This window comes from Dromiciops gliroides, chromosome 4, assembly GCF_019393635.1.
Source record: "Dromiciops gliroides isolate mDroGli1 chromosome 4, mDroGli1.pri, whole genome shotgun sequence".
NCBI lineage: Eukaryota > Metazoa > Chordata > Mammalia > Microbiotheria > Microbiotheriidae > Dromiciops > Dromiciops gliroides.
This window is the reverse complement of record NC_057864.1, coordinates 166,081,558-166,132,158: the sequence shown is the minus strand read 5'-3', so window position 1 is coordinate 166,132,158 and position 50,601 is coordinate 166,081,558. Positions and strand designations below refer to the sequence as shown.

General features: G+C 37.5%; 1 protein-coding gene across 2 annotated transcripts; it reads left to right on the top strand.

Moving 5' to 3' along the window:
• Nucleotides 1-200: 200 nt before the first annotated feature.
• Nucleotides 201-48,559, top strand: INTS2 (integrator complex subunit 2). 2 transcript variants are annotated; one of them, XM_044002307.1, is made up of 25 exons: nucleotides 201-342; nucleotides 1,800-2,106; nucleotides 2,452-2,590; nucleotides 4,647-4,749; nucleotides 5,018-5,131; nucleotides 13,939-14,069; nucleotides 14,313-14,486; nucleotides 16,969-17,195; nucleotides 18,989-19,114; nucleotides 20,856-20,927; nucleotides 21,015-21,129; nucleotides 21,431-21,499; nucleotides 22,284-22,418; nucleotides 24,085-24,261; nucleotides 25,195-25,315; nucleotides 32,100-32,204; nucleotides 33,974-34,138; nucleotides 36,477-36,678; nucleotides 37,471-37,596; nucleotides 39,153-39,354; nucleotides 41,238-41,459; nucleotides 41,925-42,032; nucleotides 44,416-44,521; nucleotides 46,329-46,505; nucleotides 46,695-48,559. In XM_044002307.1, exons 2-25 carry the CDS (start codon nucleotides 1,814-1,816, stop codon nucleotides 46,862-46,864), a joined length of 3,579 nt encoding a protein of 1,192 aa, XP_043858242.1. In that variant the 5' UTR covers nucleotides 201-342; nucleotides 1,800-1,813; the 3' UTR covers nucleotides 46,865-48,559. The 2 variants fall into 2 exon arrangements, with proteins under 2 accessions (XP_043858242.1, XP_043858243.1); XM_044002308.1 differs by having other exon boundaries at nucleotides 224-331.
• Nucleotides 48,560-50,601: the final 2,042 nt, after the last annotated feature.

Genomic DNA, 50,601 nt, shown 5'->3' with positions numbered 1-50,601 from the left:
CCCCTCCCCCACACCTTTTTTCCCCACCCTATCCTTCTACGGTGGCCGAGAACAGCCATTTCCCAGGGATGAATGAAGGTGCTGTGGGACGCGCGCAGCCTAGGTCGCTTCCATATTCCCCTCCCTCTTTTCCTCCCCGCCTCTCTAGGTCTCCTCCCCATTCCTTCCCCACCCCCCACAGGGGCCCGGTTTCTGTCTGGCGCCTGCGCCTCTCTGAGCGTGGGAGCCGACTGGCGGCTGCGCGCGCGCGGCTCGGGCTCGAGGCTCAGGGGATCCAGACGCTGCCTAAACTGGGTCCTGGCCTCGGGCCGCGCTCCCGATTCTGGCCGAGGTCTGCCTTAGGTAGCTGGGGTTCGGCGTGGCGCGGGAGGCCGGCGAGGAGCGTAGGGCCTCGGGCGCCCTTGCCGTTATATTGGCCACCTCTGTCAGGCTCGGGCACCTCGGCGCGGTCCCTGCCCCGGCCCCTGGGGGCCCGGAGCAAGGATTGGGGAGGGAGAAGGGGTGGGGGAGGGGGAGGGGAAGAAGGATGGGTGGAGAGAGCGAAGGCCCAGCCCCGCGGCCCGAGCGGGGAGGGGGCGGGGTGTGTGTGTGTGTGTGTGTGTGTGTGTGTGTGTGTGTGCGCGCGCGCGCGCGCGCGCTCGTGTGGTGTGGGGGTTGGGGGGGGGGTTCGTGCAGCGCGGCAGCTTCTGGACGGCTCCTAGCCTTCACTTCACAGCCTGGAGCTAGAGGCGGAGGAGGCTCAGGAAGGAGCTCGGAGTCTCCCTCCTGCAGGCTCCTAGAGGAGCCCAACCCCCTTATTTTATAGATGTGGAAAGTGAGGCCCAAAGAGGGGAAACGGGCCCAGGGTCGCGTCAGCCAGCAGAATACACAAGCTTCGATTCCATTCCAGGGCTTCTGGCTCCAAATCCGATGCTTTTTTCCCCCTTATCGCCGTGGAAACGAGGCCAAATATAGAACATTAACGTGTCGCCATTTATTTTTTATTTAGATGCTTTTTCTGCAACGAGTGGAAGTTTGACTTGTATTAGTTCCCACTGCACTGTGGCAGTACTGTACTAGAGTGCACGATATCTAAGTCCTTTCCTGGATTCTCAGACTTAATAGATCTGGGACCCTGGCAAGTTACTGAATTCAAATGCCACTCAGCTTGAGTTAGTACTTTGTGGATGGAATGCTAAACTGCCCCAGGCATTTAATAGCTCTGAGATGCTAGTCACATAATCCAACTGAGCCTTTGCTTTCTTTATAAAATGAGGGGGTTGGACCTGGTGGCCTCAGGTTCCTCCTACTTCTGAATTTAAGATCCTATGAGTTCCTCAAACAGAACTAGGGTGTAGTGAGAGGAATTGGGTTCAAGATCTACTTCTGAGGTTTACTCCTTGTATGATCTTGGACAAGTCACTTAACCTCTCAGGTCTTCAGTTTCCTCAACTGTAAAATGAGGGGGTTGAACCAGATGGCCTCTAAGGTCCCTTCTAGTTCTGGATCTATGACCCTGTGACCCTGTATATAGAATATAGAAGGCATTTTTCCTGTCTTAAAAGCTTATATGGTATTCATTTTAATAATTTGGTACATTTACTTTCCATATGTTATGTGTACTATGTTTCTTAATGGTTTTTAGGTAGATAAGTTAATGTACCAAATCACCCAGTGAATCAGAAACAGAGCTAATGTCCCTGGTACCCTTAGATTGTAGGTCAAATGTTCTCTGACCTTTATGGAATTGCAAGTTATTTAGAACCATATAAATTGAGGTATCTCCTAACTTACACTTTTTTTTTCTTTTTATATATTAGGGTTAACAGTGACGATGGCAGAGTGTACAAATCTTCAGTTTGTCAGCCCTTTTGCCTTTGAGGCAATGCAAAAGGTTGATGTTGTTCGTTTGGCCTCCCTCAGTGATCCAGAATTAAGACTTCTCCTGCCTTGTTTGGTGCGGATGGCACTGTGTGCTCCAGCTGACCAGAGCCAAAGCTGGGCTCAGGATAAAAAACTTATTCTACGCCTTCTTTCAGGGGTGGAAGCGGTCAATTCCATTGTTGCATTGCTGTCTGTGGACTTCCATGCTTTGGAACAAGATGCCAATAAAGAGCAACAGCTTAGGTAATAAACCCCTTATCACAACTTGATTTGGGGTTTGGGACTTATTAACTAGGCATCTTCACAGGATGTTATTTTTAGAAAAGAGGAACAAAAAAATTGCTCTAATCCTGGGGTTTTAACAAGCAGTTTTTTTTACCAGATTTGTATTTGTATTTATATTCATATTTGTATTTGTATTTATTTTGAATTAGTGAAATGAGATCATAGTTCAGAATTATCAGTACATATTCAGATTTTCGTAAGTTCTCTAGTTGCTTTTTAAAATAAAATCATTATTTTTTCTAATTTCCATAATATTGCTCACTTAAGTGTGTGTTTTGGGATTTTTTTGGCATTCTTTACTAGGCATAAATTTGGTGGAAGCAGTGGAGAGAGCATCCTGGTATCACAACTTCAGCATGGACTGACGTTAGAATTTGAACATAGTGATTCACCTCGTCGTTTGCGTCTTGTGCTTAGTGAACTTTTAGCAATAATGAACAAGGTAAATTTCTTCTGCTGATAGCTAGAAACCCACTTGATTTGATATTTTGTTGCTGAAAGGGAACCCAGAGGTCATTGAGTCCAGTCCCCTCATTTTACAGATAGGACACTGGGACTCAGAGAGTTCAAATGACTTGCCCAAGGTCAGTTATTGATGTGAACTCAAATTCTCTTAACTTCAGAGACTGTGTTTTTTGTACTGTACCATGCTGTGGTGTGTGAGGTCAGTAATAACAGTGGTAGGCAGACTACCATTCTTTACTGTGTATTGTTCTATCTTAAATCTACCAGGGCTTTTATCATCAGAGGCTAGCACTTTTTCAGAATATTGCCTTGAAACTTGTTCTTTCTTGCCTCCTAGCTTGCCTCATTTGTATCTATCTGACTTTTTCCAATGCAGAGGCGAATCAGATGATATTTTTAGTTATCTGAAAAATCAACTGCTACATGGTAGTCTGTAAAATATATGGGAAGGTGCCTTATCTTAGGTACTAGCTACTTTGCTAAATCATCACATTATGATCGTTTACATCAGTTTTGGTCCTAATTGCCAGTGGTAAAAACTGGTGAAGACTTTTATTAATCTGGGACCAAAAGGACCAAATTATACTAGTTTCTTATTTTTCCCAAAGAAAATATTTAAAATTATTATGTGAGGTCTGATTTAAGTGGTAGTTTTGTATTATGATTTAAAACATGTTGATCTTTTTTCTTTTGGGGGGAGGGGCATGCAACAAGGGTAAGGTGACTTGCCCAGGGTCACACAGTAAGTGTCAAGTGTTTGAGGCCATATTTGAACTCAGGTACTCCTGAATCCATGGCCGGTGCTTTATCCACTGTGCTACCTAGCTGCCCCAAAACATGTTAATCTTTATAACATTTCTTAGTAGGAGCAGATTGGTATTCTGTTCTACTTAATTTTTAGTATTTCAGCATTATAAAACTTTTTCTCCTTATATATTTTTCCTTTTGAATTTAGTATATGTTATTTGGGGGGAGCAGGGCAGTGAGGGTTAAGTGACTTTCCCAGGGTCACACAGCTAGTAAGTGTCAAGTGACTGAGGCCAGATTTGAACTCAGGTACTCCTGAATCCAGGGCCAGTGCTTTATCCACTGTGCCACCTAGCTGCTCCCTAGTATGTATTTTTGATAAACTGATCTGTCATGCTCCATTAATTGTAGAATTAAGATTGAAGATTTATTTGCTTAGTTCTGTTAATACGAGATATGATGACAAAACTGAGTAAGAAGAGTATTGAATTCATTTTAAAATAATAATTTGTTATTGTTAATGTTCTAGTTTAAGTAAATGCGTATCCCTCGTGTCATTTGAATTTGGAATTGTTCTCGTGTGTCATTTTAAAGTTTTTAAGTTATTCGTCTAAGATTGAAACATGCTACTTCAGGTAGCATTCTTGGTTCATGGATCAGCTTGCAGAGGATTCCTATTGTTTTCCATCTTTTTGCTTTACCCAAGGGGTAATTGCTTGAAATGCAGTTGTTGAGGTTGATACTGATATGCTTAGACAGTCATTCTTATCTTCTTCAGGAGATTTTTTTCTTTCTTTTTTTTTTGGTGGGGCAATGAGGGTTAAGTGACTTTCCTGGGGTCACACAGCTTGTAAGTGTCAAGTGTTTGAGGCCACATTTGAACTCAGGTCCTCCCGAATCCAGGGCCAATGCTTTATCCACTGTGCCACCTAGCTGCCCCCAATGTTTTCTTTTGTTCTTTCTTTTTTTTTGGAGTTAGTCAGTGTTAAGTGACATACCCCAAATCACACAGCTAGTAAGTGTTTGAGGTTGGATTTGAACTCAGATCCTCCTGACTCCAAGGCTAGTGCTCTTCAGGTGATTTTCTAATTGAGTTTTCATGTGATTGAAATTTATTATATTTTGATCAATATTGGTCAACAAATATTTATTTGGAGGACACATAGCATTTTGAGTTTTTACGATACCTATTGATGGGCAGAGACAATCCTCAGTCTTAAGGACTAATTCCTTAGCTATAGTTTATGGAATTATTAACTTACTTGAAATTTTGGATTTTTTTATAGGTTTCTGAGTCCAATGGAGAGTTCTTCTTTAAATCATCTGAGCTTTTTGAGAGTCCGGTCTATTTGGAGGAAGCTGCAGATGTGCTTTGTATTTTACAAGCAGGTACTGTGCTAAGATACATTTCAGAAATAGTTTATTCTTCAGTGATACAATGTAACATTTTCAACCTTGAACATTGTGTTACTTTCAGATTGCCAACCATAATATTTATTTTAAATACCCAAAACAGGAAGGAAAGTTTATGAGATGATAAAGTTCCTAAGTCTTTCTGAATTTAGATCACTTCAACTGAAGATGTTCACTGCCTAATTTATTGAAATATTACATAGTGCTCATTTTATTAACTGAAACAAACCTTGTTTATCCACAGAGCTTCCTTCCCTACTTCCCATAGTTGATGTAGCTGAAGCCTTGCTACATGTTCGAAATGGATCCTGGTTCCTGTGTCTCTTAGTGGCCAATGTCCCTGACAGTTTTAATGAAGGTAGGTAAATCTTTTAAAATGGAATATTAAAATTTTTTGATTGTATAACTCAAGGGCTTGATTTTTTTTTTTTAGTTATGGAGAAATGGTAATGGAGGTTTCACTTGAATATTCTTAGAAATTATGGCCATTTTAGGAACTGGGCTATAAGTCCAGTAATGCATTCTCTGGTTCAAAAGGTATGGTCATTTAGGAAGTTTAAACAGTTGTAATTTTGAAATTTTGGAAAGGTATTTTTATGTCAACTGAAAAGTAGCCCGAGGCATCATGTAATGAGAAATACTGGGAAAATATATTTTTTCTGTAAATTCTTTTTTCAGTTTCATCATTGCTATTACCTTACATATAAACCAGGTTTAGAATAGAAAATGAGAGAGACCAACTTTCTTGTTTTTCATCTTTATTTCAAATTAGTAATGACTAGAAACCATTACATTAATTTATTAGGGTCTGAATAAATCAAAATCAAGTCAAAAACTTTATTGTGTTAGTTACTTCATGCAAGGTGATAGGTACTCTGAATTGGGTTTCAGGGCTTTATTTCAGAATCAGTATTACAATGAATAGTTACTTTGGCAGTTTTAGCTAAAAGGTTGGGGACTGGGTGAACCTTTTTAAGATTGAACATTCTCCCAGTCCTGTGGAGTAAAAAGCATTTGTGTTGAATGTTATCAGGGATAGATATCCTTATGCTGGCTGCTATAAATTTGTCAAAGAAATCTGATGCAAAGATTTTTTCCTTATTCCATTGCTCCCTTATCCTAGCTTCATTAATTTTGTCTGTGCAGAAGTTTTTTAGTTTTATGTAATTGAACTTATTTATTTTATTTTTTGTAATTTCCTCTAATTCTTGTTTTGTTAAGATTACATTTCCTACCCAAAGCTGTGAACGGTATTAATAATTATTTAATAAACAGCTCTGTGTAGTGTACTGCAGATAGAAAGATGAAACAAGACAGGCTCTATCCTTTGAGAGCTTGTAATTAGTAGTGAGAATAAAAAATATTAGCTGATAACTTGAATATGTTGGAATTGAAGTGAATAGGAATTTGAGTGCTATGTAGGAGTGAGTGAGTGATTATGGTTCAAGATTCCTCCACACATGCAGTGATGCTAGAGAAAATCACCAAACCGTGCTCCTGGGTCCACTACAGTTTATGTTACATATAATGTCAACTGATCCTCACTGCACCAATTTTTTTTTTACAACTAACTAATTGGCTCACTATCCCATTTATTGAAGCAAACTTTTCCAAACTTTTTCATTTGTCTTCAAACCTCACATACCTCCTGACCACATGCTTTCAGCTGAGAATCTTGCCTCATATTTTAATGGGAAAATTGAGGCCATTCTCTGAGAGCTCTCTCTTCTCCTCTCTTCCTCATCTCACATTGCCCAGGTGCCTTTTGCTACTGTTTCCTTTTTCACCCTGTCTCACATGAAGAGGTGGCACTTGCCAAAGCTAATCCCTCTACATGTACAATTGATGTCATTCCATCATGTCTTCTCCAGCAGATTGCTCTCTTTATCATACTTATTTACTCACTTGTTTTGAATCTCTCCCTGTCTACTGGCTGCTTTCCTACTGCTGCAGATATGATTGTCTCTCTCATCTTCAAAAACCCCTCACTTGATCTGTCCATCCTGAATAACTATTGTCCTGTATTCTCTTTCCTTTTGTGACCAACCTCCTTGAGAAGGCCATCTATTTATTTTATTTTTTAATTTTTTTGGTGAGGCAATTAGGGTTAAGTGACTTGCCCAGGGTCACACAGCTAGTAAGGGCAAAGTGTCTGAGGCTGGATTTGAACTCATGTCCTCCTGAATTCAGGGCTGGTGTTTTATCCACTGCGCCACCTAGCTGCCCCCATTCTTTTCCTTTTAAATTTTGAGTTCCAAATTTTCTCCCTCTCTTTTACCTCATCCCTCATCCACTAAGTAAGTAAGCAATATGATATCAGTTATATATGTGAATTCATGCAAAACATTTCCATATTTTTTAAACCATATATATATATATTTTTTTGTGAGGCAATTGGGGTTAAGTGACTTGCCCAGGGTCACACAGCTAGTAAGTGTTAAGTGTCTGAGGCCGGATTTGAACTCAGGTCCTCCTGACTTCAGGGCTGGTGCTCTATCCACTGTGCCACCTTGCTGCCCCAACCATATTTTTTTTTAAAGCAAGAAAAATTAAGTTAAAAAAAATATATATATGTATATATACACATACACACTTCTGTTTATACTCAGTTCATCAGTTTTCTCTGGAGGTGGATAGCATTTTTTCATCATGAATCCTTTGTTATTGTCTTGGATGGTACTGATCAGAGTAACCAAGTCTTTCACAATTGATCATCATTATAACATTGCTGTTATTGTGCACAATGATCTCTTGGTTCTTCTCACTTTACCTCGATTCATATAAGTCTTACCATGTTTTTCAGAAACTACCCTCTTCATCATTTCTCATGACACAGTAGTAATCCATTGTAATTATATGCTACAACTTGTCTAGCCATTCCCCAGTTGATGAGCGTTCCCTGATTTCCAATTCTTTGCTACCATAGAAAGATCTGCTATAAATATTTTTTGTACATATAGGTCCTTTTCCTTTTTCTTTGATCTCTGGTATACAGATGTAGTAGTGGTATTATTGGGTCAGAAGGTATGTACAATTTTATACTCCTTTGGGCCTAGTTTCAAATTGCTTTCCAGAATGGTTGACCAAGTTCACTATTCCCCCAATGGTTCATTGGTGTACCTGTTTTTTTCTCATTCCCTTCAGCATTCATCATTTCTGATAGGTTTGAGGTGGTACCTTAGAATCATTTTATTTTGCCCTTTTCTTAAACAGTAGTGACTTAGAGCATTTTTTTGTATAACTGTAAGTAGCTTTGATTTTTTTCTCAGAATTTCCAGTTTATATCCTTTGGCCACTTGTCAATTGGGGAGTGGCTCTTACTTTATAAATTTGACTTAGTTCTATACTCAGTATATATTTGAGAAATGAGGCCTTTATCAGAGAAACTTGCTGCAGAAATTTTTGATACTACTTCTTGTCTATGGTACCTTTTAGCAAAATGTAGTTTCCCTGATTATCCCTTTTTTTTTCTTTCCCTTTTTTTGGGGCAGGCAATGGGGGTTAAGTGACTTGCCCAGGGTCACACAGCTAGTAAGTGTCAAGTGTCTGAGGCCGGATTTGAACTCAGGTACTCCTGAATCCAGGGCCGGTGCTCTAACCACTGCACCATCTAGCTGCCCTCTGCTTATTCCTTTTAATTAGGTCTGTTTTTGCTTTTGCTTTGTCTAAGATCATGATTGCTATCCTTGCCTTATTTGGTTCAGCTGAAGCATATTAGATTCTCCTGCAGCCCTTTATTTTAACTCTCTGGTTGTCTTTCTATTTTGTGTGTCTTTTGTAAACAGCATTTTGTTGGATTATGTTTTCTTATCTGTTCTGCTGTTCGCTTCCATTTTATGGGTGAGCTCATCCCATTCATATTCACAGTTATGATCACTAATAATGTATTTCCTTTCATCCTGTTTTCTTCTGTTTGTTTTTCTCTCTTTTAATCCTGTCCCTCAAAAGTCTTACTTTGCTTTTAACCACTGCCTTCCCTTTTATCATAATTCCCCACCCCTTTTCTCTTATCCCTTCTCCTCATTTCCCTATTGGGTAAGTTACATTTCTATACATAGTGGAGTGTATATGCATGTATGTATATGTGTGTGTATATATGTATATATGTATATATGTATATATATATACACACACACATGCACACATATATTTATGTGTGTGTGTGTGTGTGTGTGTATGTGAGACAGACACTTCCCTCCTTGAATCAGTTCTGATGAGAGCAAAGTTCAAACGTTGTCCATCATCCCCATTCCTAGTCCTTTTTCCTTTTCACTGTATAAGCTCTTCCTTGCATGCCTTTTTATTTATTTATTTATTTATTTATTTTTGGTGAGGCAACTGGGGTTAAGTGACTTGCCCAGGGTCACACAGCTAGTAAGTTGTCAAGTATCTGAGGCTGGGATTGAATTCAGGTCCTCCTGACTCCAGCACTGGTGCTCTATCTACTACGCCACCTGGCTGCCTCGTATGTCTTTTTGTTTTTTTTTAGTGAGGCAATTGGGGTTAAGTGCTCAGGGTCACACAACTAGTAAGTGTTAAGTGTCTGAGGCCGGATTTGAACTCAGGTACTCCTGACTCCAGGGCCAGTGCTCTATCCACTGTGCCACCTATCTGCCCCGCATGTCTTTTATGTGAGAAAATGTTCCCCATTCAACCTTTCCCTTCTTCCTCCTCCCAGTGTGTCCCTCTTTATTTTTTTTGAAGATCACTTCAACATAATTGACTCATATCTATGCCCTCTCTCTATGTAAACTCCTTTTCACTGCCCTAATAATGATAAAGTTTTTAGGAGTTACATGCATCATCTTCCCTTATAGGAATGTAAATGGTCCCTTTTATTGAGTCCCTTATGATTACTCTTTCATGTTTCCCTTTTTATGCTTCTCTTGAGTCTTTTGTTTGTACATTATCTGTTCAGCTCTGGTCTTTTCATCAGGAAAACTTGAAAACCTTCTATTTCGTTGTGTCCATTTTTTTCACCCAAATGATTACACTCAGTTTTGTCGGGTTGGGGGGGGGGAGAAGGAGAGGTGTTATTCTTGGTTGTAATCCTAGCTCCTTTGCCTTCTGGAATATCATTCCAAACCCTCTGCTTCTTTAATGTAGAAGCTATTAATTTTTGTGTGATCCTGACTGTGGCTCCATGAAATTTAAATTGGTTTTTTTGGGTGCTTTGAAGTATTTTCTTTTTGACCTGGGAGTTCTGGAATTTGGTTGTAATATTCCTAGGAGCCTTCATTTTGGGATCTCTTTCAGGAAAATTCCTATCAGGTAGATTCTTTGAATTTGTTTTACCCTCTGGATCTAAGATATCAGGGCAGTTTTCCTTAATAATTTCTTGAAATGGGATATCTAGGCCGTTTCTTTGATCTTGTCTTTCAGGTAGTCCAATAATTCTTTTTATTTTATTTTTTTGCGGGGCATTGAGGGTTAAGTGACTTGTCCAGGGTCACACAGCTAGTAAGTGTCAAGTGTCTGAGGCCGTATTTGAACTCAGGTCCTCCTGAATCTAGGGCCGGTGCTTTATCCACTGTGCCACCTAGCTACCCCCTCAATTCTAATTTTTAAGGGATTATTTTCTTTAGTCAGATTTTGTACCTGTTTTAGTTGGCAATTCTGTTTTTTAAGGAGTTATGTTCTTCAGTGAATTATTGTGCTTTAATCATTAGGACGATTCTTTTTTTTTAGGGTGTTGTTTTCTTCAGTGTGTGTGTGTGTGTGTGTGTGTGTGTGTGTGTGTGTGTGTGTGCGAATGTGCGTGTGCGTACCTCTTTTACCAAATTGTTAATTCTCTTTTCATAATTTTCTTATATCACTCTCATTTCTTTTTCCATTTTTTTCTCTACCACTCATCTCTTTCTTTGACTCTTTCAGGAATTCTTGTTGGGCTTTGGGTCCTGACTCCAGGGCCGGTGCTCTATCCACTGCGCCACCTAGCTGCCCCCCATAATAGCCTTTTATGGTCAAATTCTTTTTTTTTTGTTGTTGTTTGCTCATTTTCCAGTCTGTTTCTATATTTTGAACTTTGTTATAGTTGGGCTCTACTCTCCTGGGGGTGGGGAGGCACTGTGCAAAGCTTCAGGCTTTTTGTGCTGCTATCTTTAGAGCTAGTTCTGGGGGTCTGCAGGTTTTTGGTGCTTCAGAGTGTTGTGATTCTGGGAGAGGTATAGTCACTGCCCTTCTCGTCTGCATTCTGGTCTTTCCTAAGGAAAGGCCCTTGGATCTGTGCACCCAAAAGCTCTAGTGCTCTCTTTGCCTTGCAATTGCACCTAGGGGCCTCTGCTCCCTTGTGACAGACCTTCAGCATTCCTCTTCACCCTGGAACTGCATCGCAGAATGTATATGGGGAATAGACTTGCCAGTCAATGCCAATTGTATCCAGTGCCAGCAAAGGGTCCTCTGTAATCTTTCTGACCAGTTTTCTGATCCTTTGACTTTCTTTGGGTTAAGAGCTCCTGAAGTTGCTATTGTTGCCACCTCATATGGGCTCTGGACAGGTTTCTGCCCCAGTGTCACAGATTCCACCTCCTGACTCCCTAAATTTTCTTAGGCTAGAAAAATGTCTCAATCTGCCACCTTAAAATTTGATTTGAGATATTATTTTAAATTTTTTTTTTTTAGCGAGGCAATTGGGGTTAAGTGACTTGTCCAGGGTCACACAGCTAGTAATTGTTAAGTGTCTGAGGCCACATTTGAACTCAGGTACTCCTGACTCCAGGGCCGGTGCTCTATCCACTGTGCCATCTAGCTGCCCCCTGAGGTGTTATTTTAAAGTTGTTTGGAGGGGAATGTTGAGAGAATACAGCTAAGTTACCTATAATCTACCATCACTGGGAATGATTTCTTAATTGTCAGATTTAATGGCCTTTTCTGATCACCCTCTTCTCCTTGAAATCCCATTTCCTTCAAGTTTTAAGGATGCTATTCTTTTCTGATTCTCTCCCTTATCTAGCTGCTCCTTCTCAGTCTTCTTTAATGGATCTTTATCCAGATCATGATAAGCTTATGTATCTTTTAGTGCTCTGTCTTGGGCCCTCTTCTCCCTCTATACTATTATACTTATTGATCTTATTTGATCCCATGGATTCAGTTATTATTTCTGTACTGTTGGATTCTCAAATCTAGCCCTAACCTCTCCGCTGACCTTCAGTCTTGCATTTCCAATTGCCTGTTAGACATCTCAAATTGGTTATCCTTTAGATATATGACACTCAGTATATCCAAAACTGAATTCATTATATTTCCAGACCCTGTCCTCTTTTTAACTTGCCTATTGATGTTGAAGGCACTGTCATCTTTCTTTTTAGCTGAGTTTTCAACTTAGGTCTCATCCATGATTCCTCACTCTTAGTTCCTGTATCTAATTTGTTTCCAAGGCCTGTCAATTTTTACTTTGTAACATCACTAGCATGTACCCCCTTTCTCCTCTGACACTTCCACTGCCCTGGTACAGAGCTTGATCACCTTACACATTAACTATAGCAGTGCTTGCCAATGGTTTTCCTGCCACAGATCTCTTCCATTGTATTCCATGCACTTGTGATAGTGATCTTTTTTTGGGGGGGGGGCAGGGCAATTGGGGTTAAGTGACTTGCCCAGGGTCACACAGCTAGTAAGTGTTAAATATCTGAGGCTGGATTTGAACTCAGGTACTCCTGACTCCAGGGCTGGTGCTCTATCCACTGTGCCACGTAGCTGCCCCCCAGTAGTGATCTTTTTTTTTTTCTTTTTTTTTGGTGAGGCAATTGGGGTTAAGTGACTTGCCCAGGGTCACACAGCTAGTAAGTGTTAAATATCTGAGGCTGGATTTGAACTCAGGTACTCCTGACTCCAGGGCTGGTGCTCTATCCACTGTGCCACGTAGCTGCCCCCCAGTAGTGATCTTTTTTTTTTCTTTTTTTTTTGGTGAGGCAATTGGGGTTAAGTGACTTGCCCAGGGTCACACAGCTAGTAAGTGTCAAGTGTCTGAGGCCGGATTTGAACTCAGGTCCTCCTGAATCCAGGGCCGGTGCTCTATCCACTGCGCCACCTAGCTGCCCCAGTGATCTTTTTTTTTTTTTTTTTTTTTTTTTAGTGAGGCAATTGGGGTTAAGTGACTTGCCCAGGGTCACACAGCTAGTAAGTGTTAAGTGTCTGAGGCCAGATTTGAACTCAGGTCCTCCTGAATTCAGGGCCGGTGCTCTATCCACTGCACCATCTAGCTGCCCCCCCAGTGATCTTTTAAAATATAGGTCTGACCACATAGTCCTCAAAGTCGATAAATTCCAATGACTCCCTATCACTTCTGGGATCAATGATAAAATCCACTTTTTTGGCATTCAAAGACTTTAATAATTTTGTCTCCTCTCCTCATTTTTCTAGTCTTCTTACATCTTAGAACCCCCATCCCCAGTACTATTCGATTTAGTGATATTGGCTTCTTTGATCTTTCTCATAAGACACTACTTAGCTTTTCCCCATGCTCTCCCTTCTCATTACTACTGCCTGGCTTTTTTCATTTCCTAGCTAAAATACCACCTAAAAGAAGCCTTTATTCTAGTGTCTTCCCTTTGTTGTTTATCTCCAATTTATTTTGTATATTGTTTGTACAGTTGTTTTCATGTTTTCATGTTAGACTGTGAGCTTCTTGAGAGCAGGGCTTGTCTTTTACCTTTGTATCCCTAGTGCCTTACACAGTACCTAGCACAAAATGGGTGCTTATTAAATGTTTATTGATGGACTGAGGAAAGACTTCATGAAGGAGGTGACATCTGAATCAAGATAGAGATGTTGGGGAGAGTTGAGAATGACGAGTACTCCATTCAGGCTTGGGTGACTGTGTGGGCAAAGGCATGAAGACAGGAGAGGGCAAGAAGTCAAGAAACAGCAAGTAGTCAATTTTGTCTCCAGTACTATGTGAAGGGAAGAGAGTACATTACGGTGAAAATGTAGATTGAAGCCAGATTTCAGAGCATTGTGAATGTTAGGCTAAGGAGTTTTTAATTTTGTAAGCAGTAGGGAGCTTCTTAAGGCAGCCTTCAGAGACAGCTGCTGCTTGGTGCTGTTTTTGCCTTTCTTTGTATCTCCAGAGCTTACTATGCCTTGCACATAGTAAGCCCTTAAATGCTTGTTGATTATGTCAAATAGCTTATGAAGTTGAAGTGACTGAGTCCTCTTAATGTTCAGTTTGTAGAGGATTGATTAAGAATGGTGAACGGCAAGATGAGGAGAGCCTGGGTGGACGGCGTAGGACAGATGCTCTACGTTTCTTATGTAAAATGAACCCTTCTCAGGCCCTGAAGGTCCGAGGCATGGTGGTAAGACACTTGACTTTTGATGGGATAAAGGGAATGAAACGTAGGTCTTTAAATAAGTAGTAAGTATCCTGCCATAAATGAGAGCAGAGGTAGTCTGAGTGCCCATCTTTGGAGCTGGGTATAATTTCCTTTGTATACCTTTTACCTTTCTCTCTGAACCTTTGTTTTTTTGTGAACTCTAACCCCGGGCTTGCCAACATTAATTGCCATACATTGACCTTGGTTTATTTTCTGTGCTGTTAGGTGGAAGAATGCCACCTGCCAGGCCTTGGAGTAGCTTTGACATTGGATCATACTAAGAATGAAGCTTCTGATGATGGAGTGAGTGACCTGGTTTGTTTTGTTAGTGGTTTGTTGCTTGGCACAAATGCAAGAGTTCGGACTTGGTTTGGAACTTTTATTCGAAATGGACAGCAGGTAAGAAACACTGGGAAATGAGAATTAAAGGTCACAATTTATTAGGCACTACTGAAAGGGGAAAAGCATATCTACTTTTTTTTGTTTGTTTGTTTTTGTTTTTGCGGGGCAATGGGGGTTAAGTGACTTGCCCAGGGTCACACAGCTAGTAAGTGTCAAGTGTCAGAGGCCCTATTTGAATTCAGGTCCTCCTGAATCCAGGACCAATACTCTACCCACTGTGCCACCTAGCTGCCCCCAGCATATCTACTTTTAAAGGTGGTGATATTTTTTCAAAATAAATTGTTACATTATAGTTGCTTAAGACTTTCGTACTGGCAAAGTGCATGATAGGATTTAAAAATTTTCCTCAATAGTTCTCATACAACTCTCTCCTAACCTAATAATGACTAGTTGTCATAGATCAGTTTTCAGTGTAATAGTTGTCCATTAATTCAATGTGTAATGGTAAAAAGTTGAACTTATGAATTATGATTCTATTAATTGGACATTGTAATATTTCAACCTAGACTGGGCTTATCCAAATTGGGTAATGCTGATATTTACATTTTAACACTATTAGTTTTTTTTTTTTGGTGAGGAAGTTGGGGTTAAGTGACTTGCCCAGGGTCACATAGCTAGTAAGTGTCAAGGGTCTGAGGCCAGATTTGAACTCAGGTACTCCTGAATACAAGGCCAGTGCTCTTTCCGCTGCACCACCTATCTGCCCCTTAGTTTTTTTTAAACAAAAAAAGTTTTCATAGAACATTGCATTGGAACACAAACTTTCACTCTATATTTTCTTTTTTCTTTTTTTTGTTTGTTTTTTTACAGGGCAATGAGGGTTAAGTGACTTGCCCAGGGTCACACAGCTAGTAAATGTCAAGTGTCTGAGGCTGGATTTGAACTCTGGTCCTCCTGAATCCAGGGCCAGTGCTTTATCCACTGCGCCACCTAGTTGTCCCCTATATTTTCTTTTTAAAAATTTAGTTTTATTATTTTATTCCTGCCTTTTCCCACCACCATTGGGAAAAAAAGGAAAGAAAAACAGTATCCATATAACAGATGTGTAATCAAGCTAAACAAATTCCTATATTGGCTATATCCAGAAATTAGGTGTCTTTCTCTGTCTTTTGAATCTACCTTCTCTCTATCAGGAGGTGGACAGCATACTTCATCAAAATTGGTCCTCTGGACTTGTGGCTGGTTATCATTGCATTGGTCAAAATTCTTAAGTCTTTCAGAGTTGTTTTTCATTAACATTGTCACTGCTATTTTATCATTTGTACTCTTGGTTCTGCTTATTTGGTTTTTCATCAATTCATATAAGTCTTCCCAGGTTTCGCTGATGTCATCTCTTTCATTATTTCTTATTGCACAATAGTATTCCATAATTTGTTCATCCATTCCCCAATTGAAGTGCTTCTCATTCTTTACTAGGACAAAAGAAATGCTTCTATGGATATTTTTGTATATTTGGTTTTTTTCTTTTTGCTTTAGTTTCTTTAGGGGTATATGCCTACTAGTAGTAGTGTTGTGTTAAAGAGTATGCACACATGTATAGCTTAGTGACTTTGCTTTCCAGAATCTTTCCCCAGTCTGAAGAATGTGAGATGGAATCTCAGAGTTGTAATTTGCATTTCTCTTGTTAGTTTTATGGAGCATTTTAAAATAGGGTTATTGATAGCTTGCTTTGCTATCTCTTAGCCATTTATTTATTAGAGAAAGGCAGTTATATATTTGATTTAGGCTCTATATATCTTAGATTAGCAAACCTTTAAAGAGAAATCTGCTGGAAAGTTTTTTCCCCCTCAGTTACCTATTTCTCTTCTGATTTTAGCTACTTTGATTTTGTTTTTGCAAAACATTTTAAATTTTACTTAATAGAATTTATCCTTTTTATCTCCTGTGTTCCTCTTTCTAGTTTGGTCAAGAAGTCTTCCCCCTACTCATAGCTATGAAAGGTAGCGCCTTCTCTTCTCTTGTAATTTATTAAAATAACCATTTATATCTAGGTTATGTATCTGTTTGAAACTTCTTATTGTATGTGGCATGAGATACTGCTTTAAACCTAATTTCTGACTGCTTCCATTTTTTCCCTGCAGATTCCCTTACATTTTATATCATACTTTGTCTAGCTATTCCTCAGTCAGGGGGCACCCACTTTACTTCTTGTTCTTTGTATCACAAAAATGACCAATCCATCCTTCCAAGGAATAATAATATAGGAATCAATTTCAGTTGTTAAGTGGGGTGCTTTGTTTAAACTTCCTTTTTATTTTTATTTATTTATTTTTTTGTGGGTGAGGCAGTTGGGCTTAAGTGACTTGCCCAGGGTCACACAGCTAGTAAGTGTTAAGTGTCTGAGGCCAGATTTGAACTCAGGTTCTCCTCAATCCAGGGCTGTTGCTCTATCCACTGGTCCATCTAGCTGCCCCCTAAACTTCCTTTTGACTCAATAAGTGCTTAATGCTTCCCTCCTGTGGCCCATATGTTTTTGCAGAAAAAAAGGGAGACCAGCAGTTCTGTGCTTTGGCAAATGAGAAGGCAGCTTCTCTTGGAGTTGATGGGTATCCTTCCCACAGTAAGAAGTACACGCATCGTGGAAGAAGCTGATGTAGAGATGGAGCCTAATGTGTCCGTGTATTCAGGACTAAAAGAAGAGCATGTTGTGAAAGCCAGTGCACTGTTACGTCTTTATTGCGCTTTGATGGGAATTGCTGGACTCAAGTATTTATTATTTTGATATTTCATTCTATAAAAATGTTATATTCTTATTTTTGCTTCTTAGGAAGTGAATGAAAGGTCTCTTATTCTGAGAGCTCCCAAGTTTCATATTAGGCTAGGCTTCGATCATTCCAGTTCACTGTAATAAATCTTTATTAAGGACTTACTATGTCCCAAGCACAACAATCAAATATATGTTGCCTTCAGGGAACTTAAATTCTAAGTATAGAGAGATCCATCATGGACATAAGTAAGTAAGTAAGTACAAAATATGTACAAAGTAATTTCTGGTTCAGAGAAGAGGCTAACAACCAGGGGTATTAGGAATGGCCTAGTGTGAGAGGTAGCACTTAGACTGAGCCTTGAAAGGACTGGAACTAGGCATTCCAGAAGCAAAGGTGTGGAGAAAGAGATTCCAGTCACTGGGGGATAACCAGTGCTAAGGCAGATATATATGAAATGAAGCACCCTATAAAAGAAGCCAGCTGCATTGAAACGTTGATTTCATGAAGAGGAATAATATTCCTCAAACCTGGAAAAAAGAATGTATGTGGAAGTGCTTTGTAAACTTTTATGTGCTATATAAATGTAAGGCATTACTGTTTGATGTTATTAAAGCTTCCAAATGTATGAAAACTTTTAGGACACCCTGTATTATATTCTTAGACCACATCTTACAACCCAGGTTTGTGAACATCAGGAATGAATCCCTCCTTTCTAATCGAACATGTTTGATAGGGGCTTGTTCACTTGTTTTTGTCTGCCTATAAAGACATAGTGTAGATATGGGTCGAAGCAGAGCAGTTTATCTTCTTTAAATTGCTTTGTTAGACTATATCTTTTTTTTTTCATTTTCCCCTTTATTAAAATATACAAGGACTCAATAAAACAGGCATAAATGTCTCATAAGCATCACTCAAATCTTAAACTACTTTCATTTTATAAGAAGGCATTTGTGTTAATATGTCATTACATCAAAACACAATTTTAGTGTATTATTATCTGCCCTATATACATCTTAAAGAAATGACAAGAGGATTCATTTGATTTTTCTTAACTCTATAAGGTATTTGGAGGTGGGCAGTCCACAAGTTAAAAAAAATAAAGTATTACATCCCCTCCCCCTCAATTACCTGGGACAACTAAAGTGACTAAAAAGCAATAGGTGAAATCTACATGATTTACATAACACACTTAAAAAACCTTTTCTCTAGAATAGCTCTATGAGTGAGAGTCATAAAAATTAAATATTATCCACATTTTATAGGCAAGGAAACTGAGTCTCAAAGGCAAAACAACTTCCCCATAGTCACACAGGTAGTAGAAGAGGAAGTAGACTCTCTATATCTTAACCCTGTTAGAGTCACTTGGGCAGAACTATGATGGAGTTGAAACTATGTTCAACATGACTAGAATTAAGATAAATCTGTCCTCTTTCCTTCTCCTTTTGAATAGCTTTCTTTTTGTCTTCCTGAGAGCAACTGACAAACTAGATGACCTCTCAGGTGCCTTACAGCTCTGCATTTATGAGCCAGCTGATTATAAATTGTTGATTATGTGGTTATAAGGTATACAAACACAGAATTGTTCTTTGACCACAGTCCTTTTCTGAATCTTTTTAATAATTGTTTACTTTAGGCTGTTTCAGAAAGAACATAATTTAGATTTAGAATCTCAGGATTTTATAGTTGGCAATCCTAGTTATTGAAGATTGTGTAAAGAATTTTTTTTCATTAAAGCAAAGGTCATATTATATAAAATATCTTTGACTTCAAAAAATCTATGATTTCTTTTAGGCCAACTGATGAAGAAGCTGAGCAGCTATTACAGCTTATGACAAGTCGTCCTCCTGCAACGCCAGCTGGGGTTCGCTTTGTTTCTCTTTCCTTTTGTATGCTACTCGCCTTTTCCACGCTTGTCAGGTATCTTTATGGAAATATTGCTCTATCTTTATTAATCTATTTGAAGGTGTTTTCTTTCACTTGTTAAAATGCACAACAAGCAGGAGATTAGCGATTTCCAGCAGATTCAAGTTTGGATTAAAAGGATTCTGTATAGGCTTTTTTTAAGATTGTCACTCGGGATCCATTGATAGTCCTATTGCTTGCCTCCATTTCTCTTTCCTAATTAGTGGAGCATAGTAGGAGAAGTCTGTTTTTCAACTGCTTTTGCTCATTTTGTCATCACTGCTGTAAGGTGGAAAGACAATTGGAAACTACCTTGGTAGTCTTTCTCTGTCTTTTAGGGTTTTAAATTCCAGATTGTTAACATAGTGAGATTCTGACAATTTAAAATATCCAAAACAGTATTGATAATAAAATATAATACTGTGGTCTGTGTCTCTTGCTCTGCTTATTCTATCTTATCTGACCTTCTTTTCTTTTTTTTTTTTTTTTTTGCGGGGCAATGGGGGTTAAGTGACTTGCCCAGGGTCACACAGCTAGTAAGTGTCAAGTGTCTGAGGCCGGACATGAACTCAGGTACTCCTGAATCCAGGGCCGGTGCCTCAACCACTGCGCCATCTAGCTGCCCCACCTTATTTTCTTTTGCTGCTGGGGCCTGAGCTCATTTGGCTGGCTCTGGTAGGTGAATTTGATGTGTAGATTTTAATTTTTTAATTTTTTTTTGTGGGGCAATTGGGGTTAAGTGACTTGCCCAGGGTCACACAGCTAGTAAGTGTTAAGTGTCTGAGGCCGGATTTGAACTCAGGTCCTCCTGACTCCAGGGCCGGTGCTCTATCCACTGAGCCAACTAGCTTCCCCTGATGTATAGATTTTTAAAGCCTGCAGCTATGGATATAAAATATAGGTTTAACATATGACATGTAAACTAAGTCCAAAGGATAGACATCCCCTTTTTAAAAAACCCTTAATTCTTTAATCACTCCTTGGACATTTGATCATCCCTTCTGTGTGGAGTCTGATCATGATTTTCGTTGGTGTTCTTATCTATAAAATGGAGGAGTTGGTTTAAATAGCCTCTTAGATCCCTTCCAGTTCTACATCTATGACCTTGAGTTCCGCCATTTTTTTTTATTGTGCTCCAAGCAAATACTTGAAATAGTATTTGCCTAGTTCTTTGTAGATGCTGATGAAATGAACTTTGCCATTGTCCTGGTACTTGGTCATTGGCTACTTAGGATATGACTATTAACTTGGTAGAAGAGTTTTTTACTGTAAGATGTTAGGGGCCATTTATTTATGTGGCCTTACCACCATTACTGTGTGATCAGTTCAAATATCTGCTGTACTCATAAAGACACCAAAATTGAGGTCTGATTTGATCAGGGCCATATAGAAAGGCAGCGGCAGGGTCTGGCCTGGTCCTCCTTTCTTATCCTCCTGGGTGATTTGCTAGTTCTCTCTTTTTTTTTTTTTTTTTTAGTGAGGCAATTGGGGTTAAATGACTTGCCCAGAGTCACACAGCTAGTAAGTGTTAAGTGTCTGAAGCCAGATTTGAACCCAGGTACTCCTGACTCCAGGGCCAGTGCTCTATCCACAGCTAGTTCTCTTAAAAGAATTATCTTTAGTACCTTGTTTATTTTCTTGTTAATGCTTTAAATGAAAGAAAAAATAATTTTATCCAAAATGTACTTTTCCATAATGCTTCCTTTAAAGTGGTTATTCTTTATCAGAATTAAATGTTCTGACATGTTTTATTCAGTACACCTGAACAGGAGCAGCTAATGGTGATGTGGCTAAGCTGGATGATAAAAGAAGAAGCTTATTTTGAAAGGTAGGACTGCTTAATATTTTTTTCATTGGGTGATAGAGTTTTTATTATCCTTTCTTAACACTTATTATTTCCTTTCCATTACAACAGTACTTCTGGAGTGTCTGCCTCCTTTGGGGAGATGCTGTTACTGGTAGCTATGTATTTCCATAGCAACCAACTGAGTGCTATCATTGATTTGGTCTGTTCAACATTGGGGATGAAGGTAATTTTTCTCCTTCCTAAGGGAAAATAAGCTTCTTTTCAAGTTGTTTTTCTAGAATATTAATATAAGTAGATTTGGTTTCATTGTTAACCTTATTTTAATTGAGTATTTTTAATATCAGAAAATTTTCCAAAGGGTATTTTTATTATATCTTTGAAAAACCAAAGAGGCAGGCTTCTTGAAACAAGTGTTGTTACCTAGAGCTAATTTAGAATCATGTGGACCTTTTCTTATTTTGTACTATGCATGTCATCTACTTTTATACGATGATATTCATTACCTATTTATGCCATTATTTCAGATTGTGATTAAACCAAGTTCTTTGAGTAGGATGAAGACTATCTTCACTCAGGAAATTTTTACTGAGCAGGTATTTTCCTTTAACTTTAGGCACTTACTTAACTCACCTCTAAATCATCCTGTAATGTAAACTTGTTGAATGTCTGATTTTAATAGCCAAGATATCTGACATTAAGATCCATATTCTTTTTTTTTTTTGCGGGGCAATTGGGGTTAAGTGACTTGCCCAGGGTCACACAAGCTAGTAAGTGTCAAGTGTCTGAGGCCGGATTTGAACTCAGGTACTCCTGAATCCAGGGCCGGTGCTTAATCCACTGCGCCACCTAGCCGTCCCATATTCTTCTTGAAAGTCTTTTAATGGTTTATTTCCCTCTTGGAACTCGTAGAGATTAATACATTTTTAGAACCACATGTTATTCATGATGATCCCTTCTTATATTTTATTAAGAGATACTTGAATGACTAGTCAGGGGATTTCGCAAAGGATAGCAATAACTTTCATTGGCCAAAAAGAAGCCCTTTTGAGGTTTGTTCCGAACTCTACATCTTTTAATTTAAATTTCTGCCAATGTGTAAGATTAGACTTTATGTGACAAATTCCTGTTTGGCCCTTGTCTCCATAAGGTCCGCCAATGGATACATCTTCCAAGATCAGTTCTAAATCTTACTAAATCTGAAATCCTAAATCTAATTATGCTAGGCTTCACTGTATTGTTAAGTTTAATTCCTTACTTTAAGTATCTTTGAATGCTGGAAATAGGTACATGTGACTAATCAGGACAACCTGCTATTCATGGATACATATTTTAGTGGAACTTATGCTAAAAGTATTCTTTTTTTTTTTAAATCCTTAGGTTGTCACAGCTCATGCTGTTCGGGTTCCTGTAACCAGCAGCCTCAGTGCCAACATTGCTGGGTTTTTGCCTATCCACTGCATTTATCAGCTTCTCAGGAGCAGATCCTTTACCAAGCACAAAGTGTCAATAAAAGTATAATTCCATTTCTATTTTAAAGCATTACATTTCAGTTAAGCATTTTCTATTACTTTTTTCCTGCAATTTTGCAATCTAATGCTCTTACAGTGTTTGTTTATTTTTGGTTTGTTTGAATGTAAAATATCGAAATAAGTGTATTGTTTAATCATTCACAAAGTATAAGCCACTGTACAGTTCATATTTTAAAATTATATAATCGGCAAAATCATCATGTAAATTTTTAGTAGTGCTAACCTAGATCCTGAATTAGTAATACAAGTTATTTATTTTATCTAAGATGTCATTTATCCATATTTTGAGTTAAATAATTTTTGTCACAGTTGGCCATTTCTGTCCAAAGCCGACTTCTGATATAGTATTTAAAAATAGGGAAAAATTTATCAAAACATTAGTTCTGGAAGATTTTTTTTTTTTTTTGGGCAGGGCAATGGGGGTTAAGCGACTTGCCCAGGGTCACACAGCTAGTAAGTGTCAAGTGTCCGAGGCCGGACCTGAACTCAGGTACTCCTGAATCCAGGGCCGGTGCTCCATACACTGTGCCACCTAGCCGCCCCCTCTGGAAGATTTTTTGAGGGATATTCTAGAGCCCCAGTTCTAGGGTATTTTATTTGCCAGTAGTTGTGTGCATGAACATGTTACAGCACAGCATTCTTTCCTATTTTCTGTTTCTGTGTAAAGATCATGGACTTGACAGAGGACTGGATGAGACCTTAGGGTTCATCTAATCCAGCCTCACTGTTCTACAGCAAAGGACACTGAAACTCAGGGGGATGAATTGATTGGCCCAGTATTGGCCCAGCTTTGAGAGTCAGAGCCGGGACTAGAACCAAGTATTTGCAGTCCTGTGTTCCTTCACTGTGTCATGCCATCTCTTAAGATTACCTTCTACCTAGGGATTGCTGTTGGGAAACATACATGGTATCCTCTCTTGAACCTGCTGCTTCTTTTTTTTTTTTTTAAGTGAGGCAATTGGGGTTAAGTGACTTGCTCAGGGTCACACAGCTAGTAAGTGTTAAGTGTCTGAGGCCGGATTTGAACTCAGGTACTCCTGACTCCAGGGCTGGTGCTCTATCCATTGTGCCATCTAGCTGCCCCAGACCTGCTGCTTCTTAACTCTCAAACTATCAGATGTGATTTTTAAAATTAGGTTGCATTTTTGGTTTGAAGGGATACATGGTAATGTGGTCCCTTGTTTCACCTCAATTTTGAAAGGATTATATGTCTTTTTTTTCCTCTTAAGATAAATCAATAAGAATTTATTAAGTGTGTATAATGTACTCACTGCATATTTTGAGACTAATTAAATGAGATTTTGGAAGTACCTTCCAAAACAATTGTCTTAGTCCATGCAGTTAATGTCAAGAACCTCCCTACTATATTTCACTGAGGTGGTACTTGATAAAGTCTTAACCTTCAAACATAAAGTCCCAAGTTTTTCATTTTAGTACCTATTCTCCATCATTGAAAGTCAGTTGTAGAAATAGTTCAAAGCCAAGTTATCTGATTTAATATTAGAACTATATGTTTTGAAATTGCTGCAAATTAAATTTAGATTTATCACCAATTCATAAGTCATGCACAAATATATATGCAGTATTGAAATTTTCCCTTGAATTTTCTTGATACTGTAATCGATTCTGCCTCTAAACTGCTTCTTCAGGACTGGATTTATAGACAGCTGTGTGAAACCTCCATTCCACTCCACCCTCAGTTACTTCCTCTTATTGACGTATACATAAATTCTGTACTTACTCCTGCTTCTAAATCAAATCCAGAAGCCACAAACCAACCAATCACAGAACAAGAGATACTCAGTGTTTTTAAAGGACTCATTGGGGTAAGACTTTTTTTTTAAGTGCTTCCAATTCAGTCTTTTCTCTTTTGGTTCAATCTTAAGGTTAACTCCATTTTGTTTTTTCTTTTGGACTAATGGTAGATGATCTTAGATGGCTTCTATATAGTCCAGAATTTGGAAACCAGGGGTCAATTTTTTCAGATATTTGTAAAGTTAAAATGAATGTTAATTCAAAAGTAGTTTGGCAGATGAAAACTTTATGAAGAAATCCTGTTTTTCTCTTATTTAGTGAAGGAAACCCACTATAAACATGAGGATTTTTTCTGAAGTCTAAGGATTTCCTTGTGACCTTGGGGTTGGAGAAAGCCTTTTCAGAAACTGCAGCATATTCAGGTGTTCTGGCCAAGTCCTTGAGCATCCATGATGCACCTGGACTTACTTATGGAGGATTGAGGAAAGGTGGCTTTTTTCTTCTGGACACAACAGTACAGCATTGTTCACCAGCACTGTTTAATACATAATTGTCCCAGAGTTGTTTTCCCTGTGGTAACTTCTGAGCACACCTGCTTGGGGATTATTAAACAAGATTCCTATTAGTGCCCTTCATAAACATTTCCTTAATCTTTGTGAAGGGTTGCTATTGCAAAAAAAATGAACTCTCCACCCTTCTCAGCATTTGAAAGAGTAGTTGAGTTTGCTGTCTCTCAGCCTTCATGCTATCTAAAGTATGATTTAAAAATTAAATTAGAGTTGTGAATTGAAACAGTCATGCTGCTTAGGTTTCTCCTGTAATTTGGCCTTTAAGTGGTAAATTGAATCCTGTATTTTGATTCCAGCACTAAAAGAGTCAAATGGATATTGCCTTGTCAAAGATCAGATCTGTCTTGTAAAATCAGATATTTCTATTGTGAAATGAAGTTTTATCATGAAGTCTTATCATAGTATTTTTAATGAAGGCTTGATTTTTATCTGCAGACTGACAGCACAAGAATTACACAGCATACTGCACAGTGTCACAGTATCACGGCCCAGCTCCTGGTACTGTACTATATACTATCATATGAAGAAGCCCTTCTTGCCAGCACTAAGACTCTTGGTAGGTGGTTGTGTGCCTGGGAGCCCTTCAGGGGAATGAATGATGTTTTATTATTTGTTTAAGTGTAGTTTCCTGTCAATTCTTTGGATGTGGTTGGTAGAATGTATTCACATAGCTTAAAACAACAGATAAACCCCAAATCATTTCCATTTTAGTTTGTAATATAACAAAAGATGTATATATACTTATAAGCTCTTAACTGTCATTGATCTTGTGGCTTTATTTACTTTAAGTGTTCTGGGTTCTGGTAGTATAGTGATAGGATTCTGGCAGTAATTGAGAATTGACTATTTAAAACTTTTAAAATGATTTGTTTTTAGGAAGCGTGTGTACTTGTTGAAATCTCACTGCAAGAGCTGTCACAAGATTTTTGAATCATCACTTTGTCAGTGTAAATAGTGTAAACTTAAATACATGTCTTTGGTATTATATACACACAAATATGTGTGTATATATACATACATATATACACATATCTCAACATATATGTATATTTCAACTTTTAACAGTCTAAAAAATCGCCATTATAGTAATTTAATTGGGCTTTTTAACTTTGCTTTTTTAGATAACATGTTATGTCAGAACAAATAGAGTATCTTTTTCTGTAATCAAAAAGGAAAGAAATAATTTCACATCTGTTTAAGTTTGAGTGGTCTTATATATGTTATTTGGGAAGTTTTTTGTTAGTTTTAAGCTTAAAGCCATCATTAGAGTTGTAATGAGTTTTTACTGTAGGGACAATTCCTTGGCATTATCTGAAGGATAGGGGCATGTTTTTTTTGAAATCTTGCTAATTAAAATCACTGTGTTATGCCCATTAGCTGTCCTTAGTTTTTTGGAGAAATTTTGTTATAAACATAATGTGAAATTTTCTTCTGCTTTCCTTTACATTGAGGATTCTCTAGATGATGTCCTAATACCTACCTATTACATTAGGGAAAATTGGACTAATTGGTCTTATTACTTGTCTCCCTCTTTAGTCTTTGTCTAGGCATTGAGTTCTGGTAAAAAAAATACTGTTTTTTATTTAATAATAGCTATTTTAAATTTCTTTTAAAAACTATCCTTTTGAGATTTGATTAGCATCCCTATCTGCAAATCCAAATGGTAAAAGTTTTAAGAAGATTATGCTATTTGGGCCTTCATGTAGTCTTTTTGGGATGGGTAGGAGTTACTTTTTGTGTGGTCACTGTGAAGTGAATGGGCACTGTGAGTCTCATACCCTAAATGTTAATCATTTGAACCTTATGTTTCTGTTCATAACTATGTTTACTTAGTGTCAAGATTTAATGGGTAGCCATTAGGTATCTGGTACAGTTGACACTTAACATAAACAAAAGCCAGGCTTTGGGTGGGAAGCAAAAGGTAACTAAGGAGAGAGAGGATCAAGTTAATGAAAAAGTTGAGTTAATGGAAGGAGTTCTGTGTGAACTGGGGACTGATACTGGTTTCAGAGTTAGGGAAGCTGGGTGAGAGGTTCAATAGCCTTATATTAGGAGAAACTCCGCTTGGATTTTGAGGTAGAGGAAAATAGAAGTTGGACAGAACTCAAGAAAGAGTACACTTTTTGGATAGTGAGACTTGTTTAGATAGAGATACTTCTGAAAAATCTCTAAGGTCTTTCTTGATCACATTAATTTTTAGTGCTTTCTTCCACCCTTCCTCCAAATTACTTTTGTTTTTTGGTTTTTTTTCGGTAAGGCAATTGGGGTTAAGTGACTTGCCCAGGGTCACACAGCTAGTAAGTGTTAAGTGTCTGAGGCTGGATTTGAACTCAGGTACTCCTGACTACAGGGCCGGTGCTTTATCCACTGCGCCACCTAGCTGCCCCCAAATTACTTTAAAAAAAATTATTAAAAAAATTTTTTTTGTTTAGAATTTTATTTTCCAAAATATATGTAAAAACAAATTTTGACATCAAGTTTTTAAAACTTCGTGTACCAACTTTTCTTCCTCCCTCCCTTCCCACCCCCACCCCCAAGAACTCAAGCAATTCAATATAAGTTATACATATTCAATATAAGTTATACATGAGTGGTCATGGAAAACATCCCCACATTAGTTAGGTTGTGAGAGAAAACAGTTAAAAAACAAAACTTCAGATTAAAGAATTGTCAAAGAAAAAAAATTTTTTTAAAAAGTGTTTCAATCTGTTTTCAGATACCATCAGTTCTTTCTCTGTAGATGGGTTGCAATTTTCATAAGTCCAAATTACTTTGTATATTATATTATCTGTGTACTTACTTGTTCTCGCCACTCCCCTACTCACACATGAAATGTAAACCTTTTCAAGGTAGGAATTGATTGTTTCATTTTTCTTTGTATCCTTAGTCCCTGATACATAGCAGGCTTTTTTTTTTTTTTAGTGAGGCAATTGGGTTTAAGTGACTTGCCCAGGGCCACACAGCTAGTTAGTGTTAAGTGTCTGAGGCTGGATTTGAACTCAGGTCCTCCTGACTCCAGGGCCGGTGCTCTATTCACTGCACCACCTAGCTGCCCCCATAGTAGGCTTTTAACAAATAAATGCTTGTTGAATTGAATTACGTAAAGTTATTCTCCTAAACTGGAAAAGCTAGATTTTTAACTGTTTTTTTGTACCTGTAATTGGCTAGTGTTTCCAAAGGGTGGGCCAAAAGTCATGAATATTTAATAACTCCTTTATTTTTTGCTTTTAATTTATAATACCATAGCATCATATGTATGTTTATGTGTGTATATATATATATATATATATATATATAAGAAATGAATTTACATTACATGTGAAAAATCAAATTTGTAAGTGGTGAAAAATAAAGAAAAAGAAATTTTCAAAAAGTTTTTAAAACATCAGATCCCTTTGTGACTTTTGGCCCACCCTGTAGTTTGTGTTGTTATAAATTTTGATGCCTGCAGAAAAGGAAGTATTTTTGCACTTAAGGTGAGTAGCCTGAATGTGTTGCTGTTGTTAGTGACTTCAGGAAGAAAGTTTAGAGTCTATAGCTACGGGTGGTCATAAAGATAGGGAATTATTTTGTCCTATTGATGACTTTTTCTTCTTTATTGGCATTAAGTTGAGGGGCACAGTTGTATATGCACTGTCTTAAAGATGAGTCATAAATTCAGTCCTCAGACTTATCCTAAAGATTCTCTGCTACTCGATTATGTAATTGAGTATGGCATCAGAGACAAAATCCTTTTGGGTAATTAATGTTCTGTCTTATCTATCTCCTGACATTTTAGATGAAGTTACTGTATTCATTCTAAGTCACAGAAACACAGTTACTTCTGTCAACTCATGCGTGGTTCTTGGAGAAGACTGACATGCTACAGAAGTCTTCTTCAAGATTCAACAATTCTTTGGTGAATTTGAGTGTTTGTACCCAGAAATTTTGTCTCTGAAAATATGTTGATGAGAATGGGCTAGAGGAGAATTACTTCATGTTGGAAGATTTTCCTGACTTTTTTCCTCTTTGGAAAGTGAAACTGGTCTGCATGAAGGGCAGTTCAATTCCACAAACATTAAATGTCCAGTGTGTATAAAGCATTGTGCTGAGGAAGAGACAGAGTTTTGCTATGGTCCCTGACCTCATAGAATTTGTGATCTACTAAGATGAAAAGACATGTACACAGATAACTATATCATAGGATACAGACACGGTAATATGTGATAAATGCATTAGAGAGGTGTAAAACAGCTCTAGGACAAAGATCAGGGAAGTTCTTAGAGGAGGCATTGAAGTTGCACTGCAAAAGCTGGGTAAGAGGGAGAGGGGAGACATTTTACTTAGGTAAAGAGAAGAGCATGAGCAAAGACATGGAAGTGGGAGAGTGTGTGATGTATTGGGACAGAGTCATCTAGTTTGGCTGCACTGTGGAGTACATGTATTATGTAGTCAGCATTCAAGAAGGTTGTCTGGTTATTGTTGGTAATGCCTGTCACAAGTTTTATTACTTCCTGTCACACTGTTACAGCTTCAGCATTTTAGTAACTTCTCCAGTGTGGTAAAAATTATTTGTGGTAAAGATTAATATTCCTGTTTTTACCTAACTCATTTGGGAGGGGCCACACCTGGCCCACCCTGAGGTTATGTATGCTACTGAGCTCAGAAAGGCAGCTTTTGAAGGACCTCCCCTTTTGGGGGAGGAGAGATTGAACGCTCGCTGAAGAGCGGCAGGCTGCTTCTGGAACACTAGGCGTTTTCCGGAATTCCGACTTGCAGTGTGTATTTGTGCTCTCGGTGTGGTGGTCCGGGTGGCGTGAGCAACCTTAGACTGGCAGGATGTTCAGGTTTTTGGTGAGTTTAATTATGGAAAACCCTAATAGTCTAAGTTTAGAGTTAAGAGCATTTCTCTGTATTTCTATTTTCCTATTTCCTTATCTTTGATTTTTATTAGTTTCACTTTTGTTGTTTAATTAATTCCCAAGTAATAAAATCTGATCCTTTTGTGAACTAAAGCTTAGAGGCTCCTTTCTTATTGGCCTGGGAGAAATATCTAAAAAGGGCAATTCAGAGGGGAGGTTAAACCTAAAAGGGTCCCTCATATTTCCGGGACCCCAATTTTGGCCCTCACACCAGTAACTACTTTTTTAATAATATGCATTCACTACCATCTTAGGATGAATATTAAACCACTATATTGCAAACTTTCAAATATCCTGTTGCTTAAAATATCACAAAACTAGAATAAGTAAAACACTGTTAAAGATAACTTCAGAGCCTGCAGAAATAATTTACTTGATCTACACAGGTGTCTTTATACCTTGGTTGTACTAGGCACCATCAAGTAGACTTAAACAGATGCATGTTCTCAGATGAGATTCAAAGGGTTTCTTGTGTACCTTGATCACAGAGCCATTGTCTTTATCTCTCTTTGTTCCACTCCTCTGCCATCCGTGAAGTTTCTGAAAAAATCAACAGCCTCTACCTGGAGTCAGAGGACGTAGGTTCAAATCCTAGCTCTGCCTCTTGCTACCTGTGTGACCTTGGGCAAGTCTTCTTGTCCAGCTTCTCTCTTGGCAAGTCTCTGACCCTCAGTTTTCTCATTTGGAAAATAAATCAGTCAGCGAGCATTTCTTTTTTGGCTGGGGCAGTGAGGGTTAAGTGACTTTCCCAGGGTCACACAGCTAGTGTGACAGACATGTAAAGCTGGATTTGAACTCAGGTACTCCTGACTCCAGGGCCCGTGCTCTATCCACTGTGCCATCTAGCTGCCCTTGTGAGCATTTTTAAGTGCCTGCTGTGTGCCTGGTGTTGCGCTAAGTGTTGGGGATACAAAGACAAAGTGGAAACAAAAGTCCCTGCCTTTGGGGAGCTTACCTTCTATAGAATAGGAGAGACAAGATGTATACACATATCCATATGGACAGAAAAGTATAGGGATAGGGACTAGGCCTGTGATTGGTGGAGGGAGGGCCTGGTGGGAAAAGCCTCTCTTAAGCAGAGTAGCACTGTTTCTGCAACTTAGTGTTGGAAGGTTGCCTTAGAGCACTAAGAAATTAAGCGACTTGCCAGGTTACAGAGCCACCATGTGTCAGAGGCCAGCCTTGAACCACTGTCTTACTGGCTCCAGTGCCAATTCTCTAGTGATTAGTCCACACTGCCTCTCTACACATATTTATTCTTTCTGCCTCTTTCAATATAAGGTAATTTTTGGAGAGAGGACCTTCAGGAAAGGCCTCTTGTAGAAGATGGTGCTCAAGTTAAGACTTGTTGGATAGCTTCTGAGGTCCCTTTGAACTCCAAATCTATTATCCTGTGATCTATAAAATAAGGAGGTTGGATTAGTTGACTTTTTAGCTCTAAATCTGTAATTTCAAATGTTTATGTTCCTTTCTGTATCAAGAGAGGGGACATAGGCACATCCTATTGCTTCTGGGGAGGGATATGGCCCTCCTGTCTTTAAGTTTTTCAGGCAACCTGAGGTTTTCCTTTTTACTTTACTATCTTTTCCCCCAAAGAAGTCCCTTAAAGAAAGGAGCCTTCCTATATTAAACTTTTGAGCATATATCAAATTGAAGTTTCATATCTGTATAACTCACAGCTAATTTAAGTCACAGTAGGAAAGGAATTTTGTGTTAGATAATTAAACTTAGAGTAATAACAAAATGTAATAGGATTTTAAACATGTTTCATCACGGTACCCTTTAAGTTTTGCTCCATAGTTAAATTTTTTTTTGTTTTTTTGTTTTTTTGGTGGGGCAATGAGGGTTAAGTGACTTGCCCAGAGTCACACAGCTATTAAGTGTCAAGTGTCTGAGGCTGGATTTGAACTCAGGTACTCCTGAATTCAGGGCCGGTGCTTTATCCACTGTGCCATTTAGCTGCCCCTGCTCCATAGTTAATAGAGATGGTGTGCTATAAATATTTCTTGTCTGACCATGTTTTAGTATGGAAAATGAGGAAGTACTATTTTTAGTGTTTAAAATATTTTGGAAGCTGGGATCCGGTGTGGGAGGGTATTTGGGGGAATGTAATTGTATGCATCTTAAAAGCTAGGTTTTGAACACTTGAAAGCCATATATTGGACAGTAGTTAGAAATCGTTGCTGATAAATGCGTTAATCTTTTGAATCTAATTTATCCTCCTTCAAATGGTATTATACTGAGGGACCAGTTAATTTTGAACTGAATCAGGGCAAAATGATGATTTTACAACTTTTATGAGCAATACATTTGAAAGCAAAATGAATAAAAAATAGGTAGTAGGCATTCTTGAATTTTCATTCATATTTGGGCTGAAACTTTAGACTTCAGATTGGTTCAAATATATTTATTGATAATTATTTATCTTTATCTGACCAGCTGCCATGCAAAGAAAGCCTAAATCTTACTCTTCCTCTTTGATGGATCAGATTCCAATCAAATTCCTCATACGACAAGCTCAAGGACTACAGCAGGAATTGGGAGGTACACTCAAATGATATTAGTCTGTTAATGCTACTACTTGTTTATGACTTTGAATAATCTGTTTCCAAAGAGATGGTAGGTTATATTCAATAGCCTCTAGTACTTTGTATTTTTTTGTTTTGTAGAAAAGATGAAGGAGGATCCATTATCTCTAGTGATTTTTTTTTTGTGCAGGTAGAACATATGTAGATTAGAAATAATAGCCTTTTGCATTATCATAGTGTTTTTATGTGTTTTGCATTCATCCTTAAGCTGTCCCTTTCAGGTAAGCAGTAAATATTGTCATTAATAATCAAAAGATAAGGAAATATGGACAGAGAGACATAGAGGGGGCAGTGTTGCATAGTAGAAAGGGTGCTAGTATTGGAGTCAGGAAAATATGTAGGCCCCAGATAAGTGTGTTGCTTCTACCTAATTGTGATCATTGCCAAGTTATTTCAGTTCCCTAAGCTTTAGTTTAGTTTCCTCAACTGTCAGATGATGGGGTTGGACTAGTGATTTGTTAGATCACTTCCATCTCTAAAATGCTATGAGTCTATCTCCAAATTGATTTGCCTTAAAATGACCTAAAATAACCTCAACTCATGTTGTATTGGATTATATTATTTATTTAGGTATACTTTTGATTAAAAGTTTAGTTTTCCTTGAGGAGATTTTTGGGGGGGTGGAGTGAGGCAATTGGGATTAAGTGACTTGCTCAGGGTCACACAGCTAGTAAGTGTCAAGTGTCTGAGGCTGGATTTGAACTCAAGTCCTCCTGAATCCAGTACCAGTGCTCTATCCACTGCGCCACCTAGCTACCCCCATTGAGGAGATTTTCTGAGCATGGGGTTTTAGAATGGAATAAAAATTTTCTTGTCAAGACAAATATTTAACTTATGCTAACTATATAATTTTCTTAAAAAATCATATCAAAATTTCTTCAGTCACAACAGTAGCAAAATTCTTTTGATATTCATGTTTTATTTTTTATCTATAAAAATGGAGAGATATTGGGAATTTCTTTTACTTAAGGAGAATCTAAAACTAAATTTTCCTAGCATATGTTGAAATGCGCGCATATCATAGGTATATTTTAATTTTAATTTTATATTATATAACTATCACATGTTTAGGTTAAAAACCCAAAAGTTTTCTGCTATTATAATTAAGCATTATTTTAAAGCATTTAAAATTAATATTTGGTAAATTTTGGTTATGGTATTTATCATTAGGGTGGTTATAATTATTGTTAATATTCATTAACATCACAGTGATAAGGGCAGAATATTGGAAGCTGAGGTTTTAATTTTTTGAGAATAAAGAATCTTGACTATGTTTCCTTTACCTTTTCTTCTTGGGAAGGTCATAATGCAGCATGATATGGTAGAAAGTTCACTGGCTTTGAGTGGAGGGCTGGAGTCCAAATCTTGACCCTGCTTCTTATTACCTGTGTGACCTTGGGTCACTTACCCACTCTGGGCATTTTTCTTCTCTGTAAACTGAGGGGTTAAATTAGATGGTTTGTCACTAAGGTTCTTTCCTTCTCTAAATCATCTTCTCAGTGTATGATTCTGAGCAGTCACTTGTGATTCTCCTTCAGAGGAACTTAGTTGGCCACTGGGGCCAAGTTTAATTGAAACCATAATTAGGAAGTGCCAGTGTGTAATCATTCATTGTGGTTGGGTATTAGACTGCTAAAGGTTCATTTATTAAAATCAGAAACAGGAAGGGGGAAGAGTCTTTGAGTATTTAATATAAGAATTCTAACTTACTGCAATTTTTTTAAGGGTTACATTCTGCTTTATTGCGTCTTCTTGCAACTAACTATCCACATTTATGTATTGTGGATGATTGGATTTGTGAAGAAGAAATTACAGGGACAGATGCCCTGCTACGGCGAATGCTTTTGACCAACACTGCCAAAAACCACTCTCCTAAACAACTTCAAGAAGGTACAGTAAAGTTTTCTTACTCATTTTATGTGTAGTCCCTGTTGATCTTCTTCTTACTTACTGATCTTAAACATTCAGATGTAATGGAATATTTTTCTGTGAAAGATGTTGATATTTTGTCAGTTTTTAAAGTAAGTAGTTCTAAGTCCATAGTCTCTGAGGACCTTTTTTGTTTCCCTTTGAATTGCAGCCTTTTTTCCCCCTAGTAGGTTCTTTGTCATATAACTAGGTACCATATTTCTTGAGGTCTTGAGAACTGTTACTGAATGGACTAAAATTACTGCTTTAGAGGAGCATAATTTGTGCCAGTGGTCATGGTGCTGCAACTTTTTGTAGGACCAGCTGGCTAGTATGTGGCTAAATACTGAAAAAGAGACTTAGGACAAGGTCTGCAGGATAGAATTGACATAATGCATTTCAAATATCTAATATGCTTAATATATTTTAAGTTAATGAATTATTGGACAGTTACTATTTGAGTTAATTCTTAATATACAAGTGGGATTGGAGACATACATCAGTTTTTGAACTACTTGTTCTTGCTCATATGAAGATATTTCTTTTTTTAAAAATCAGCATTATGGGGACGGCTAGGTGGTGCAGTGGATAAAGCACTGGCCCTGGATTCAGGAGTACCTGAGTTCAAATCCAGCCTCAGACACTTGACACTTACCAGCTGTGTGACCCCAGGCAAGTCACTTAACCCCCATTGCCCCGCCAAAAAAAAAAAATCAGCATTACCTGGTGTCCTTCAACAAAGATAAAAGCTGAAATAATATGTAAAAACCTCCAAACTACAATTTATTATTTTTTTAAAATTATGCATATGGGGCAGCTAGGTGGTGCAGTGGATAGAGCACTGGCCCTGGATTCAGGAGGACCTGAGTTCAAATCCTGCCTCAGACACTTAACACTTACTAGCTGTGTGACCCTGGGCAAGTCACTTAACCCCAATTGCCTCACCAAAAAAAAAAGCATATTAGTGGTAGTCCTGGAATCAAGAAGACCTGGGACCGTTGGGCAAATCACTTAACCTATGTTTTCCTTAGTTTTTTCATCTTTAAAATAGAGATCATGATACCTCTGAGTGTTGTTGCAAAGATCAAATGACATAATAATTGTAAAGTACTCAGCACAGTACCTGGCACATGGTCAATGCTGTGTAAATGTTAGTTATAATTATATTGACTTTAACTAAATTACAGTAATATCTTTATTGTTGTATTCTCTTCTGATTTCTTTTTTCTTCTTGGTACATTTTGGAGTTTTGTGGTGTAGGGAACAGAGAGCCAGTTCAAAGCCTGCTATAGCAGGGTTCTGATCCCACCTCTCATACCTCTGTGACCCTCAGCAAATAATTTTTCTTCTCAGTACTCTAAGCAGCTCTCTAAGAGTATAAGTTGCAGAAGAGGTACTGATTTACATTGGTAGAGGGAGTTTTTGAACCTTCAGCGTACCCATGTAATCATAGCTCTAGTCTCTATCCCTATTACTTGTGTTATATTATTGTACATTTTTGGTGCACATGTTGTATGATTCTGTCTTCACTCTGTGTCTCTTTATATCAGTCTTTGATATTTCTTTTTATTCATAGTTGTTTTAATGCAAAATAATATTCTTTTATGTTTACTTGCCACAATTTATACAGTAATTTTTCCTAGCATTGGACATATGTGTTGCTTAGTTTTGTGCTATTACAAATAAAGCCAGTGAATACTTTTGTACAAATAAGTCTTTTTTATCTTTTAAATACATCCTTAAGATATAGTCATTGTGGTGGGATCAGTGGATTAAAGGGTAAGTTCAGTTTTGAAATTCATTCTATACTAGCAGATTGTTTTCATGAAGATTGAACCAGTTCATAGCCCTAACATGTGTGATTGTATCTGTTTCCACACAGCCTCAATATTACATTTTATTGTTTTAACTCTCTTTGCTGTGTTAATGGATGTAATGAAAAAAATGTATTAAATGCTTACTTTGGAGTTCTTTTAATTAGAATTTCTGATTATTAAAGCTGGAATAGTTTTTCGGGTGGTTATTAACAATTTCTGTTGCTTTGAAAACTGCTCATTCCTATCCTTTAAACATTTATTTATTGGGCAATGCGGATATTCCTTAGGCTCCTGATTTGTAAGGTTAGCCAAAACCCTTAAATGGCTATGACAGAATGTAATGTGTTTCCATTTTACTTTTTAGCCACATCTTTTTCTTGAGTTATTGGAAACATTGAACAATGGTAATTGGACAAGGCCTAACATTCTAAGAGCATAATGTTCCTGCCAGCAGCTTTGGAAGGCTTTCGCCTATCTGAATTCTGACTAACTTTTCTTTTTAGCATTTTCAGTGCTCCAAGTAAGTCACACACAAGTGATGCAGATTCTGGAACATTTGACTCTGATCTCTGCTAGTGAACTTATACCATATGCAGAAGTTTTGACATCAAATATGAACCAGCTGTTGAATTTGGGAGTTCCACGGAGAATTCTTCAAACATTTAATAAACTGTGGATGGTTCTTAATACTGTGATGCCTAGAAGGTAACTTCTTTTTATTGTTTTAATGGCATAAACGACTTAAATTGACAGCAGGGACAATGTTTTATGCTAGTCTTTGAAAGGTCTTTTCGTCAGTTATAGTGATAATTATGGAACATTTATTTGTCTTACAAATGGATAATGCACTTCATGTTAAAAGCATAAAAGAATATTAATCAACTTTAAAGATAAGTAATAGTGACATGAGCCTTATCACAGGAGAAACAGAAACTTATTCGTGTTTCTGACTTTTTTTTTTGTAAAGTGAGTTAAAAGTGAATTTCTCAGTGGTAAAGCACCGGCCCTGGATTCAGGAGTACCTGAGTTCAAATCCGGCCTCAGACACTTGACACTTACTAGCTGTGTGACCCTGGCAAGTCACTTAACCCTCATTGCCCTGTAAAAAAAAAAAAAAAAACCCAAAAAAGTGAATTTCTAGTTTTCTGCAGCTAATTGTAGTGATTTGACTTGTTTACTTGCTGTTTGACATACTAATGTCTAATCATAGAGTGGATATCCCTTGCTATAGATTTTCATATATTTAAAAATACAAGTTTTGATTCTGTGTTGGCTTCATTTTTCTACCTTTTGTTTTGATGAAATCATAGTAATTTACATTTATATAGTATCTAACTATAAAGTTTATTCACATTAAAGTGTATTCACATTTGTTGTCTCATTTTAGCCTTTCACATCCTTTCTGACATAGGTAGGACTGATTAATATATTGAATAGATAGGTGATCCAGATAAGTTGAAATAATTTTTGAATGTTTAATTTATTTTTTCTCATCAGGCTATGGGTTATGACAGTGAATGCACTGCAGCCATCAGCGAAGTTAGTTAGACAGCAAAAGTACACACAGAATGACCTGATGATTGATCCTCTCATTGTCCTAAGGTGTGATCAGAGGGTTCACAGGTAAATGTCACTTAATGTAAATGTTTTTCCATACTACAATGCTTTGGAGGTTCCTAAGATAATACAACATTTAGTTAAGTTCCATATATAACAACACCTAGTGTTGTTAGAGAAGTGAATTTGCAACCTAATCAGTATTTTTAAGGTGTTTTTTTTCATGACCTTGAAGGTTGGGTAATACTTAAGAAAGGGAAGCACATTTCAGGTAGGGGAGACAATGAGCAAAGGGTAAAAACAAACAAAAAAAGGAATAAAGGAGGCTTATTTGTAGTATTATTGAATGGAACAGCAAGACCAGATTTGATGGACAGCTCACTTTAGGGAATACTGAATTTGAAAAGAGTAAGTTGGGCCCTTCTTAGGAAAGTCTTCTGAGTAGTAGGTTTTTTTAAAGCAGGAAAGATTTGATGAAGACATAATAGGGTTGTATAGAATGGATTGGAAGGTGGTGAGACTCTCAGAGGCAATGAGACTCGTTGGGAAGGTATTTCCTTATTTCAGGCATGAGCTGATAAAGGCCTGGCTGGTGTAGGGCAGTAATAATGAAAGTAGAAAGGAAAGGACAAAGAAAGAAAATATTAAAAAGGAAGGGCATGGTAGCTAGTTCTGGTAGGACAAGGGAAAAGTTGAATTATGGCCCTGACTTACTAGGCCTGATTAATTAGAATAATGATGATGCCATCAAAGGAATTAGGGAAGTTGAGAATGGGGTGGACACTTTTGAGGGGATATGATGAGTTTGGTTCAAAAGTTTAAAGCATTGTTTAGAGATTCATATGAAAATGTAGCAGGCAGTTAAAGAAAGCTTCTGGATTCTTGGATTTGGTATTAAGATACTTGAGTTTTAGGGGCAGCTAGGTGGCACAGTGGATAAAGCACTGGCCCTGGATTCAGGAGGACCTGAGTTCAAATTCAGCCTCAGACACTTGACACTAGCTGTGTGATCCCAGGCAAGTCTCTTAACCCTCATTGCCCTGGAAAAAAAAAAAGATACTTGAGTTTGGATCAAAGAAGAGTTAAGGTAAGCATGAGTTTTTTATGGGAGAAAAAAACCAGGAAATTGAATTTTGGACCTTGGTAAATACCTGCAGTTAGTGGGTAATAGATGGAAGAAGGACCAAGAAAAGACAGAGGAGAAATAGTTAAAAGAGGATGAATTTATACTCTTTCCATCATTTTTCCTCTTTATTTTATCAGTTATCACAATTTTGGGAGGTAAGGTTTGTTGTTTTTTTTGAGGAAAGCTTTCACAGGCATTGAGTCTAAGATTTGCAGATAGTGCTAAGCATTTTTAAATAGCTGTAGAAAATCATTACTGAAAACTTGTTATGTATCAATCTTTGGCTACATTTACATAGGTATAGTCTTTATTTGTTAGCATCATCTTGAAATACAAAGGTGAATGAGAACAAATGCATTATTTTTTCATTTCTTGGAGTTAAGAAATCTTAGTTGGGAGAGCATTGTTTCTTCTCTATACTGTTGGCTTTCTTTAATCATTCAGTCTGGAACATTCTCTGGCTAATTGTGAATATTTTCATGTTTGTGTGTGTTAGGTGTCCCCCTCTAATGGATATTACTCTGCACATGTTGAATGGGTATCTTCTTGCTTCCAAAGCCTACCTTAGTTCACACCTGAAGGAAACAGCAGAGCAGGATATTAGACCTGCCCCAAATAATACACTAGGCTTAGTGGTACAGAATGATGCTCCGGAGGTTACCAGAGAAGAATTAAAAAATGCATTGCTGGCTGCTCAGGTAATATGGTAAAACCCAATTATAAAGCACCTCACTGTTAAATGCATTTGGTTCTAATATGGGTCATATTATATGCCCTGTGTACAGATTGAGTTATGGCACAGTCCTTTTATTATTTTTTTATTTTTAAATTTTTTTAGTGAGGCAATTGGGGTTAAGTGACTTGCCCAGGGTCACACAGCTAGTAAGTGTTAAGTGTCTGAGGCTGGATTTGAACCCAGGTACTCCTGACTCCAGGGCCGGTTCTCTATCCACTGCGCCACCTAGCTGCTCCAGTCCTTTTATTATTACAAAAAGTTTATATTTGTCCCCAGCACTAGTCATATGAAAAACTTTAGCTGTATTGAGAAAATAATCAGGGATCTTGATAATCTAACTTTATTATTCATCTTAATAAATTATGTTTTAATCCTTCCAATAAAGTCATACTCTGCTACTTTATTGTCATGGCAAGTGATCAGAGGCTGCATGGTTGGAGGATAAGTGCTGGGAGATACTACCAAACTGGCAAGGCGTTGAGCATGAGTCTGACAGTAGCCTCTGTGCCTGTTGTCTAACTACCAGCCTAGCTAAATTATGAGAAGTATTACTAGAAGATTTGCTACCAGCTAATGATTTTTTGGCCACATAATTCATGAAGATTGTATGCTAAGATACAGAGAGTTTGTGATATGCATAGGGAGAGTGTGTGTCTATGTGGATTAAATTACAGGTCCTTTCAAATATTGAAGTGATAAGTATGTTTGGACCACAGACCTCAATTTCTGTTTCTTGGTTTACTTTTTTTTTAACCAACAACATAATAATTCAGTTTTGTTGTGTAATGTGTAATGATGTAATAATAATGTAAACGAGTAAAGAAATTAGGATGAAGCAAATTTTTACCTGACTTTCCAGAAGGTCATGACTACTATATCCTTGAAAGGAAAGTTATATAGACTAATGAGATAATAAAACATAAAGTGCTTTTAAAACTTCAAAATGGAAATCTTTGTTAGAGCAAGGATTCTTAACCTGGGACCTGGGATTTAAAAAAAAATATTTTGATAATTGTATTTCTTTATAATTGGCTTCCTTTGTAATCTTATACATTGTATTTTTTTGCATTTAAAAATATTCTGCAGAGTCCTTAGGCTTCACTAGACAAAATAGGCTAAGAAAACCTGATCTATGGTTACATTGCTTAAAATTTTTTGACTAGAAAGCAGAAAAAAATAATTAGAATGAATCTAAATAGTGTAAATTATTTGTCAAGGCTATCCTGGATATAATATCTGTAGTTCCTGAGTAGTCAAACATGGAACAAAAGTTTGCCTTTAACATGTGGGTCAACAACAAATCATGATAGAGGTATTATAATAAATTCTCCTCTGTGGAGACAAGATTGGTAGTGGTGGTGGTGACTGCTAGCAGGTTAACTCCCAATAAATTCTTTTGTTCTAAGCCTATTATCAAGGTAATATAATGGGCTCTCTCTACAATGTCTCCAAACTTTAGGCCTTTAGTAGAGCTCCACATTATGAATTAACATTTTGCTTTGCCATTAACACCTTACAAGGGAGTAGTTGGTAGTTAGATGAGAGCAAGAATAAAATAGAAGATAGTTCTCTGGAGGATAGAATAGGAAGGCAGATGGAAGAGGAGGGTGCTGAAAGGTGTGGTAGCCAGAAACAAACTGCCCCTGAGGTAGACTCAATTGCTGCTCAAAATCACCATGCCTGACATAAATTGCCAGTGCCTTGCCTTATTTATCTTTTTGAAGTAGGTGTAAATTATAAAGAATTAGAGTAAGTATATAGAATCAAATGATATACAACTATATAGAGTAAAATTTAGTTTAAAAACAAGATTTCTGACATTTACTATGTTTTCTTTCTTTGTAGGATAGTGCTGCTGTCCAGATTCTCTTAGAAATTTGCCTCCCTACTGAAGAGGAGAAAACTAAGGGTATTATTCAGAGTACTGTTGCTACTAATAATAAGGGGATAGAAGAAGGAGAAGACAATTTGCTTTGTAACCTGCGAGAAGTTCAGTGCCTTATCTGCTGTTTATTACACCAAATGTACATTGCTGATCCCAACATTGCTAAACTTGTTCATTTTCAGGTTTGTTTTCAGAGTTATTCTTTGTTTTCATTTTATTTTTTGGGGGTGGCAAAGGATAACTGAAATGGGTAATGTCACTGGGATTTCATCTGCTATTATGTTCATTTATAGAACTGGAAAAAATCTAGCTGTTTTAGTAATAACATTTTTCACTAAGCATATTAGTGAAAAATATGACTACAATGGGGACATTTGTCCTGAACTCTCCTTTCTGTGTGTCTCCTCCACTCCTTGTAGCAGTAAGAAATTTTATTGGCCATTGGGTCTGCCATTGGGATATGTGTTAGCTGTGAAGTCTTAGGATCTGAGATTGATAAGTCTCAGCTTTGTTAAGACTGAGCCTTGATTCACATATCTGTGAAATGAGGATAATAGTCTGTTCAAATATGATGACTTTGTAGCTATAAAATGCTATTAGTTAATAATATGTATCTAACTAGTGTTTTTTCCTTCATATTGGAATAGGGTTATCCATGTGAACTTTTGCCTCTGACAGTGGCAGGTATTCCATCTATGCACATCTGCCTGGATTTCATTCCTGAGCTAATAGCTCAGCCAGAACTTGAAAAACAGGTAATGAATCCATTGAGGCTTTCTGGTATTGGTCAGTTTTGAGTCTTGATAACAAGTTTAAGTATACACCTTAAAAACATTTTTTAACACTTCCATTTATAATCTAAACTAGGTAGTAGCTTCTTACTGATCTCCTAGGTTCCAGTCTTTTCTTTACTCCATATCATACCTTATGCAACTGTGAGACTAATTTTTTTAATGTGTAGCTCTTGGCTCATTATATACCAGGCCTCAAATTTCTTAGCTTTACAAAGACCTCTCTACCTGTGTACTGTTATTTCCCATTACTGTCCTTGATCATCAGCCTGTATAGGCTATTTGTCATTTCCCAAATATGCCTGGATCTTTTCTAAATTAACATATTGTTAATTTAGCAAATATTAATAATTTGTGTTTAAGAACCCTGACATTCCTTTATCTCCTAGTAATCTTCTAGCAGTTTATCTACTAAACCTATCCTCATGACCTCCTGATCCTTCCACCTTTTGGTACTTTCCTGAGCTGTCACCTTTGCTTTGGCTATACTCTACTTCCTTTCCATTTTTAACCCTCTGGAGAAGAAGTTTGACTATAACTGTCTTCTACACTTGAATCCATTGTTTATTTATCTTATTGCTACTCATTCTTTGCCAAACCCTGACTTGGATTACTCTCAGGAATTCCCTCTTTCAGATGCATTCACCTAATGCTGATGTGAGCTGATAGGAAGTCAAGCTAATCTGAACTGAGCTCTTACTGAAACAAAGCAATCCTTCTACTCTTCCTTAACTGTTTTTTCCCCCCTACTTAACATAGTGTCTTTTCAGACCTCTGCTCTTCTCCTACCCTCAGCTGCAGATGTCCATCATACTTTACTAAGGAAATTGAGGCTATTTGCCTTGATTTCTCCTTTCTCTCTATCTCATCTCTCATCCCCCTACCTCATCCAGTGCTCTCTTTTTCTATGCTCCAATTGCTGATGAAGGATGGACCTTTTCATCAAAGTTAATCATTTCACATGTGCTTTTTTTTAATCATAAAAGTATTTTATTATTTTCTGGTTACACGTAGAGATAGTTTTCAACATTTGTTTCTATAAGATTTCTATTTCCAAATTTTTCTCCCTTCCTCCCATCTCTCCCCCCTCCCCAAGACAGCAAGCATTCTGATATAGGTTATATATGTACAATCACATTAAACATGCTCACATGTACTCTTTTTTTTTTTTGGTGGGGCAGTGAGGGTTAAGTGACTTGCCCAGGGTAACACAGCTAGTAAATGTCAAGTGTCTGGGGCCGGATTTGAACTCAGGTCCTTCTGAATCCAGTGCTGGTGCTTTATCCACTGTACCACCTAGCTGTCCCCTCACATGTACTCTTGATCTATCCCTTCCTCTCTTCTCTAGCACATTGCCTCCACTGTCATCCCCCCATTCTCTGATCTTTAATCTCTCCCTATCTACTGTTTCATTTTCTGCTATTCACAAAAATGCCTAGTTTTCCCTTATCTTTAAAAAAATCTTCAAGAGTTTTTACCAACTCCATTAGCTGTCATCCCATATTTCTTTTTCCCTACTCAGCTAAATGCCTTGAAAAGGTTTTCTATATTTGTTGCCTTCACTTCCTGTCCTCATTATGTTCTTAAAACCCTCTGTAGTCTGGTTTCCAACCTCATCTGTCAAGTGAAACCCCCAAGTTACCACTGATCTCCTAATTGTCAAATCTAATGGTCTCTTCTCCAGTCTTTTTTTAATCTCTCTGTAGCACTTGACATTGTTGACCACCTTCTCTTCCTGGACATGCTCTCCTCTTTTTGGTTTTCATGATACTAGTTTTCCCCCTTCCTGTCTTGATACTCTTCAGTCCACTTGGCTGACTTTTCATATCCCATCCCCTAAATGTGGGTATCTTCTGAGGCTACATCCTGGGCTCTTCTGAATTGTTTCACACTTTTTTTTTTTGTCTCACACTTTTTACGTGGTGACCTCATTAGCTCCCTTGGGCTCAGTTCTCATCTCTTTGCTCATGAATCCCAGGCACATATACATAGCCCCAGTGGCTTTGTACAGTTCCATTCTTGCTTGCATCATGAGCTGTCTGTTGGACATTTTGAACTGGATGTTTCATAGGCTTTTCCACTTTGCCAAATCATTTCCGATACAAATAAGGTTAAGAACTCCATGTTGTAGATCCTGTCTTCCTTCCTGAATATCTTACTTGTTTACATTGATTGCACTTGAACACAAATAAGACAAAACACATCTGCCTTAGAGTTCTCTTCTTTGCTAGATGATAATAAAATCCTTTAGGAAAGAGATGATCTTCATCTTTTTTTTTTCTCCACAATGTATATTTGTTAACTGAATGCCTTTGAAACATTATAACATTTCAGTTTTGCTTTTCAGGTATTTGCTATCCAGTTGCTTTCTTACTTATGTATCCAGTATGCATTACCAAAATCACTGAGTGTGGCCCGGTTAGCTATCAATGTCATGGGAACAATGCTGACAGGTGTGTTACTGGACCACCAAGAGACACAGTTCAATTTGTAAATTTTACTAATTTTAGTAAAGCGACTTGAGTTGTTGTAATTGTTACAAATTCAGCATTTTATATATTTTTAAATAATAAATATACAATCCTAAAATAATAAAAACACATAGTATCTTTACAAAACATTTTGTTCCCAATAGCCCTTTGAGGTAGTGTAAATAATATCCTCTTTTACAGGTGAGGTAACTGAGACCCAGGTGAAATGATTTTATGTGGGGTCAAACACAGTGTCAGAGCCAGAAATTTGTACCAGAGTCTTCTTTACTTTAGTGCTTTTTCTCCCACAGCATGCTGCTTCTCAGAAGTTTTGTGTTATTCTAAATAAGATTTATGATTAGTTTAAAGTTGCTGAGCCAATAAGCCATCACAGTATACCTTATAATTTGTGAATTTTTATTATTGCTAATGGCTGCCTATATATAAAATATGACAAGTTTTTTTAAGTCACTGTGTCTATGATAAAATGGATTTACAGTGACTTAAAAAAAACAACTCTTCCTATTTTTAAGTGAGGACAATGGATAAATTATCTTCCATATATAATTAATTACCTGTGGTTCTTATAATATATGAATATCAGTAGAAATAAGAACTTAAAAATAATGACAAAAGTCTTATCTCTAATTCATGACACTTTCTGTAGAGAAATTTCAGGGGCAGCTAGGTGGCGCAGTGGATAAAGCACTGGCCTTAGATTCAGTAGGACCTGAGTTCGAATCCAGCCTCAGGCACTTGACACTTAACTAAGCTGTGTGACCCTGTGCAAGTCACTTAACCCTCATTGCCCTGGAAAAAAAAGAAAAGAAAAGAAAAGAAAAATTTCAATAAAATAACACATCGAAAGTTAAAGGTTAAAAGTATATTAGTGGAGGGGGGTGCGGCTAGGTGGCGCAGTGGATAAAGCACCGGCCCTGGATTCAGGAGTACCTGAGTTCAAATCTGGCCTCAGACACTTGACACTTACCAGCTGTGTGACCCTGGGCAAGTCACTTAACCCCCATTGCCCCACCAAAAAAAAAATGTATATTAGTGGGGTGGCTAGGTGACGCAGTGGATAAAGCACCAGCCCTGGATTCAGGAAGACCTGAGTTCAAATTTGGCCTCATACATTTGACACTTACTAGCTATGTGACCCTGGGCAAGTCACTTAACTCCTGTTGCCCTGCAAAAAAAAAAGTATATTAAATGCATTCATAGATTTCATGGGATATTGTATTGTACCATTACTGACTTTTAGTTTTTAAATTAAAATGATAAATATTTTTGTATTTATATCACCTTCATTTCTGTATATATCCCCATGGGGCAGCTAGGTGACACAGTGGATAGAGCACCAGCCCTGGAGTCAGGAGGACCTGAGTTCAAATCTGGCCTCAGACACTTAACACTTACTAGCTGTGTGACCCTGGGCAAGTCACTTAACCCCAGTCGCCTCACTTAAAAAAAAAAAAGAAAAAAAAAAGAATTAATATATCCCCACTTCTTTCTCTGCCTAGTAAGCAATTCCTTGTAAAAAAGGTGAAAAAAGGAGAGGAAATAAAACACTTCAGCAAAACCAATCAGCATATTCTTGTCTGAAATTATATGCAGTATTCAATATTCATGGTCTCCTACCTTTTTTTCAGGGACAGGGTGGTGTATTTTTCCTATTCTACTTTAAGGCAAACATTTTAAATACATGAATTATGAGATAATTAAAGTGCTGGTTTGGATATTAGTATTCACATTTGCATTTCTTCAAATCTTTTTTTTTTTTTATAAACAGTTTTAACTCAGACTAAGCGGTATGCTTTTTTCATGCCAACCCTACCGAGTTTGGTGTCTTTTTGTCAAGCATTTCCTCCACTCTATGAGGACATCATGTCTTTGTTGATCCAGATAGGACAAGTTTGTGCCTCTGATGTTGCAACACAGACGAGAGATATCGATCCAATTATTACACGTAAGTAGTTGTCTAGGTCTCTTAAAATTTTAATATTCTCTCTCAGTTATATGGTAGAGAGGATTATTTTTTGACATAGCTTAGATTAACCACTGAGGTTTTTTTTCCAACTCTTGAGGTTCTGTGATTCTTTGAACACAAGACCAGCTTCTTTGTCTTGATTTTGGTTTCTTCTCATTTTACTTGAAGGTCTTCAGCAGCTGAAGGAGAAACGAAGTGGATGGTCAGGAATATTCAAAGACCTAGCTTATAAAAATGGAATCAGGGATATAGGAAGCCTGGACCCTGATGTGCAACTATGCCAGTGTGTTGAAAGCACAATAATTGAAATTATAAACATGAGTGTTAGTGGAGTTTAACAAAGACATGAATGAAATCGAAGCTGTGTGCAGCATAAACCCACCATGATTCTGCATTTGATACCTTTTTTACTGAATGAGAACAGTAGTATCTTGGAAGCACAAAAAGACAACATACAATTGAACTCAAACTTGACCTTGCTGAGAATTATGCTTTATGTCTTGCCTATTTTTGGATAAAAGTATATGGATCTAGTTTGCTGGTATGTTTTTCTAGTAGCACTTGTTAATTGAGCTTCTTTCCAGTGATTTCAGCATCATGTTTAGCTTCTGAAGTTTGAAGTCAGTAAGTAGCCTTAGTGTTCATTTTGGCTTTCATTTTGAGACTGAGTGTTGCAGTAATGGCAAAGAGAAAAAAGAATCAAAGGAAGGGAGGATTCAGGGAAAATCAGGGCTTAGATACCCAAATAGAAATGTCAAGGACTTGCAATACAAATAATGCAAGATGAATTCTCATTCTCAAGGATTAGTGTTAAGAAGACTAAGAAAAGCAATTTGCTTTTCTAAGTGATTTTCATGGAATTGCAGATGAGGACTTTAAAAATTCTACTTATATGCTTCAATTATTGCTATTGTGTGAAGCCATATGTCAGAGGTACTTGAATAATTTGGAAATTTATGATTCTGCTTTAGAAGTGTTTATAGAAACACCTTTTTGCAAAGCAGATCCTGAAAGGTCTAAGTTAGTTTTAAAAAAATGTTTATTTTTATAACATTAGTTAACTTATCTAATGTTTAGAGGGGTGAAGTTCAAAGATATTTAATTAAACAAAAATTAGAGCCATAAAACCCACTGAGTTAGTGATCTCTTGATTTGTCATTGAAAATTCTGCATTTCAGGAGGTCTTTGGCAAAAAACCTCTTCTGTGTTTGTTTGTGGAGGTGTGCACGTGTGTGTGTGCATGTACTCATAATAATTGTGATCCTCAGGAAAATTGGGCAGTGGGGAATGTCGTCATAGTAAGTCATATTGTAGTCCTCTGTGGGTAACTTTCCTTTAAGTTAGACATTATGTGAAGTCAGGGCCCCTCATCTTCATTTTGTATACTGAAGAAGTCAGTGTCCAAACTAGATATACTTTTCTTTTATTTCTTTGGTGTACATGGATGATAAATTCTTGCACTCTGAATGGACCCCTGTGCTTATATGTGAAAATAAGTAGAGTGATACTTTTCCTCCTGGTGTATAGTTATATCCCAATTCCTTCCTTTGTAAAATGGGATTACATTGACCGTACCTCTTTAGGAGAGTCAAATAAATTTTTCTTAAAGGTCCATTAAGTATACAATATCACATTTCATAATATATTTATAACATTTCTTATATTTAGCTTTTGGTTAACAATCCTAGGGCAAAATGAAAGCATTTAAACAATAGCATTGAAAGAATTTTCATATTTTTAATTAAATCAGTTTTATATTCCCATAAAGAAACAACTGTTGCTGTTTTCTTTTAAAAACTTCAACCTTGGAATAGTTTGGGTGCATAGGCTGTCTTTTTCTTGGAATTCAGAAAAGGTTGAAGTATATTTTCTAACGAAATGAACAATACACATTCCAATCTATTTTTTTCCAAAGACTGCTAGTCAAAACTTGATGTTACATATTTGTTGATCTGTAAATAAAATATGTAAATACATTAACAAATTTTATTATTCATGTATTTTATGTTAAAGTAAAATTTGTCACAATGCAATATTTTTGATTTAAGGAAAAATGTGTGCAACTTTTGAATATTTGTTTATAACATCCATACTCTTGGTATTAAATGGACTTGAATTTTTTGGGGGAGTGCCTTACTTCAAATTACTTTTGAACCAAGAACTGCACTTCTTAGCATATCTTTTAACTTTTTTTTCTTTAGGTAGTCAGTCTCCTTTACTAAATACCTACTGTGTGCTAGACACTGTGCTAAGTGCTGGAAATACAGAAAAAGGCAAAAGACAAGTCCCTACCCTCAAGGAGCTCACAAGCCAAATCGGGAGACAATTAGCAAAACAATATGTACAAACAAACAAGCTATATAGAGGATGAATTAAGTAAAATTGTTTGTCCTTTGTTCCCAGAGAGAATTATGACATCTGGTGATGGCATACATGACTTGCACTGAATTGGATTTTAAATGAAGGTGGGCTCTGCAAGTTCACCAACCTCACTCTCTCCTCCAGAGCCATCTGAGTCCAGTGACAAGATATATACCAGGACGACTAGGGGTGTGTTCAAAGCAGTTGGGTTAAGTGATTTACCCAGGGTAACAGCTAGTAAGTGTCTGAGGTGATTTGAATTCTGGTCCTTCCAACTTCAAGGCCAGTGTTCTATCCACTGCAGGATAAATAGGATATAACTAAAAGAAGGAAGGCACTAGAAATGTTATATCAGCAAATGTTTATTTTGAGTACTTGAGGGACACAAAGTACAACCCAAACCCAAATACAAGACCTACACAGGAGAAAGGTTTCCAAGCAATGCAGCAAGGATTAGGAGAAAGGACTCATTTCAGGGAGTGACAGAAGGTTGTTTTAAGATAGATTCTAATTTTATATCATATTTAAAATATATTATATTTTGTGCTAACTGGAGTAAAAAGCCAAGCAAACTATTTCTAAGGCAGAAAAGTGGATCTTGTTGCTGTTGAAATTACTAGGACTTAATTTTTTTTTTTGTAGAGCACTTTTGGAACATGCTAATGTGGCCAGTTTACTTGCAGGTCAGTAAACTGAGGCACAAAAATAAAGCAGCTTGGTGGATTTGTATCCGTGGTGCTGCTGCTTATCACTGCTTATATGATTTGGAGCAAGAAACTTGTTTTTTAGAAGGAAGGGGGCAGGGGAGCCTTTGGAATCCATTCAATATCAGTGGCGGCCACTTAGGAGTCTTTTTTCCCCCACTCAGTAGCTTGCTTGCTTTATCTATCTATCTATCTATCTATCTATCTATCTATCTATCTATCTATCTATCTATCTATCTATCTATCTATCTATCTATCTAATCTATCTAATCTATCTAATCTATCTATCTAATCTATCTGATTAAAGATTTTTTCCAATATAGTTTTCAACATTCATTTTTGTAAGATTGCAAACAATCTGATATAGGTTATATGTACGTGATTGTAGTAAATATTTCCATATTAGTCATGTGAAAGAAGAATCAGAACAAAAGGGAAAAGCCACAAGGAAAAAAAAACCAAAATAAAATGAAAATAGTATGCTTAGATCTGTATTCAGACTATAGTTCTTTTTCTGCACGTGGTGAGCACTTTCCATCATGAGTCTTCTGTAATTGTCTTGGATCATTGTATTGCTGGGAAGAGTAGTCTATTAGCTGATCATCGTATGGTTCTGCTCACTTCACTCAGCATCAGTTCATTTAAGTCCAGATTAGAAAAACAAGTCTTAAACCCGCTCGGATGCCGCACTTCCGCAAATAGTACAGTCCCTAGTACAGTCCAAGTCGCCCAGGTTGACCTAGCCAAACGATCTTTGCTCAAGCGCCTTAAGGTGAGTCACCTGGTTTCCAAAGAAACGGAAGCCACTGGCTAGTATTGATTTCTTTGATCAAAACGGAAGACGTTTTCCTCTTTGCCCCACCAGGATTGGCTGCAGAGGGTCAGCCTTCTCTTCATCCATCCGTCGCGTTTGGATTGCGGGCAGCTCATCTCATCTCCTGGCAGCGATTGGCTATATGAGGCCAACCCCCTCCTCCCCCAATCTCCGCATTGTCATTGGTTGACCAAAT

Coding starts and splice junctions, on each gene's coding strand:
- INTS2 (XM_044002307.1), top strand. CDS start 1,814: ATGGCAGAGTGTACAAATCTTCAGTTTGTCAGCCCTTTTGCCTTTGAG. Junction 14,487..16,968: donor TTATTCGAAATGGACAGCAG/GTAAGAAACACT, acceptor ATGTTTTTGCAG/AAAAAAAGGGAGACCAGCAG. Junction 37,597..39,152: donor TGTGATCAGAGGGTTCACAG/GTAAATGTCACT, acceptor TGTGTGTGTTAG/GTGTCCCCCTCTAATGGATA.